The sequence below is a fragment of the Salvia splendens genome, chromosome 8 (genome assembly GCF_004379255.2).
Source record: "Salvia splendens isolate huo1 chromosome 8, SspV2, whole genome shotgun sequence".
NCBI classification, from domain to species: Eukaryota; Viridiplantae; Streptophyta; class Magnoliopsida; order Lamiales; family Lamiaceae; genus Salvia; species Salvia splendens.
This window is the reverse complement of record NC_056039.1, coordinates 7729617-7793678: the sequence shown is the minus strand read 5'-3', so window position 1 is coordinate 7793678 and position 64062 is coordinate 7729617. Positions and strand designations below refer to the sequence as shown.

At 38.1% G+C, this 64062-nt stretch overlaps 7 protein-coding genes and 2 pseudogenes across 11 annotated transcripts; 3 read left to right on the top strand and 6 right to left on the bottom strand.

Annotated features, from left to right (window-relative positions):
* Nucleotides 1-4111: 4111 nt before the first annotated feature.
* LOC121743238 (protein CNGC15b-like) lies at nt 4112-7687 on the bottom strand. Its single transcript, XM_042136481.1, has 7 exons — nt 7288-7687; nt 6846-6975; nt 6201-6744; nt 5901-6113; nt 5523-5815; nt 5041-5389; nt 4112-4923 (listed from the first exon to the last, which is right to left on the bottom strand). Exons 2-7 carry the CDS (start codon nt 6872-6874, stop codon nt 4252-4254), a joined length of 2100 nt encoding a protein of 699 aa, XP_041992415.1. The 5' UTR covers nt 6875-6975; nt 7288-7687; the 3' UTR covers nt 4112-4251.
* Nucleotides 7688-10584: 2897 nt separating this feature from the next.
* On the bottom strand, nt 10585-14336 carry LOC121742908 (exosome complex component RRP41-like). Of its 4 annotated transcripts, none has more exons than XM_042136034.1 (8): nt 14099-14336; nt 13056-13134; nt 12364-12466; nt 12146-12266; nt 11803-11891; nt 11440-11589; nt 11118-11268; nt 10585-10939 (listed from the first exon to the last, which is right to left on the bottom strand). In XM_042136034.1, the coding sequence occupies exons 1-7, from the start codon at nt 14232-14234 to the stop codon at nt 11179-11181; spliced, it is 768 nt and encodes a 255-aa protein (XP_041991968.1). In that variant the 5' UTR covers nt 14235-14336; the 3' UTR covers nt 10585-10939; nt 11118-11178. The 4 variants fall into 4 exon arrangements, with proteins under 4 accessions (XP_041991968.1, XP_041991969.1, XP_041991967.1 ...); XM_042136035.1 differs by having other exon boundaries at nt 10585-10854; XM_042136033.1 differs by having other exon boundaries at nt 10585-10857; nt 14099-14334.
* A 402-nt stretch (nt 14337-14738) lies between these two features.
* On the bottom strand, nt 14739-17500 carry LOC121745687 (annotated as a pseudogene).
* A 2462-nt stretch (nt 17501-19962) lies between these two features.
* LOC121745635 lies at nt 19963-26597 on the bottom strand. 2 transcript variants are annotated; one of them, XM_042139617.1, is made up of 6 exons: nt 26363-26597; nt 23721-25816; nt 22075-23124; nt 21772-21994; nt 20327-20911; nt 19963-20254 (listed from the first exon to the last, which is right to left on the bottom strand). In XM_042139617.1, the coding sequence occupies exons 2-6, from the start codon at nt 25773-25775 to the stop codon at nt 20190-20192; spliced, it is 3978 nt and encodes a 1325-aa protein (XP_041995551.1). In that variant the 5' UTR covers nt 25776-25816; nt 26363-26597; the 3' UTR covers nt 19963-20189. The 2 variants fall into 2 exon arrangements, with proteins under 2 accessions (XP_041995551.1, XP_041995552.1); XM_042139618.1 differs by lacking the exon at nt 26363-26597 and adding an exon at nt 25891-26272 and having other exon boundaries at nt 23721-25835.
* A 3803-nt stretch (nt 26598-30400) lies between these two features.
* Nucleotides 30401-33464, bottom strand: LOC121745636 (G-type lectin S-receptor-like serine/threonine-protein kinase At4g27290). The gene is made up of 7 exons (XM_042139619.1): nt 32166-33464; nt 31951-32091; nt 31758-31888; nt 31478-31688; nt 31166-31403; nt 30947-31097; nt 30401-30877 (listed from the first exon to the last, which is right to left on the bottom strand). The coding sequence occupies exons 1-7, from the start codon at nt 33451-33453 to the stop codon at nt 30572-30574; spliced, it is 2466 nt and encodes an 821-aa protein (XP_041995553.1). The 5' UTR covers nt 33454-33464; the 3' UTR covers nt 30401-30571.
* An 8608-nt stretch (nt 33465-42072) lies between these two features.
* LOC121746246 lies at nt 42073-42209 on the top strand (annotated as a pseudogene).
* Nucleotides 42210-49152: 6943 nt separating this feature from the next.
* Nucleotides 49153-50961, top strand: LOC121745686 (lysM domain receptor-like kinase 4). The gene is made up of 2 exons (XM_042139659.1): nt 49153-50051; nt 50178-50961. Exons 1-2 carry the CDS (start codon nt 49153-49155, stop codon nt 50959-50961), a joined length of 1683 nt encoding a protein of 560 aa, XP_041995593.1.
* Nucleotides 50962-52452: 1491 nt separating this feature from the next.
* On the bottom strand, nt 52453-53975 carry LOC121743902 (alpha carbonic anhydrase 7-like). The gene is made up of 7 exons (XM_042137288.1): nt 53833-53975; nt 53503-53720; nt 53307-53413; nt 53115-53217; nt 52860-53027; nt 52696-52749; nt 52453-52590 (listed from the first exon to the last, which is right to left on the bottom strand). Exons 1-7 carry the CDS (start codon nt 53921-53923, stop codon nt 52507-52509), a joined length of 825 nt encoding a protein of 274 aa, XP_041993222.1. The 5' UTR covers nt 53924-53975; the 3' UTR covers nt 52453-52506.
* Nucleotides 53976-59637: 5662 nt separating this feature from the next.
* On the top strand, nt 59638-60150 carry LOC121745685 (eukaryotic translation initiation factor 4B3-like). Its single transcript, XM_042139658.1, has one exon. The coding sequence runs from the start codon at nt 59638-59640 to the stop codon at nt 60148-60150; it is 513 nt and encodes a 170-aa protein (XP_041995592.1).
* Nucleotides 60151-64062: the final 3912 nt, after the last annotated feature.

Below are 64062 nucleotides of genomic sequence, written 5' to 3'. Positions count from 1 at the left end.
TAAAACATAAGGACAACACATAAAAAGTAGCTAAAATTCAAGATTGCGTATTTGAAAAATTTTCCCACAAATGATCAACTAATGCATTTCGAATTTCTAGATGTGCATTTTTATTTCTTATTGCGGCATACCGAGTCAAGTACTCTTGAAATCGAACATTTTCATTTGTCGTCATCTCAACTTCGATTGGAGAACTCAAGTCATGCTCATCTTCAACTCGGAATCAATTATTGCTACTCTAGAAAAACAAAATGAGCTATATACTGCAGGCATGAAACAAGCAAACGATAATATGTCTATGTTTTTGAAACAACAAAAGAATAGCCATGATCTCAAAACTGTGAAGGAAGAAAATAAAATCATGGCTATGGACTTGAGCTCCATAGTCGATCCTGATAGTCGTGCTTATTTTCAAGCCGGGAGAAGACGCATTTTACAAAAAAAGAGCTCAGCGACAAGAACAACCAAATGACTATGCAACTGGAACATATCCTTCGTACTTCGATAATATATGAGGTTATGGTTCTGGTTTACCGGATTATTAGATTATTTTTTTCATTTTGTTATTGTAATATGTTTTTTTTTTCGAGTTCAAGATACATTGGCAAGCGAACTAGCCGTCCCCAGCCCCTCGTGGCCGCACGAACTAGCCTCCCCAAGACGGGTCCAGGCCCGTAAGTTGTCCACCCTCAGACGGGTCCAGGCTCGTAAGCTTGCAAAGCCCCAAGGCAACAAGCCTTGTTTAGGCCCACAGGGGAAATTAATCACAAGTTGCGCCATCCAGGAGTCGAACTCGAGACCTCCAGGATGGCGCGGTATCCTTGCCACCCTCCTCAACCACTTGAGCTAAGGGGCTTGTTATTGTAATATGTTGTTGTCTTTATTTTAGTTTTATGTCGTTGTAACATAATTTCCATTTGTAGGATGTGTTATGTAATAGGAGTACTTTTATTACTAAATTTTGTACTATTGTTTAATTTGTTATATTATAATATTAAATACTAATATTACAATTCATACTCAATAAAATAACTAATACTCAATAAATTATTTAATAAATTATATTAAACATAATTTCACAAATCACACAAAATAAATAATTAATGCTAATAATTTGTATAAAATAAACTAAATATCAATTAACTTTTTGAACTAAATATTGATAAAACCGTATAAAACAAATAAATACTATGCACCATTAAATTTATACATATAATAGTAATTAATTAGCCTAATTCTCAAATAAATACTCCACATATGTTTCCACATATGTTTAATTGGAGGTGGTTTAATTAGTCCATGCCATCAAATATAATCTAAACCTAATTTTTTTTCTCTCTCTCCCAGCGCCCGCATCGTCTTCTTCTCCTTCTCTGATTTTTCATTTCTCTTCTCAGCATCTCTGCTTTTCCTTCGCATCTTCTTCAACCATCTACAACTCTCCACAATTGTTGCTTCCATTCGAAAATACAAAGGATGAGGGAGCTAATTACAAATTTTAGGAACTTCAAAAAGTGAGATGCAGATACTGTTCAAAAACGCAAAAAAAGGGACGATTTGAGATGCGTTTTGGAGTATGATTGGAGGTGATTTTCACTGGAAATTTGCGTTTTGCCGCATGGTTGGAGATAGGGATGTCAATCGGGCCAACCCGTTCGGGTTCGGGCCAACCCGTTCGGGTTGTCGGGCCATTCGGGTACGGGCTATTCGGGTTATGATTTTTTCGGGTTATAAAAGTTCGACCCTAACCCTAACCCTTCGGGTTTCGGGCTAACCCACCGGGTTATTCGGGCCAATGTATTTTTAATTCTTTTAATATTTTCAAAAAATAATATGTATTTTAAATTTTCTTTAATTATATACATATTTTTAATTAATCATTCAATAATGAAATACATATTTTTAATTTTCTTTAATATTTTTAAAAAAGATTAAGTTATTTAAATTTAAATAACTCATTCATTACATAATTATTTACAAAATATCTATCAGTAGTATGTTTATGATTATGTATTTAAAACATAAATCAACACTTTGTTTCAAAATTCAAACATAAATCAATTCGTAGAAAATTAAATAAAAATTTCATAACGTGAGAGGTGCATCGTAGATGTAACAAAAATATTTTGAATTGTTAAAGAGTGAATTATCAAGATGCTAGCTAATTGGAGTAACTCTAAGTTTTCTTGATTTATAATTGGTCAAATTTAATTTATTCCAGCTGTAAATAAGTCAAATAATAATTTATCTTTGTTTTAAGAATCATCAAAGTACGCATAATTCAATGACGAAGCAGCGTCAAAACACTTTGCACTATTATATTGGAAATATACTAAAAGAAAGCTTTTATATACGCGTATTTATGAATCCATGAACCACATGGTGATTTTTTTTTTGTGATCTTATATAGTCGGTTGACGTATTTGGATTTTGCATGGTTTTAGAGAGTTGTCTTGGATGATTTTGATTATATTTCTATATTTTGGTATGTTTACATGTTTGTTGAGAAATGATAGAAAATTGATTAGAAAATGTACACAAAATATGTGGATGTGCAGCAGCCTTGTTTGAGTCAATGTTTCTCTCGAATTTGAAGTCTGATAAACCTCTAATACATATCACTCTCTTCGTCTTCGAAAGAGCTTCGCGTGGATATATTGCACGCCTCAATCGGAGCTTTGTAGAGAAAGTTATGACCGTTACAAAAACTGCTCGCTGTGCAGAAGCCTTCAACCCGATGGGCCGACCCGTAACCCGAACGGGTCAGCCCGCCTAACCCGACAACCCGAACGGGTCAGCCCGAATGGCCCGATTTTAAATTCGGGCTGCGAAATTACAACCCTAACCCTGTATTTTTATCGGGTTATCCGGGCCGGCCCACGGGTTCGGGTTACATTGACATCCCTAGTTGGAGATGGCCTAAGATGTGAAAATCTACAAATATTGACGTGCGAAAATTTGAGTTGGAATTTGCGCATGAAATATGGAAGATGTTTAGTAGACATTTATCCACACCAAGATCGGAGCTTTAATAAGTCAATGCAATTGAGATCATCAAATGTGAGCATGTCCTCGTCTTGTATTCTTGTAAAAGGCCAGGTCAACCTTTGTAACTCATCTTTCCACAACATATATACTCTCAATATGTGTTTTCTACGTTTTTTTTACCCAATGAAATTTCATCATGAGGTTGGAGATTTTGGTTGGATTCGAGTGTTTAACAGCTCCAAAAATATCTATATATTTTTAATAGCAATGTAATTCATTAAAATGTAATCAACTTATATAAATGTTGGGCAGCTGAGAAATTAATCGAACACGGATTGCAAGGACACATTTTGTACGATTGGAAACGTTGACCTTGTTCAATGGACTTTTAAGACACTGAGTTGTCAAAATTCGAGTAATTAAAGTTGCATCACCCACTCTAATGTAGAAAAGAGGGAATGGAATGATGATTGAATTTAGCTTTCTTGTATGGAACACAGCTATAAGTGTTGGATTGGGAAAGTCTGATGTTGAAATTAGCTAGACGTTGATTCTTTGGGCATTTTAATAATAATGTATAATATGATAGCCTTTAAATTAAATTGTTAAAGGTTTGAAGCTGGAGTATATAATACGCCTTCCATTTAATGTAATATACTGATGCACCAAAATAATAAAATTCTCATCAATATAAAAAATATGATCAGTGTTAAAAAAAATTACTAAATCATAATGCTTAACCAAACACGAAAGTCATTTTAGATACCAATTAGGTCATTTTTAGGTCTTTTTTGATTGATTTAGTTCATAACTGAAGGTTATTTTCAAATTATTTTAGTCCGTATCCTTCTTATGAAGTAAAAGTCTAAAACATGACGTTGACATCTAAAAATTATCTTTGTATTTTTAATCTCATTCTTCTATTTTAAATCTAATGATTACTATTTGATCTCTAATTATATAGGAGTATTAGAATTTAGTTGTTTTTTATTACTACCCTTCAAAATATGCTAATAATGATTTGGTTGTTCTTACAATACTATTTAATCTAGTCAATACACAAACTAGGCAGAAAAATAAGACTCATTACTCGCAGCATTGATTTTCGTCACAATTTAACAAGAGCCTAAATTAAGTATAGTTTTTATTTATCTATGTCCTTCACAAGATCACCATTCAAATCCATTGTAACCGAAAATATTATACATATATAAAAAAGAATAATGTCAAATAAAAGCTTTACATTGTACATTTTCCCGATTTCTACTCATCCTCTAAGGTGGAAAAGTCCGGTTCGGTGGGCTTCTGCAGCGAACCGGCTGTACTCGAACCGGAATCAGTATGCTTGAGAACTCTCCTACTAGCACCCAATCTCCCTGCATAAACATGCATCTCCTTCTCCTCACCCGCTTGCTCCGATGCCTCTTCATCCACACTCTCCAACGCCCGGAGCTCCGCCGCACTCCTCCGCTTCTTGTATCGCCGCCACGCTGCCTGAATGAAGCAAGCAGCCCAAGCCCTCCACTGGTGGGAGTAGAATCTAAACTTGTGCCTTAGTTGCTTGCTATGTAGCCTCCGAAACTGCCCCGCCACAAACTTGAGATCCTCGGCTCGGAGGGCGAACGCCTCGACCTCCGATATGGCCTTCACCGTCCTCGTAGAGGACGGGAGGATGACGCTCGGGCGGGGGTCGAGGGCCCACGTGAGAAGCTCCTCCCCGCAGAAGTCCCCTGGACCGATGCGGCAGGAGTTGAAGAACCCGGTCCGACCGCCATTCGTGGTGTAGGAATCAAGGTTCCCCCGTATAATGAATAGCATTTCATTAACGGGATCGCCCTCCCGCACTAGGCACGTGCCCTCTGTGCACAGCGCGGGCTTCAGCCTCTCGCATATCGCGTCCAACATCCTCTCGTCCATCTGGTCGAAGAGGGGCACCTGTTGGAATCAAAAGACCAAACACCATTGCAACAACTTTAGTACCAAATTTGCATATACTACTACTACTACTAATCTTGAAGGAAACTGAGGTTTAAAAGGCTTTTGAGGTCGAACCCTTCGAACAAGGTCGTAGCAGAGGTGGCGCTTGATGTCGCGTCTCAGATCGAGAGGGAGGCCCTTGAGCAGAACTTCCTCGTCAACGCCTCTCGTGGCAACCCATTTGTACTGATCATACTTGCGCACCGACTGCCTCAGCTCTTGAGGCAGCTGCCGATGGTGCATCCACTGCTCGGTATCTGTTCTTCGTATTCTCCACTCTTCTAATCTAACCGTTGTCGATTGAAGATACGTCTGCATATTTCCGATGAGCAACGCAAACAAGACGAGACCAAGCGTCGCCATAATGATGGCAAAGCTAATCTCTCCAACATAGGTGCTTGTAGCAAGATTCTGCCCCAGAGAGCTGCACAATCACAAAGCACAATACTATATTCAATATACTAGTCTGTTCAATGCAATGTGAATCCTTTCCAAAACAATCCACAAAGTCATTCTTTAACTATCAAGGGGATGAGTACTAAAGGAAAAGCATCTACCTAAGGTTCTTCAGACCCCACCAGAGGCAGTAGAAGTACTTGTTGAAGAAGCTTGCTGATGTGACGTCGAAAGATACAGCATCTCCATAGATGCCAAAAGGATAATGGCTCTTATCCGGATTACACTGATTCGTAACATTGCTGGACAAGAACCATGCATTCCTTCCGGTCTCCATGACCCTACGGCAGTCAAAGTATTTGTACAGACATGACGAGGATTCAAGGTCACAGGCATGCCTCCAGCAAGCCTCTTGCCTCTCAATTGATAGAAGATACCAAGAAGCACCTAAAACCTGTATAAATGTAAGAAAGTAATATTACATTTTGTTTCTTCAGAAACATATATATATATATATGTGTGTGTGTGTGTTGACTTACATGGCTTGCAAGCATGTATAGCATGAGATTGTAAGCAGCTCCAGCCCAAGCTGTTTCTGTGACAACACCAGTAGCCTTCACAATTTGTGAGGAGAGAGGAAACATAAGAAAAAGTCTTGGAATGTATTGGAATATGATTATGAACCTAAGCACATTCTTGGTGTTGGTCATTGTTGAACCTCTCAGGCTAGGGATAATCCCCCAAATCAGCATCTACAATATCAATCATAGTTATAATAAGGCTTTGCTTTCGACAGCAACAAGGAGAAGACGAGGACATATGAGTTTCACTTGACAAACCTGAGGGAGAGGAAGGGCGCAGATGGCATCAAGCCAGAAGTAGCACCGGAGGTACCTTGAAGCTATCTTCTTCGAGTCAATCACAAGCTCCCCTCTCCCAAATACACGAGAGGAAGGCGCCACATATGCAGTGCGAAACTTGATGTAAATCTGGATTGCATAAAAGGCATCTGCTATTGATCTTATGATTGTTAACACAACTTCAAGGGTGAATCCTATGTCGATGCACAGATTCTGCCTCACCACGGGCAGGTAAAAGAATAGGGGGTCGACAAACAAAGATACTAAACAAGCTACTAGGAAAATCTTGTTCCATCTACGGATTGCAGGCCCCCGAGGATCCAAAATCCTCTTCTTTACTCTCTCATAATCCTCTGAAAAGACGCGAGACAACACCTTGGCTTTCAACGATTTTCCACCCTTATCAGTCAGCTTTTCGGTCTTCTTAGTGCTCGACTCTGGCACCCGTGTTCCATCGATCTTGTAGTGCACCTTAAACAAATTGTCACTATTGAAATTCCCAAATTCAACATCATCATGAAATCTGCAAGATAAAAACTGGACTCAAAAAACCTCTTCTACTATCAAACAGTTGAGATTTTGATCATGATATTCAGAGTAAAAAAAAAAGTAAATGCAACACACCTCACAGATCTTGAATTAGTATAAGCCATGGCTCTTTGAACACCAAAGCTTGTCCTCCTTTCCTATGAATAAATAGTTTGGTGTATAGGGCATCCAGCAGCAAGAACTTGGCTGAAAATTGGGGCTAAAGCTGGCAGAAAGAGATGGACTATGAATTCATATCCACCAATATGAAAAAGAGCTCTCATTTCTTGCCTTTTCAGACATTAAGTCAGGTCAAACATGTGACCAATGCACTTGGATTTTCATTTAACTCTTGTCAATTCTAAAACCCCTTTACACTACAATGTCAAACCTCTCCGAATTTGAATGCTTAGTTCCACTAGAACCAGTCAAGGAGATTGATTCATTTTAACAAATTGAACAAGTCAAGATTTTGAGACTTCATAGGATGAACAGAGAAGAAAGAAGCAATCCCAGAAAATTAAGAAAGGGAACTTACAGTAATTTGGCAAAAGATTGTTCCTTTCATCCTCCATTTGCAGCTGTCGCTTTTGCTTTATTACATTTAAAAAGACGAAAATAAATAAGAAGAAACCAAAAAATTGACACAAGAAAGTGATAGAAAATTAAGAGGGTTGATTACAAATAGCCTCCATATTTCATTAATGTTTCATCAGTTTTTTGTTTGTTGTGAAGGAGATGACAGCATGGATATGGGAAAATGAAATAAATAAATGAATCGAATTTATGGCAATGTATTTAGTGATTCCATATACGCTGTATCTGTATGTATGCAGATGTGTGTGTTGGTGTGTGAGAGAGAGAATGAGATTGAGCGAGATAGTCCAGAGTAGAGAAGGTTGAGAATGGGGTGGAGGCCGATGCGGGGGAAAGGGAGGTTGTCTGTTTATTAATGTGGCAGTTACAGTAGAAAATTTAATGGATTCAACTAGCAATAAAAATAATTTAGTAAATTTTTTTTGTAAAGATCCCAGGAGTTGACTGAATTGGACTGCAGCCAATTATCTATTGACACGTGTATATACGTTCTCGTCCCATTAATAAGGCGCGGTTTTCACAGTCCGTAGAGCACAAGTACAGATCTACATCTACTAGTAATGATTGATGAAATAGTTTTAGAAAAAAACAAAATTAGATTTTAGAATAAAAAGACTAATAAATACGTCTATAAATAATAAATATATTCTCAACTCACAAGAATAAGTTAAAGTCGGCACTAACTCCACTAAACTGGATTTTCCCAAGTGGATTAGTTTAGAATAAATTTAAGTATTACCTGGACAAGATTTGCATTCGATATAAATGGTAGCCGAATTTTTTTAACTAATTTTGTTGAGATTTGATGGATCAGTTGTTTCCATCTTGCCTACATTGGAAATATCATCAAATTTGCATTGCCATTCATTATATAGTTGTGATTTGTGAATGATAATAGCGTTGCTTAATTCATTTGATAGTACAATATTTGGCCAACTATCGCGTGAGTTAATATAATTCACTATTTTCTCTATTCTTTTAGAACAAATTTGTTTGATAGAATTCTCAGATTATGCTCTGAAAGTAATTTGATTCTTGATTCAAATTATAGTACTTACTCCATTCTTTGTAGCAGTAGAGTCATTTCTTTTCGCCACATAAATTAAGAAATTAATGTAATAGTGTATTAAATAAATAGCACTCCATATAATAAAATAGGAGAGAAGGAAAAATAAAGAGAATAAAGTAAGAGTGAAACAATGTGTTACTTTTTGTAAAATTGGAGATGATTCAACTACCATGGAATATTCCAAAATTGAAAAAGCTTCAATTATCATGGAACCAAGAGAGTAGTATATTTGATTTTTGATGCAATATGTATGCTACACAAATGTATCCCAATTAAAAGTCAATTAGATCATGGCTTATTAGTTTTATAAATAATTGTTTAGAAAATATCGGTAGGATCTGAACACAATTTTCTAGTTACAAGGCCATCACTCCACTTCAAATAATATTTCATGTCGATGCCAAAACCGAAAGATTATTATGTAGCTCAATCTGAAAAAATCAATAGAGGCTATATGGGCACATGTCCTTGATTAAAATAATCCAAGAGACAAAATATATGTTGGTCGTCGCTCAAAGCATGGATAATTTTATGTTGATTTAATTTCGGTCGATGTGAAACTTTATAGATATTGCATATTGCATTGAACATCATTTTTATAAATTTTAGTTTAAAATTCATCTTGCACGTTCACAGTATTTGAAATCAGTTTAATATATGAAATTAGTAGTACCAAAATGAAATTATGCTACAATCATATAGTACATGGTGTGTATGGTATTATGATTGGGCATGGGGACTTTTTTTGTTACAAATTATGACTTTTGTTTTAAATTTAAACCGGAAATCTTTGACTCTAAGTCACATAATAGTTGCCCGTTGTTATATGGCTGGTGGCTTATGCACATAGTACTCCCTAAATATACTCCATTTCTTGTGGTTTGTTTCTACTTGCTTGAATATACCATTACTATTAGTAGTATTTCCTAATTATGGTCTACAAAATAGTCGTCTCTCATTTTCAAATATAATGTGTTTGAAATAAAAAAAAAAACTGTTACAATTTTGAATTTATGTTAATTAATTAAAAATAACTAATCGTCATAATAACTGGATTATCTATTAAAGTTATAATTAGGCCTCGCACTATGATATGATTTAGGCATGTCAAGTCGGGTATCCACTGATATCCGAGTCAAAAATTTCGGGTACCCGATCCCGAATTTTCAAAAATCTAATATCGGATACCGGATCCAAAAATGATTTCGGGTATCCAGATACCCGACTCGGGTATCCAGTCCCAATTATGGATTTTTTATATACACATTTTTTATTATTTTTTAAAAGAAAATTAACTACTACAAAATTTTAGAAATGCAAACTTGTAGTTCGAATTGATACAAACTTGAAGTAGTTTGAGTTTAAGATAAAAAAAACTACTCCAAATTATTAGAAATAAAAGTTAAGAGTGAAGGATTTTGGGAGTACATTTAAATTTTTTAAATAATAAAATAAATATATAATTTATTAAATTTTAAAAAAATAAAAAAAATCAGGTAATTCGGGTATACCCGATTGGGTATCGGGTTATGGGTAATTCGGGTATACCCGATACCCAATAATCCAAAAATCCTATACCCGATCTCGATCTCGAAACCCGAAAAATCGGGTTTCGGGTATCCAATTACTCGATACTTCGGGTTCGGATATCGAGTATCCAATTCCCGATATCCATCTTGACAGGCCCAATATGATTCATGAAACGTGTAAAGTGATTTATCTCATCAAGATATAGTACTCCCTCCGTCCCACTCAAGATGACCATATTCTTGAGTGGCACAAGATTTTAAGAAGTGTTATTAGGTAGAATAAAGTAGAGAGAAAAATATAGTTGAATATTTTAATGAGGGCGGAGAGAAGATGTTATTTCCAAAATTGGAAAGTGGTCATCTTGATTGGGACAAATAAAAAAAGACAAGTAGTCATCTTGAATGGAATGGAGGGAGGAGCAATAATCATTGAAAAACCTCCTCATTTTCACGAGGGCGGCATCTCTATGATTGGGTATTGTTAGATGCCTAAAAGTTTGAGTTGAATAAATATGTAGCGTAAGACATAAAATGAGGTAAGTCATAGTTATGGGGCAAGAAAAGTATTTTTTAATTGCAATATCATATTAGGATTATCCATAGCTGTCAACGACAAACAAGTTATAACACGAATGAACGGTTAAAACTAAGATCAGGTTGATCATATACTCCTCAACAAAAGCAAAATGAAACTCCAATAGACACTCACCACATTATAAAATCACACAATAATACGAAATTATAGTATTGTATGGTAATATGATGGCGAAAGTTTGATGATAGGTGGAAGGTCGTCCCACCTACAGAGTTACAAGTGACCTCCATTTAAAACACTTGCTCCCTAACGATCAGCACGGAATATGCTCCCACCGTCATCCATTAAATGCTCTTCTCTCTCTCTCTCTCTCTTCTACTGAATCATTGATCAAGACATGTACATCACCAAACAGTTTAGTATAAAAACTAAGGGCTTCACATAAATTAGTATATATGGCCTGCAAATTTAGGAAATGGATCATCATCATCATCATCTCTATATGCATCAGCAAAGACTCATATCATTGACAAATTCCACATGACTTTGTCAAAGGAAATGGACACAAAATTCACGGTTTCAATAAATAAACTAGGATACTGGTAATAATATAAACTAGTAGGTCCTAATTTTCTTACCCAGAAATGCAGCAAAATTGATGATGGAAGTGAAATATTTATATACGATGAGGAAGAGTTCCTAATCCTGTGGAGCAGAAGCAGCTTCTTTAAGACATGATCTCATGACCTTCCCCAGCTTCGAACAAGCATCGAGGCATAACTGCATTGCCTGCAAACAACATCAAGTTAAAGAAGAGTAAATCAAGTTTTTTCCTATCAAGGCAGCAGCATGTTTGCAATGATTCTGATTATAGAACTTTATCTAAGCGAGGCTCCAAATGTGCTCGTTTCAGAAATAGGTTTTTGTAGAGTAGGACTTGGACAGCATGTTTCTCTATACCTCATTGATCTTAGCTGTCGACCACTCCCCAGTGACAGTCATCTGTGTGACCTCATTATGCGATGGCATGCAAGTGATCATAAGAGCCCCGTCTTGATGGCTTTCTTCTTCTGATACAGGGTCAATGAGAAGATTCTTCCCAATACATGACTGTGCATCGACATTTGAAATGATAAAATAAGATGAATGAAAAGCATATGTACAAATTTGACATTCGTATTTGGTAAAAAAAATTAGAGTAGATTATTTTATCCTATATAACTAATATGAAGTGAAGAAAGTCACAATCAGGATCACATACATATGAGGAATTGTTCACACAAAAATACAAAGAAAGAAAAGATACAAGCATAGGGTTCATACCACAGAAACAGAGGCAACCATGTCATACAACATGATGCCTGCATCCGCAAGAGCAAGACTGGCACACGACGTGATTACCGGAAGATCACCTGTGACAAACATTATATGTTTCAAGTAAGCATGTCAAGCATCACTCCAAAATTGTCTCACCAGAAACTACTATCGAATAGTCAAGAAATACAATTCATCATTAGACAAGAGAGACAGAGAAACTACTCAAATAATAGTAATTGCTTTGAGAAGATGACAACAAAGATACGATTCTGATATTTTCTTTGACCCCTTAATTCATGAACGAATTGAAAAAGAGTTTTCCCAAAAGAAGCTCAAAGGTAATACTTACTTCCTCCAGATTCCAATACCAAAGCGAAGACATCAACAGTAGTCTTAGGGAAAGATTTTAGTATAATGGCGCCCTCCAGAGCTTTGTGGAGCATTGCCGAAATATCCTTGGTTTCTGGAGTCTGGACAGCAAGCAGTATAAGTTTCAGATACACAGAGAACTAATGGAGTATATAAGGAAAGATAGAACACCATCACTGAAAAAATAAGATGATTAACCTGACCACGGACAGGAGAAGCAAAAGTTGTATAACTGACATTACAATTCAACCGTCCAGCATTACTATACATCATAGCTTTCTTACTTTCCCTGGGGCCAAATCTGAACAAAAAAGAAAAACTGAGAAATTTAACATTTCATCATGCTCCATTATAGAAAGATAATATCTTCATGGAAAGACTAAGATATCATGCTCTGAATTCTATCTCAAACGTATGGAAAGACTAAGACATCATGCTCTGAAATCTGAATTCTATCTCAAACCTTTACATCACATATATCCAATTCAAACTCCAAAGCAAATATGTAGAATTCAGAGGAAGTTAGACAAGAAAATGAGATAAATCAATGGGTCGAGATAAAATGAGAAAAAAAAATTGAGGTAAGTGGCCTAAATTTTTTGACTAGAAGGCAATATTTGAAATTTTACTTATGCTTTTCCAACCTTGGAGCAAAATGAAGAAATTTAATAAGCCTCAATCATATAAAATGATATATATATACTTGTAATTCGCCACAAGGACAATTTCTTGAAGGATATTCAAACCTTCCCATTTTTAGGAGTAAATCTTTTCTCATTCTTCACTACAATATACTAGAAAAAGTAAAGACTGGTGAATAGTATTGAAAATATTAGATTTCACTCCAATATGCGTTTAGGTGTCATCTATCAGATTAAGCATGCACCTACACAGATACAATGACCTTGGTGCTTCCGAACTCTGCATACGCAGACCCTGAGGAAGAATTCACTGCCCCGGTCTTCAAAACTGCAAGATTACAAGCAGAGTAATTGCAAATAAGTCATAAGTTAAATATCAGGTAAACTATACTCCCATATAATGGAAGCAAGTTACCAATGGCACAGATAACAAACGATTAGGAAAAGTCACAAAAGCACAAAACAGTATTGAAATTGTAACAAATCAAATCATGATCCGGATAGACTCGGAAGTTTTAGCTGCTGGATATAATAGTGCTACAGGGATTTAATCTGATGATGCAGCATAAGCATTGTAACTAAATGAGACAAGCAAACAGAATGAGAGAAATAAGAACTGCACACACAAAAGTGTCTCACAAACATGAAACATGCCAATGGAGCAACAGACAAGGTCAGCCTAAATCTGGTTCTTAAAATTTTTAAAAAAATAATACAGCCACATATAAGCCAAATCGCTCGAAATGAGAGGTGGAATTTTAACTCAACTTCTCAAGTGCAATTTTCATTTTAGACAAGCTCTGCACTTTCCAACAGTTGAGCAAATTATAAGGAAATGAAATTGATATAAGATTTTGAACCCTCTTAACTCTGAACTACCTAAGCATAAACTATCAGCTGCATTCCTCCTTCACACACATCCACTGTGTGTGTATTTTGTTATTGTATATTTTCATAAACCTCGAATGAAATAAAACCAAATACTAGGAGAACTAGAGCATTACAACAAATAAGAATACGTCGTAACACATTGATGAGAACAAATATCACGTTATACAGCAGTAACAATTAACCAAAAACCCAAAATGAAGAACAAAAGTTCATATCACCCCAGATTTCAGCAACTGAAAACCCTAGCGCGTCCACTTGAGATGAATTTCAAAGCAGAACATACAACCATTTCAAGAACTCAAAAAGAATAAGCTAAGCACAAAAACAAGCTTGAGAGGGTACATAATTAGGTCATTGAGATAGTAAAGAAAGAAAGGGCTGTAGAGAATGAGGTTACGTACATGCAGGGCGGCACTGGTGAAGGCTGCGGCCGTCAGGTCGGACCCATTCAGAGTCGGTTTGGATCGTGGGCCTCTTCTTCCGGTGACCGGTCGATGGTGAATATGTCGGAGCCGCAGCACCTGGTTTTCCGGCCATTGCACCCCCTCTCTCTCTCTCTCTCTCAACCTTTTTTTCTTTTCCTTTTCTTTTTTTTACTTAATAACGCATTTCATTTTCATAATCAAAATTTGTAAGAAGATGCATTTTATTTTGGAGAAATATTTTTGAATTTATGTTTAAATGATTATTTTGCCCAAACACAGTGTCAGGTAAATCGTAACCCTACTCTTAAGGGCACATTTATAGATTTATAGTATTTACTTTAATGTGTAGTATGTTCTTGAGAAATTAATACTCCACAGAATGATCTCACTAGTCCAATAATATTTATTATGTTTCATTGGTATTAATAATTTTGAAAGTAATGATGATTTAAAATTACAATTTTAATTATATGGGTAGAAAACACAAGAAATAAGTGTAAAAGTAGTGCAAGCAAAACTGTAAAAGAGCATCTCATGAGCAAACTTGACCTATAATTTCCTCAATGCTAAATCAACAATGTTACTTAGAACAAAGCAGCTGCTCATCCGTGCTACTTTATGTACCTGTGTATGAAATCTTGAGAACATGGGACTCGACGTTTGGAAGGCAAAATGACTCCAACCTCGGCTCTGTTAAATCCACCACCACTTCCTCATCTTGTAGGCCAGGCCCCGCGAGCTTCGTCTCTTTGAGGTGAGGAGCATCAGCTTCTCTACATCAATCATCTGCTTCCTTATCATTCTTGATGATCTGTCGACGAGGAGGAGGAATCGTGAACATCTCCATCAATCATCTCTGGATTCACACTCTTCATTCCAAACACAAGATCAGATACCATGTGTTCAAGAACAAATTAGGCTAATCAGGAGCCATGTGGATAGTAGATAGGTACCTGAAATGCGCGTACTGGCAGATTATTCCGTTTAGATCTGTCTGGAGCGATAGTCGAAAGAATCTGGACCACTTTGCTCATGGTTGGTCGAGAATCAGGATCCAGCAGCAGGCACTCCTTTGCTAAGTAGGCCATTACCTGCATCTCTTCTTCTTCAAACTTGCCTTGGAGACGCGGCTCTGGCAACTCATGTATCACTCTCTTACTGTCATGCAGACGAGCTGTTGCCTGCAAAGCGATTGTAAAAGAGTTTCCCTTCTCATTCAAACATGCCTACTACTAGCAGACACCTCTACAACATAACTTGGCTAAAGCTATCAAGTAAACTTCCCATACCCATATCACGTGACTTTCGGTCCCTTTGTTGGATGACTTGTGGATGGGCTTTCGACCAGTGATGAGTTCAAGAAGAACTACGCCAAAACTGAAAACATCAGACTTTAAGAGAAGGTCGTCCAACAATAGCATACTCTGGTGCAAAGTAACCGAAGGTCCCTTGCATTCTATCTGGAGATCCGGAACAACTGAGAATGCCATCATTCTGAAGGTGTTTAGCCATGCCAAGATCTGTAATCTGCACACATTAAATATTGAGTAGTCTTGTATAGCAGCCTGAAAACGAATACATTAGTGTTTTAAAATGATACATAATTAACTATAGCTTTCAATCACAACTTTAATTATGTGGTGAAGTCTTGCAATTAGTTGTATTTGATTGCAAAAAGAGGGTCCGAATTCACATCCTTCTACTTACTAATTATGAAAATTGTTTTGACTAATAAACAGTGAATTAGTTTAGCACCTCAGTCAGGAAAACATGTTCTGCATCCGGGCCACCTTCCAGTTTCATTCTCTTGACTGCAACTGTTCTACCATCTCTCTCAGATTACCATGGTAGACGTGGCTGCATCCTCCAACTCCAACCGAATTAGTATCAGAAAATTTGTCTGTTGCATTTTCCAGCTCAGAATACGAAAACTGTATTATCGTTCCATGCAGTGCTTTTGTTCCTCTTCTCAGCAGGAATGGATTCTGGGGAATGCATCCTTTAGCCAAGAAAAGATAAAGCCAGATTATAGAGATGTTAAAAATCAATCATGAGACCTGCTTCAGTTGAATAATCTACTTCTGCTGGAGAATAACTAGAAGCAGAAAATATAGTCATAGTCCAATAAAAATGGCATATATGAATATTTACCCATACAAGGTACAGAGGAATCTAGATATCCTTTGTATACTGGCATAGTAGAAGAACCGTGGCTCATTATGTTTACAGCACTACTGCAACTTGTTAGTCTATCTGATGAAGATGAAGCCCATTGGACTGGATGCTTGTTGTTCCGATAGACATGCCATAGTATATAAGCTCCACACCGTCGGTTTTATGAGAACTACTTCGCTCCGGAGCCCGGTTTGGGGAGAACATGTTCCGGCGACGTTTTAGGATGCATCGTCCGCTATTTCTGCGTATCGTTGGCGCTTTAGAGCGTCGATACGAGTATTTCAGGATGAGGGATGATGCGGTTGGTAAACCCGGCCACACGTCCATACAGAAGTGCACTGCCACAATCAGGCAGCTGGCATACGGAAGTGCGGCCGACATGTTCGATGAGTACCTCTACATTGGCGAGACGACTGCCCGCGATTGTCTGAAGTATTTTTGTGAGGGCGTTAGAGAGATATTCGGGGATAGGAATCTTCGGAAGCCCGCCCCCGAAGATTGTCAGGCTCTGATGGATATGCACGAGATTTAGCACGGGTTTCCGAGAATGTTGGGCAGCATAGATTGTATGCATTGGGAGTGGAAGAACTGCCCCGCCGCCTGGAAAGTGGTGTACACTACCGGTTTCAAGGGCAAGAATCCTACGATGATCCTTGAAGCAGTAGCTAACTACTGGATGTGGATTTGGCATGCATATTTTGGAGTAGCCGGGTCGAACAACGACATCAATGTCCTCCAGTCATCGCCCCTTTTCAACGACCAGTGTATGGGTGTTGGTCCGAACGTCAGTTTCGTCGCCAACGACAACCATCACAACATGGGCTATTATTTAGTGGATGAGATATACCCTATGTGGCCCGTCTTTGTGAAGACGATTAGATGCCCCACAGAAGAACATGTCTATTTTGCGGGCCGTCAGGAGGCAGCGCGCAAGGATGTGGAGCGGGCATTTGGTGTGCTTCAGGCTCGAAGGGCGGCAGTGAAGGGTCCATCACGACTGTGGTATATTGACAGCATCGCTGATATCATGTACGCATGTATTATCATGCACAACATGATTGTCGAAGATGAAGGTCCAGCACTGACTGATTGGGCCAATAATGATGTTGATGCTGCCGGTCTAAGCCACGGCATGGCCACTGCCAATGTACGTATGGGAATACCCCATGAAAATGCCGATCGAGTCCGTGCATTTGCCGACATGCACCAACGACAAGCTCATATTCGACTCCAGAACGATATTATTGAAGAGATATGGACGCGGAGGGGTCGTCTTTGATATTTACAATGTAATTTGTTTAGACTTTTTTTTGTTGAAATGTATTTTTTTTATTTTTTTTATTTAATGAAATTTAATTGCACTTTCTCAGCAGTATTTGTGTCGAAATTTTAATTCCGTAAATTATTTAATTTGGTGAATTTGTGAATTTTTATTATTGTGGATGTCCGTCAGGAGGTCCTTGGGGATGTCCGCCATTGTGCAGTGGGATGTCCTTATGACGTGGCAGTGCAGTGAGATGTCCTTATGACGTGGCAGGAGGTGTTTTTGGGAAGTCCGTCGGAATGTCCGCCGGGACATCCGTCTCACATTGAAACAATTAGCAGCTAAGCATACCAATAAAAACTCAATTCTGCTTGAAAAATCTGATCTCTGGCATTGAGAAGAAAACTCAGCAGCTCCAATCTCGTGAAATGCAGAGAATCGAAAGCGAATTAAACACAGCTTCCCCCGACACCAAGGGAGTGTAGAGAGGGAGAGAGATGTAATGTAACGGTGAAGGAGTTACAGCTTGAGGTAGCACAGATGTCTATGCAGAAGATAAAGAATAAAAAGTTGTTACTGCCACGTGGAAATTCAGATACACGAGTACCCAAAAATCCCCTTGCGTGTACATAATACACGTTTTAAACGTTTTAAATATTTATATTAGCGTGATTATGATTTGTCACAAACCATGAATATCATACTAAATCTGATCCAAACATTACAAAATAAATGCAAGAGAGAAAACTCAACACATTCGAGTGTAGCAAGTTATAATGCTAACTTTTCTTAAATTATTAACTCATCAATACATTATTTAAAAAATATCAATGCAATTATATTAATATGTCAATACAAATTTTGTTAGCATACTTATCTCTTTGTGTTGAATTTTAAAAATATATGTCAACACAAATATATAAGTATATCAACTAAATTTTTATTAACAATTATAGATACTGTGCTAATAAGTTAGCAAGTTAACAATTGATCACACCTCGGTCCGAAAGTGAAATACCCCGTCAACAACAAATAACACATTTGTTTAATATTTTTCTGTTTTTATTACATTTAATTTTTTTGTATCTTTTCAATTTTTAAAACAACTAAAACTTTATTTAAACAAGTTAAAGATGATTCTCATTAAAAAATAATGTTAAAGTTGAAATCAAATATCCATAATAAAACTAAGAATCTTCATTTTAAATAGTGGAAGTCATCAAAATAGTAACTAGAAGTCAAGAAATTAAAGACATAGTAGTAGTTGTGATTGAAAATATATGATTAAAGAGAAGTTAAAAGATCAATCAGAATTTCAAACTTGAATTCACTATAATATTTTACACCCTCAAGCCGAAACTATCATACATTCCGCACATCATTCATAAATCATACCAGTTGTAAAAGTTCTAACGAGCAGGACCAAAAAGAAAAAAAAAAACTAAAGACTCTAAAATTCACCCAACGAATTTTTCCTAATCGGTTATTTCTGTCCATGAATAACTAAACAAATACTAGAAGTACTATATAATTTAAGAGTGATAGACTCTATTATTTTTTATTTAATTTTTAATTATATAATTTGATATAATTCACATTGATATGAAAAGTATATAAATGCTCACATGATATTATACATTAAAGATTTAACCTTACATAAAAAGATAATTAGGTATATAAGGTACTGGTAAAATACAAACAAACTGTTCAACACAAAGTCTAACATATTATAAAATTTCAAGATTTTGATATTAACACAATGTCAACCGTTGACACTGTGTCGATATTTTTTATTGTTGTTATTTATCCTTTGTTGACATTTTCTGATGATATCATATTTTGGAGTTTGTACAATATTTAAATTTTCCATTTAATAAATTATAAACAAGAACGGCTATATATAGAAATAGTATAACAATATTTTGGAAAGTTAACAATTCAAATTTCCATGACTAAACAGTGAATATATTTATAAATTAATTGTAGAACATTTTATGCTGAAACAACTATTGGCTAGATTATACAATAACAGTAAAAAGAGTATAGCAATACTTTAATGCTAATACAAGTAAAAATAACATAAGAGCATTTTATGCTGAAACAACCAAGCCCACCATCATTAAAATAACAATGCAATATTCCACCACCGAAAAATTTCTTTAGTCGAGAGGAAACTACAGGTTTGTGCTTAACAAAAATGGCCGATATTACTTTGCAGTTCTTTTTCTAGAATATAAATAACAATATCGTAATCATTATTCAGCTATTCGTTTTTTTACTTAAATAACAAATACTTGTTCAGCCAAATTTACTTTCCCAATTTAGTTATTTCGCATATACCAATACCAATACCAATTAATGAACAAATTTTCAAACTTGGCAAGGTGCTCTTCCACACGAATTAAAGAAAAGAATGGTTTTTTTCTCTTCCATTCTTTTAGATTATGTAAGGTTAACCACCATCACTGGTGCAAAAACGATGATAGGAACATTCTGCACAGCTATGCAACTTTTAGCAGTGAGCAATATATGCGTATAGACTGAGTTAGACTTTGTAGAACTATACCAAATTACCAGTGAGGATATGACGGTGAGGCTTCCAAAATGATCGTAGAAGAAAAGCTAGTGTTAATCAGATAAGCAGATAGCATTAGCTGCTCCGGTGCAAGAGCTCTGGTTGCCCCGCACAGCATCTGTATCAAAGTAACACTGTTGTAACGACCCATAACTCCAACATAATTCCAATAGAGTTGAAGAAAACTTACCAAGTAGCTGGTGATGACGACGAAGATGCTCCACATCCATTAGCGAATCAAACGATGACACAGATGTATGCATCACAGCAGGTGGATAACCACGGTGTTGAGGATTGTGAAAGTTTGATGGCCACTGTGATGATGCAGATGTATGCATCACAGCAGGTGGATAACCACGATGTCGAGGATTGTGAAAGTTTGATGGCCACAGTGGAGCTGCTAGAGGCTGTTGCGGTTGCTGCAGATTTTGGAAGGATGATATCAAAGTAGCATTGGGCATGGATTGTGCTGGACCAAGAATAGAAGACTGAAACTGCTGAGCTGAAGAATATATATCTCCTCCAAAACGCGGAAGACTCATGGGATGGACTCCAAAGATGGTCCCATGTCTTTGCAAAGCTTCAAAATGTGGAGTAGGTTGTATAAATGGAGGTGCAAAATGTTGGCTAGTGATAGGGCCAACTCTCGTAGAACCAGGTACTGGTATCTGCGGCATGGCTTGCCCAATTGGGCTTGCAATCTGCTGGTTGGGAGCACAAGCCCCAGCAGGCCTAACCAAGTGTTGATGATATTGCATGGAACTGGAAGGAAAACCTGCAACAAGAATCACCATTGTTCCAGCAATCACTCGACATTTATAAGCTCATCGTATGTGCACACATGTAAAATAAAGCGATCTATTATAGCAAATGCTATCAGAGTCAATCAAAGTCATTGGCCTGAACCATAACAAAATAATGTTGCAAATTTCACCAGCACTCCAGTTCCTTAAATTTGTAACTGAAGGAGAGCCTGCAAGGTTTGTCCTCCTACTCTGTGTGGTTGGCATTTATCATTAATGCATGCTCCGTTTCAACTAAGATAAGAAGACACCAGCTCAAATAATGTACTATAACCAGAAAATAACTACTCATAATGCATGATACCTAAAAATGAAATATGGAAAAGTACAGAAGTTTGGACTTTGGAATATGCAAATGTTTATGTGACTTTTTCAAGTGTATTCGGTGACCCACTTTGCCAGAGTAAAAGAAAAGGAATGATATATATGCCACCTTTAGTCAGTAGCTTAAATCCATTACTGTGTGAGGTCTCAAGGATATCTAATACTCTATTCATTATTTTTAGGTGGACATATAGTAAAACACAATGCATTATCACGGAAAAAGTTCAGGGGAAAGAGTAAATGATTGAATATTAAGTTAAGTACACCAAACCAGTAAAAACTAGAGCTAGTAAAACACAATGCATTATCAGGGAAATAGTTCAGGGAAAAGAGGAAATGATTGAATATTAAGCTAAAGTACCAAACCAGTAGAAATTAGAGCTATTAATACACATTATTAGTAGAATGAATTAATCCATACAGCCTCAAATTTTTGTAATTATGATTGAAATCAAGTATCCGAATTGAATCCAAACACTATGTAGATAATGGGCAGTCAATAATTTACCTTGCAGCAACATAGGCCAGGTAGACGACATATTCAAGCAATTATCGTTGAAGGAATCAGCCAATATCTTATTCATCAAAATTTTCTTCTCCTTCTGACAAAGTCCATTGTTCTTCAGTGCAAATTGTGCTTCAGTATCCTGAATTTTGAGCTGGTATTTCTTTCGTACTGCATCGAAAAGTTCCTGCATCTCTTTTCCGCATTCATATTTTAGCCCTTTTATCTATTAAAAGAGAAGGATCAGTTACAACCATTGCCCGAGACAACAAACCAACTATTATCTAGTAGAATTGAGATACTAACCAGTTCATCATGACTTTTCTGCAGTTCTTCGGTTTCTTTTTTTATTTTTTCCAATTCGTTTTTAAGTGGATCAGCAAACAGAGATGGAGAAACTTGATTAATGGGAAGATGGATCAGACCTCCGAACTGTAGAACAGCATCATGTAAGGCTTCATTGGTACTTGGCACCACTTCTGTAGCTACATTATTCTGGACAGAAGTAGATATCTGAAGACTTGTTTGTTCATCTCTGACATCAGGAATATTACTCTGCTGTTCCAAACCTTCCCTTAATCGAGACATGGATGCATGTGAAAGCATTTCAGTCACAGCAGCTCCAGAGGAACTTCTTCCCAGATTATGATTTTGGCTTTCATGTTCAGGGGACGGCAACTGGTTACGGCTTGGAGATGCATCAATATTCATGAGCTGCAGCTGCACATCACTTTCAATCGATGGTGCATCAGTATGGGATTGCACAGGGGTTGCATTGTCAGGTAGTAGTGAATTTGATGCTTCAGTCTCCAAATTAACCTGATTGGTAATAATTACTGCATCTTCATCCTGCTGTTCTATACTGGACAGCATATGTGATGTATTATAGTTCATGTCCTCTATGGCTGAAACTTCAATCCTTGACATACTTCGAGTTTCTATTTCCAGCTCAGCGTTGTCTTGGAGTTTGTTATATGATTCCAAAGTCTTTACAGTACCAACAAGTTCTGATGGAGCAGGGGCTGCAGCGTCAACTCTCTCTGAGTCTGCAGCTTCTATCAGTGAAGTAACTTGATCTTTAACAACTGAGGTGTTCTGATCTTGTATTTGTGCAGAGGACTGCTCAGCTATTACAGTGTCGGTGACTTTCAACATTGAAGCTTCAGCTCTTGACGAACTTTGAGTTTCTATTGCAAGCTCCTCACTGGCTTGTGGTTCAATATTCGACAGAGACTCTCTGGCAGTATCAACAAGTTCTGCAGTGTCAATCTCAGAGAGAGAAGAGTTTACCTTTCCTGCTTCCTCTATACCATGGCCTTGTATTTCAGAAGGTACCACATCTTGCTCTTTTCGTACCTACATCACATACCTTATTGTCATATCTCATAACAAGCTATTTCAACAATGAATTTACCACTGTCTGATGAATTTGGTATTAGAGGGAGGAAAAATGGTCTTGAGAGGGTATTGGGTATATGTATGTGTGTGTGAATGCACATGTATGTAATGAACACGTGCACACATATATTATACTAGATTCTAAAAAAATCACGTTGAAAAAACTTTTACTTGAATCCTGTCTTCAAAGGCTTACACTAACATATACTCCCTCCGTCCCACTAGAATATGCACTCGTCCCACAAGAATATGCACTTTCTAATTTTGGAAAGTCTTTTCTCTCTAATGAGGTGGGACCCATTCTCCACTAACAATACTTCAATTACTTTTTCTCTCTACCTTTCTCTTACTTCATCAATTTTGCATTAAAACCCGTGCGAAACCCAAAGTGCATATTCTTCGGGGACGGAGGGAGTAGTATTAGAATTCCTAGCTTTTAAGCAAGTTCTCTATAAGGATAAAAGAAGGGAAATATAAGTCAAGAAATAGCATATATATAGGAACGGGGGATAAGGATGTTCCAAAGCTTTTGTTTGCTCCAAAGTTTTCAATACCTTTCCAGCCAAATCAAGATCATCAATGGTGGTCCTGTCAGTCTCATTTCTTTGGTTTAGCAAAGCATCAGGCAAATTAATTGCAGTCCCCGCACCAAATCCATTAATAGAAGTATTAGCACTCAATTCCATTGGGTTGACATTATCCACAATTTCATCATCAGTTTCAGTCCATTCTGTAGGAATGTCTTTACACAGATTGGGCACTTGCATGTCAACGGCAGCTCTTTCTCCAGAATCAGGGGGCTTCACAAAGATTTTTTCAGCACAACCAAAATGCACTGGTTGAGTAAGCTGCTCTGCATCAGGTAAATCAATTGCATCCTCATCCAACGTTTCATAAGCAACTGTTTCAGGCATCTTAGATGGAACCTCTCCATGCAGCTCAAGCAGTTGCATTTCACCAGGAACTCCTTCACCAGAAGTCGCCAGATTGGCAAGGATACTTCCCCCAGCACCCAAATGCATTGGTAGATTAATCTTCTCAACAACAGCCGGCGTCCGTGTATCTGAGTAAGATATGCTACCTTCCTTTTTCTGACTACTATTTGCTTCACCACTTGAATTTTCATAAAAGGGGTTACATGCTACTTCCTCAACTGTAGCATGATCAGAAATTTGGGATCGCACAACATGATTTCCCTTCACAGTTCTACTTGAGTCACTATTTTGTCCATGCTTCTCAGTTAAGGCCATAGCATCCTTAGCACCAAGGATATGCATTCTCGAATTAACTTCTTCATGTTTTGAACCAAATGGTTGTTCTTTGCTGTATGCTGTAGACTTGCTAGAGACGCGGGCTTTTGCTTCAGACAGAGAGTTAGCTTCCTTTTGGATCTCCTCATTTCTTGCAGCTGATTGTTCTGCCTCTAGATCCTTAAGTTGCTTGTCCTTTTGGAGATTTTTCTCTGCCATTCTTTTTGCAGATTTATCATCCAAGAACTTTAGAATAATGGCCGCACTACTTAGATTTCCATAAGAGGGGTTACATGCTACTTCCTTAGCTGTAGCACGATCAAAATTTTTGGATCGTTCAACATGATTCCTCTTCACAGTTATACTTGAATCACTATTTTGTCCATGCTGCTCAGTTAGGGCCATTGCATCCTTAGCACCTAGGATATGCGTTCTCGACTTAGAACATCTAGAAACTTCTTCATGTTGTGAACCAAATGGCTGTTCTTTGCGGTATGCTGTAGGCTTGCTAGAGACGTGGGATTTTGCTTCAGACAGAGAGTTAGCTTCCTTTTGGATCTCCTCGTTTTTTGCAGCTAAGTGTTCTGCCACAAGATCTCTAAGTTGCTTGTCCTTTTTGAGATTGTTCTCTGCCATTTTTTTCGCAAATTTATCATCCAAGATCGCAAGCCTGTCTATCGTTATTGTTTGTTTGCCGTATATAGAATGAATAATGGCCGCTTCCAGTTTACGATCCTTTTCCAATATTGACATATTATCCTCCCAAACACGATGGAACTCCTGAATTTTCCCCTTCTGTTCCTGAATGAGCTTCTCCATCCGCTTTCCACATTTTTCCTTGATTTCTTTTACAGTTTTACCAATATCTGCACTGTTATCCTCCAGTGCTAGCCTCTTCTGTGAAGGGAGCTTCTCTTGATCTTCATTACTTCTCAGCTTTTTTAGATTGGATGATAGAATGGGCGACCTCCCTCCACCTACATTAGATGTTCCTTTGCCTGATACACTTTCCACTTTGCGCCCTCTTTTGAATCTAATCTTGAAACTACGGCCAGTCAACTTTGCTGGCTTTGAAACAACTGAGTCTAAGGGAACCTTAGACTTTTCAGCTTCCATGGTCACCTGCGATACGGACTTATGCTTCTTCCTCATTCCCTCAACATTCATATTCGACTCAGACGAATCAAGCCTCCCATTCCGCTTGGAACCAGATAAACTTGAGGGTAAATTTGGCCTGCTACTTTCACACCTCCTTGGAATGCATGATGATTTCATATACTCCTGAACACTTTCTGATTTCTTAGTAGTGATACGAGGCGAAGACTGTATCCCAAACTTAAGATTCTGAGACGTCGACATGCACAATGGCTAAGGAGTAAGGACTATCTTTCCTGGTATTTCTGTAGAAAGGAAGCAACACTAAAACATCATTACTAAGATTTGTACATAAAACAGGATGGAATTTAAAACTTACAATTGCTTATACGGATCTTAGATTTCAGTGAGAAAAAATAACAAATCGCATCACGCTATCATCGGAACAGCAAAAGAACAAGTGAAAATGAATATCGAACATTTTCACTCAGCAAAACCCAATACCAAAACACAGCCTCACAAGAAATTTTGACAAAAATAGAGCCGAAAACCAAAAAAAAACTCTTGAAACAAAAATATTAGTATCGTTTCGTGCACACTATGAGCGTGTGTTATTCAGAAACGGGCGAAGTCGGTTACAGCAATCCGCTACAAAATTCTGAACTTAGTTTCATATAGCAAAAGAATCATCCAGGATACACAAAGATGCGACTTCAATAGAATTTGAGCATATAAAAAAGCTCAAGTTCGTAATGATAATCAGTAAGGAAGTAATGGTTGATGGAAACAAGTAGCAAAACAGAGAACGAAAAGAGTGTTTGAAGTGAATAAAAGAAAAGTGAAAATCGTACCTTGCAAGTGGAAATTTCCGAGAAATGATTTTGAACAGGCAAGCCTTTGCAAATTGCAATTGAAATGTGTATATTAGATTAGGTTTACGACAAGGAAAAATAAATTTGGAGTGATGAAGAGAGAGGAGGGAGAAGGAAACTGATCATCTGCCGTGCGGCTGCTGGTTTACAGCCCAAATGTATGCCTTGCAGCATTGTGGAGCAAGACTTTTTTCAAATTCCCGCAAAAGGTGACCATTTTTGGCAACGTGATCAAATAACCTATCCTAACCTATCCTTTTAAATGGACTAAACTATATATTATTATACTATTAGTACCCTTTGTTTTGGGAATAAATTACCCTCCTCCAACCAATAATAAGAGCACCCGCAACGCGGTGCCGTCGCCGTTCCTATGCCGTTCCGGAGGAACGGTTTCGCGGCGGCACGCGTTGCAGCGTGCGTTCCGTCGCCATTCCGTGCCGCCACCGTTCCCATGCCGTGCCGCGTTTCGTTCCTCCGGAACGCGGAACGAAACGTTCCGCCACGCGCCGAGGCGACGTGGCGGACTCCCATTCGACGCGTGAAGCCCACTCGCTGCCCCGCGAGTGGGCTTCGTCCCGATGACGCAATAATTCATTTTTTTTAAAAAAAAATTCGAATTTAATAAAAAAAAAATAAAATTTTTTTTATTAACGGTAATGAGACCGTTAATTTTATAGCCGTTTTTTTTTATTTTATTTATTTACTCTATAAATACTCCTATTTCATATTCATTTCAATCACAAACACACATCTATTTCTCTCTATTTCCACCCCAATTTTCATCTCAAATCAACTCTATTTTCCTTCTCCCAAATTTAATCAAACTAATGGATCCTTATGAACAAATGCGTCAAATATTGGAACAATCACTTGAAGAAGATCGACGACGGGAGGCGGAAGAAGCCGCTCCGCCCCAACGTCGCTCCCGTACGTACATCCATCGTAACCGGGAGGAAGCCGCCGCAAGGTTAGTACGCGACTACTTCTGCGATAACCCGGTTTGGGGAGATACGTACTTCCGTCGCCGTTTCCGCATGGGGAAACCGTTATTTCTCCACATCGCGAATACTTTGGCAGCCCGGGAAGAGTTCTTCCAGGAAGGGTTCGACGCGGTCGGACGTCCCAGCCACACGACGCTGCAGAAATGTACTGCAGCAATCCGCCAGCTTGCGACTGGACAAACGGCCGACATGTTCGACGAATACCTCCACATCGGAGATAGCACTGGGCGAATGTGCTTGCTCAAATTCTGCAAAGGCGTCCGGGCAGCCTTCACCGACGAATTTCTCCGGAGGCCAAGCACGGCCGATTGTCAGTTCCTTCTCGACCTTCACGAAACAGTGCACGGATTCCCAGGGATGCTCGGCAGCGTCGATTGCATGCACTGGCAATGGAAGAATTGCCCGGTGGCGTGGAAGGGGTCCTACACGAGCGGCCACAAAGGTACCCACCCAACCGTTATACTCGAGGCCGTTGCCGACTACCGCCTTTGGATCTGGCACGCGTACTTCGGGGTCCCCGGGTCGAACAACGACGTAAACGTGCTCAACCAGTCCGACCTCTTGACCGAAGTTTTGGATGGTAAAGCGCCGGCCATCAACTTCGTCGCCAACAATCGGCTTTATAAAATGGGGTACTATCTCGCCGATGGCATCTACCCGAAGTGGCCTACTTTCGTGAAGACGTGCAGTGGGTCTGCGAACCCAAAGCAGGCTCTTTTTGCGCAGAAGCAGGAGGCTGCTCGCAAGGATGTGGAGAGGGCGTTCGGGGTTCTCCAAGCGCGCTTCAACATCATCAAAGCCCCGGCTCGTACGTGGTTCATGGAGAACATGGTCGACATCATGTATACGTGCATAATCTTGCACAACATGATTGTCCAAGACGAAGGACCCGAGGCGGGAAATTGGTTCGACCCCGAATCCCCCGGAAGCTCAACCGCAAGTAGTCCGCCTCGAAGTGGAGTGCATCCGTCTATACAAGAACGGTTATCTATTCGTGCAAGGACACGCGACTCTAGCGCCCACACCCAACTTCAACATGATCTAATTGAGCACATTTGGGCAAACTTTGGCGGATGAAATTATTAAAATTGTGTACTTTTATTTTTTTATGATTTTAATTGTGTGCTTTTTATTTTTTTAAGTTTAAGTTGTAACTTTGTTTTAATGTTGTGTGTTTTTTAATAAAATGTGTTTGTTTTTTTAATTGAATTGAGTTGAAATTAAAAAAAATGAAATTGAATGAATAGTAATTTAAGGAACGGTTAAGGAACGGTTAAGGAACGAGGGTTGCAGGTTCCGTTCCTTAGTTAAGGAATGGAGTAAAAAAGTACAGTGGGGCCCTCAAATAGTGGTTTAAGGAACGGTTTAGGAACGGTATAGGAACAGCGTTGTGGATGGCCTAAAAGACTTATCAATACCGATTGAGTAAGTTTTGTCTTTCTCTCTCCTCTTATCCATATTAATTTATTCCTCTTTTCAATACTTACAATGATTAATTTCATCCTCTATTCTCTTATTTTAATTTTTAATAATGTATTTTTTCTGCTCCTTTATTTGCATTAATTGCTCTTTCTCTAGCGTTGTGTTGCGTCTTCTCAATTTTATATTCCGCGCATGAAAGAAGTCGCAGCTTTGCCTGAGATTGGATTTGGATTTTGTTTTTTTCCGAGCATTTTACATTGCAAATAAATATGTATATAGTAGTCTAAATAATAACTTATTGATCTGATAGTATTAAAATATAAATAAATTATTATTACATTAATTTATGTCAAAACTAAGATATAACGATGTACTCCTACAACTCAAAATGCATTATGAAAAGTTTGATGCTACACATTTTCCGTGAAAGCTACTAGTAGAAATATTTTAAAATATTAAAATCATTGGATATTTGTAATTATTGCTCAGGCTTTTTGCTCTTGCTATTCCGGGTCTTTACTGATGAAGACTTGCAGAGCAGTGGCTGATTGCAGTGTGTTCCTTTTATGGTTGGGTTTTTTATTTTTGGACCATCAGCGACAGCTCACCATCTTCATATGGTTTGTGTTTGTCTTTTTTGCATTAGAAACATTAATTGACTAGAAACAGTACAAGCCAGTCCTATTTGTACATTGTTTGTGTATTTGATTATTCAATTTTTGTTGGGTTTCCGTAGTCAAACCCAACATTATTTCTAAAATCATTCCTACAATTTTATCTTAATTTCTAGCGCTTACCTAATCTGATACGAAGCTCGCGTCTTAACTTTAAACGGAGTAGTTTAAGAGGATTTAGTCATCTTTTGCGTTTGAAACCACACGATTCTTTAGTGGTTTCTATATTTATATAGAAAATGACGGTTGAAGGCACACGATTCTTAGAAAATAATATTATACTAGTAATAGTTTCTAAATTTAGACTATAATCATACCCCTGAGGTCTATTCACTTTATAAACTTTTTTATAACCAAAAAGTCCTCCAACTCTAAATGCTCGTTCGATTGGTAAAACTAATTATCATATAATAATTTATTTAAAATTAAATTATAAGATTATTTTAATTAAATATGAGTAATTGTAACTAATTATTAAATAATTATTCATTTAAAATTAAAGGTGAGATTCAATCTTATCAACCAAATAAATATAGCATTAATTTAATAGAATAATATTCATGTTGTTTTAATTAGAGTTGGGCACCTTTGAATCCATATTAGGAGCAATTTTCAAATTATAGACAGATTGTAGTAATAATTAAGTTTAGTCCGACAGTTAATATCAATAGGCACCAATAAATCTTACTACGATATGTCATCATTGTGATTTCGGTGTAAAGATTTTAACATTTTATTATTGCAATTCCATTTTCAAAAGGTTGTGTTCAAGCATTTTACAAAAGGAAGTTTCAGATACGAAATTGAACTACTAACAAGCACCCACAAATTGAGAAACCACTGACCTGTACCATATGAAATCAAAATTATGTGACATGCCAATACTTTATTATAGAAAACTATCATTCTTCAAGTCATTTAGCAGTAGTGGAAACCTGTGAAATGATGTAAATATTGTTTGTCTGGAACATCTCAGGTTCACAACTAAGATGCCTAGCATGAAAAAAATCAAATAAATGGCAGTATTTTCTCTCAATCTTTTTCTTAGTTACACCATACAATCAACACACAGTACAACAGTTTTGCTCCTATCTACCTTGTGTCCAAGTGATTGTAAGTTGATTATGCGAAGCTGTGGGATTAGAGCGGTCGGAGCTGTGATCAATAGCCATGTCCCTCTCCGTGAAGAAACCCGGCTGCTTCGCCTGCGGCAGCGCCACTTCATTCCCCAGCATGAACACCACAGACGACATTCTTGGCCTGTCGTCCGGGCTATTCTGCACACACAGCAGCGCCACATGTATAGCACGTTCCACTTGTCCCAAGTCGAACGCCTCATCCAGACAAGGATCGACTAGTTTTCTCAAACTATCTTCCTTGTAAAGACTCCACGCCTGCACACAGTTTCAGTTGCTTTAGATTACTAAGCAGTAAAAAGAAGCAAAAAGAGTTACACTGTTTACATGTCCAAGAAGGTTGAGATTTTGGTCTTTAAGGAGGAATCCTCTGTTTCTGTTGCCGCTAACAATCTCTAGCACGAGAACACCGAAACTGAAAACGTCGGATTTCACTGAAAACACCCCGTCCATAGCGTATTCTGGAGACATGTAACCGCTGTGACAGAGTATTACTACATGTTAGGATACTTGTTTTTAGTATAGTCAGAAGCTTGATTTTCTTACTAAGTCCCAACAACTCTGCGCGTTTGAGCTTCTGTTTGGTTTCCTCCGAAGCTCCTAGCTAATCCAAAGTCCGATATCTTGGGAATCATGTCAGCATCTAGCAATATGTTGCTAGTTTTGAGGTCGCGGTGGATGATTCTCAGCCTCGAATCTTGGTGAAGATACAGTAGCCCTTTAGCGATTCCGCTGATGATATTGAAGCGCTTTTGCCAGTCAAGGAGCCTACTCTTTTCTTGGTCTGTCCAAATATAGACAATGATTAGAAGAGAGCCAAAGGCAGCTTTGTGAGTTTAAATGGCATAAGGCTCTCACCAAATAATGTTATGTCGAGACTATAATTAGGCATGTATTCATAGATCAACATGTACTCGTCTCCTTGAGCGCAAAATCCCAGAGTCCTCACCAGATTACGGTGCTGGAGTTTGGATATCAACGTTACTTCGTTTCTCAGCTCATTCACTCCCTGCATTGAGGTCTTCGACAAGCGTTTGACAGCAATTTCATGCCCCTCTTCCAGTACGCCCTGTACACCATTGTGGAAATGTGAAATGCCATACAAAACAATGTTAAAATTTTCTAGTAGTATCCTTACCATGTACACAGGTCCAAATCCGCCCTCACCCAGCTTATTCTTGTCTGAAAAATTATCAGTAGCTTTCAAAACTGTAGACAAGCTAAAGAATGGCAGCTCCGCGTCTTTAACATGAGTTGCACTGAACATCCCTACAACATAATCAACGTCAATATCAAAATCAAGCACATAATTAGTAAACATTTTATCACACCTTGACTCATACTGAGATTCTTCTTCTGTGTGTTCCGGCAAAAAACATAACCGAGGATTAGGCAGGCAAAAGCCAGAGACGTAACACTTGCTATAACGATAGTTCTTGTTCTCCCTCTGTTACTGCCATCGCCCACCACACCTTCAATAAAACAAAATCAAACCAAGCCAAACATCACAATCAAACTATCTCATACATTGAAGCTTCCTACTTACCTTCAACCTCAGAAGCAGCCATTCTGATGTAAAGATCCTGGCCAGCCGAAGCCATAGTTCTGATATCAATCAAGTCGGCATGGTAGAACAAGCATCCACTCCCATCTCCACTGATATTCAGCTGCGCATATGCCACACACGAACAGTCCCTCGAGCAATCCACTTGGCACTCCGTGAGGCTCCTCCTCTCGTTATTGTTGCTAGTGTTGCGAGCATCAGGCAGCTTGATGCCAGAGTACTTAAAAAACTTATCCCCATCACAGCTCAGCGCAGTCCTCCTCACGCACCCCCCCGACCAGTCCATCCCATCCCAGCTCTCTGGATCTCTTGGCACGAACCTGTTGAGACATCCGCACGATGGAGACGTCCCCACATTGCAGATGCCGTGCGGACCGCAGAGCGCGTAGTCGTCGCAGTTGTCCGCCGGGATGTTGGAGTAAGTGGTCCATGAATTCGCCCGATCGTTCCACTTGGACCGCACTCCTACGCCGTTGGGAGTCAGCGTCGACTTCGACAAGACCAAGCCCGCGACCGCGCGCAATGAGTAGCGCATTTCATCCCGGGTTATCTGGAGCGACCCGCCGTAGGTCGGGTCGTTGATCGTGTCGGGGGCCCCGCTCCACCGGATACCGTTCCACGGCCCGATCCTGTACATAATCTCTCCCCCCTTTTTCACCAGCATCTGAGGGTATCCGGTGGGGTCCACGTGGGACGAATACTCGCCTTTTGCCGGATCGTCGTTGCTTTTCCACGACGAAAGGTAAGTCTCGACGCCGGTGACGTAGTTCCGCCCCAGCCCGATTCCGGCAAACAGCGTGTCGCAGGGGTAATCGAAGCTCTGCCAGAGGAAGTTATCGCCATCGTCTGCATCCTTGACGATCAGATTCCCGGAGTCGAGCAATTGAGCGGTTGGATTTGGGGTTGTAGTTGACGCTGACGACCAGACGGTGCCGTTAGTTCCGTTAAGAAGCACCAGGATGCCGTTAGTTCCGTTAAGAAGCGTGACCGTTAAGACGCCGGATGTGTCTGTGAGTGGGGATTCTCTGTTTGCGACCCACACATATGTGGGGACGGTTATTTTGTTGTACCAAATTCCGACGTAGCGGTTTGTGGAATTGGAGAGGTTGAAGAAACCGAGCTTGAATACTCCGTTTGGAGAAACGAGTGCCTCTCCATCTCTGATTGTTGTAGAGGTGTTTATGGTATCGATTGCGGAAGAAAGTCGGGTGTTGAATAGCAGAACATACGTGAGCAAAAATGCTGATGAATTCTTTCGTAATTCGTCCATGCATGCGACTGATTTTTTATTTGTCCAAACGTAGTAACTAGCACAAGCTATCAAAAGTTATACCTAAACCAGACTTGACAAATTCAAGTCGTTCTTCAAAGTTATTGTAAACCTTTTAATTTTCTCATTGTGGCGGCGTACCTATTTATTTGTATGGAGTCTATTTTTTTGTATGGACTAATTTAATATGTATGGCTAACTTTTAGTTACCCAATTAAAGTGATTCAATAAAGATTAAGTTTGGGCTTAAAGGGTATTTATTTGTTATGGAAATAAGTGTAGATACCATTTTGTGATTTTCTATTTGATGAGGGACCGAATAGAAATAAAGGTTTTTATATTTATATAAATATAAGATTAGGTTATGGTCCCCAGACGTCAGAAGAACGTTCAATATCTCTGTATTCTCTCGGCAGACTATTGTGAAGGACGTCTCTGATCGTTTGGAAGATCCATAGCCGCTGCAAAGCAATTCCACCGTTTAATTCGTTATGGATCAAGGTAGGCTTCCGCTCTACAGTTTATGCTCCTTCTCCGTCGTTCTTGGTTAATCATCATAGAGAGCTTTATGTAATTGTTCACTCAATTATTCCAACAAGTGGTATCAGAGCCACTCTATTGATGATTCTCTGAGAATTGGGAAAAGGAGAAATACGGCCTTATGTTTGCGTCTGTCTTTTGGATCAAGAAATAAAATTTCTTGATATTAGGGTTTTGCGATTCGTTTTATAATTTGTATATATGGCCGCCGTTCTTCCTTTTAGTGTTTAGAGAAATATGAACGGATTTGTTTCCTTTGTGGAATTGGTTATGCACATCGAAACAATGGAATGTGAATCGTTGATTTCAATAATTCAATTCATAATTGTTCCTATAATATTGTGTATATAATATGGTTTAGGAATGGTTTTCAATTCAAGGTATGTATATACATGGATTATTTTGATGAATTGAACTCGTGCTTACCGTGAAGAAATATATGACTGAATTGATTTCTTGATTCCTTATTTCAAGCGTAAGGTTATTTGGAAACTGATTAATTGAGAATTCCTTTTTTTTACAATCCGTGCTTTTAAAGTATATATGCTGCGGCAGCCGCAACGAAGTCTGATTTGTTCATATAAATTGGGAATTATGTTAACACGTCTTTGATTAATTCAGTTTATGTTGAGAATTTGCAATTTGTATATTCTTGTCAAGTGATTAAGGTTTTCGATCCTGCATATTTTGGTGAATTCATGAAATCTAGGATTCTGTTTTATGGATTTGTCTGGTTGTTTTGATGTTGCTTATGGTTATCTATGTTTGTTCGTTCTGGAACATCAAAATTCAGATTTTGTCGATTTTAATAAAAAATTGGATTTGGCAAAATTATATGGAATCCCATTAGGAGTCAGCAATTTTCGATTTGCTGAGGAGCTATTGGGCTGGCCGTAAGGATTTAACGACTTGCTGAGTTTGCAAGGTATGCGAACCCAGTGACTCGTTGGCTAGCCACTGTATTCCAGAAAGTTATCAACGACTTGCTTGCAAGCGTTTGTATTCAGTTTTAAAATAATAAATTCAAATTTTTTTTGGGTACATCTCATGTTCCTTATTTTCTACTAATGAGTGTGTATTTTAATGCGGATATTAGTCGGCCCAAATGAAGATTAATATTTGGCACGAAATACACATATACTTGTGGTAATAAATATGTGACAATTATTCATTTTTCTTGTGAGTGGTGTGATGCCAAAAGGTGGACATTACTTAACAGGATCTTATTGTCAGTATTTAACCACTGTAAGGAGGTCGCCATTTACAAGTTCATATTACTGTCAAAAGACTTGATGTGGATGTTGTGCTCGGAACATCGTAATGTTTTACTAATGTTCAAGGTAGATTAGTCGAAGCTAGACGTTGCCAAAGTAACCTCTCTTGTCTAGACTTCTTTATTGCGAATATTAGGACGGTGATGTGTGTGTATTTTAATGCGGATATTAGTCGGTTCAAAGGAAGATTATTATTTGGCACGAGATACACACATACCTGTGGTGGTAAGTACGTGACAATTATCTAGTTTATCGTGTGAGTAGTGTGATGCCCAAAGGTGGACATTGCTTGACATGATTTTATTGTCAGTGTTTGATCACTACAAAGAGGTTGCCACTTACAAATTTATATTACTGTCCAAAGACTTGATTTAAATGTTGTGCTGGTACCTCGAGATGTTACCTTCTTATTTGAATTTCATTATGTGAGCATGACAATTATTTCGGTTTTGTTCTCTGTTCAATTATGATGTCTGCTTATGCGGTTTCTTCCAACATGAACAATATGTTAGTGTTGAATGGGTCAGATTTTAAGGATTGCAATGATTATATTTGATTGCTCTGGGTTGCATGGATCTGGATTACGCGCTAAGGATTGAGCAACCTACTTCTCCTACGGACGGTAGTACTTCTTATCGAAGGAGAAACTACGAGAAGTAGGAATACTCGAATCGCGTAAGTCTACTGATCATTGGGTTTAGCATCCTAGAAGCCTTTCGAGGAACTGCATCTAAGTATATCACTAAGGCGGTGAATATACCTTGCCAAAAATTAAGGAACGTTTTGCGAAAAACGATAAGGCTGAGACAAGCGTGTATGATCTCAATAAAGTATAAAGGCAAGGGCAACATGAGGGAGCACATTATGAAAATGTCTCATGTTGCTTCACTTAAACTTGAATTCTAAAGACTTGTTTGTGCATTTGGTGTTGCACATCTGGTCAATGTATCAAGAAATAAAGTAAAGGGCATTAAGAAAAAGTGTATTGAGAATTCTGCTATAGATAAGGGTTCATCACAAAAGAAACAACATAAGGATAATGATAGTTGTTTCGTTTGTGGTAAACAATATATAAAGAAGAATTGTAAATATCACGCATGACATGCAAAGGAAGTTGCAATTCTTGTTTTGGTCTGTTTTGAAGTTAATTTGGATTTAATCCCTAATGACATTTAGTGGGTAGATTCTGGTGCTACTGCTCACATTAAGGTTATCAATGTAAGGTTGTCTGAGCTGCCGAAAGTCAATTGATGGTGAAAGATACATCTATATAGGATATGACAAATCGGTGGAAGTAGAGACTATTGGGCATTGTAGATTGTTATTAAAGACTGGAATTATTCTGTTTTGAAGGATACTTTATTGTACTGTCTTTAGACAGAATTTGGTTTCTATTTCTGCTTTGAACAAATTTGATTTTTCTTGTTCATTCAGAAATAGTAAAGTTCCTCCTTCAAATAATTCTAATATTGTGGGCACTGTTTCCTTAAGTGCATATAACGATCTTTGTATGCTCAATTATGTTACTTCATATTCAGAAGCTTTACATGTTGAATCAAAAAGGGACTAAACAAATTAAATAATGAAAATTTGGTTAATTTATGGCACAAGTACTTAGGTCATATCTCGAAATAAAGGATTGTGAGCCTTGTGTCAGATGGTATATTGAATACACTTATCTTTTCAGATGTTGATTTGTGGGTTCAATGTATCGAAGGAAAGCAAACCAAACATAAGAAATTAGGTGCCGACAGAGGTATAGACGTCTTAGAATTGATATATACAGACATTTGTGGTTCATTCTCTTTGGTTTCATGGAATGGTCAACAATATTTTATATCAAGTATAGACGACTGTTCTCATTATGGGTACCGATATTTAACCAATGCAAAGTCTGAGGTTCTAGACAAGTTCAAAATATTCAGAGCTAATGTTGAGCTCCAACTCGACAAAGGCATTAAGAAAATCAAATCTAGTTCGTGGTGGCGAATACTACTATAGAAATGACTGCTCAAGTGAACAATGTCAAAGACCTTTTGTCCTCTATTCGGAAGAGTGGTCGTCCCTTAGTACACCATGTCGGGATCGCACGGAATGAGTGGTGTAGCTGAAAGATGAAATATAACTCTTAAAGATATGTGAAGGAGTATGATTTATCATTCTTCTTTGTCACATTCGCCTTGGGGAGAGACATTAAAGACTATAGCATATATTCTCATTTGGTCATCTAGAAAATTTAGGGATTTTTAAATTTTATGATCCTACTAAAGGAACTAATTTGGGACGAGATATATAGTATTCTTTGAGGATGTTGAGTTTGGGGGGAAGAGTGTATTAAGGAACATTACTTTTGAGGAGGAGTCTGTATAGACACCTACTACTGCTTCTGACAATGTCCAAGTATAAATTACTATCATTGAAGAAGAAGCAGATTAAGAACCTCAAGATGATAATGTTATAAACATTTAATCTCATGTGGATAATGTTATTTAAAGTCAATCTCAACAACCTCAATTAAGACTCTCGTAAATGGTACCATAAATTTTATAAAGTAGTTCTTTCATTTGGATTCAGAAAGAATGCTATTGATGGTTGTGTGTATCACAAGTTCAGTGGGAGCATATGCATCTTCTTGGGGAATATTGCACAACACCAAGAGTCACTCTCGAAGAAATTTGAGGTGAAAGATCTTGGGAGAACCTCTTTTGTATTTGGAATCGAAATAAATTGAGATAACTCTTGAGATATTCTTCGGTTGTCACAAAAGGGATATATTGAAAAAGTGCCTAAAGTATTTGAGATGCATAATTGCAATTAAAGAAATACCCCTATGACTAAGGGAGACAAACCTAGTCTCATTCAATGCCCTAAGATAAATCTTGAGATTTAGAAAATGCAGAAGGTTCCGTATGCTTCGGCAATTGGGAGCCTAATGTGTGCTCAAGTGTTTATTAGACACAATTTGGTTTTAATTTTTTATATGTTGGGCAGATATCTCAATAACCCGATATGGATCATTATGAAGCAGCGAAACGGGTTATGAGATATTTATAGAGAACTAAGCATTACATGCTTGCATACAGAAAATCAGATCATTTGGAGAGATCTTTAGGCATTTTGATTCTGATTTTGTTAGATGCCAATACAGTAAATGATCCATTTTAGGTTACGTGTGTCTGTTGGCCGTGGAGCCATTTCGTGGAGAAGTGCTGAGCAAACACTTGTAGCTACTTCTGCCATGACAACAGAATTCGTAACTTGGTTTGGGCATCTAGTTATTGAATATGACTGTGAAATTTTGTCACTAAGCTGCATATTGTTAAAGGTATTGAAAGACCACTAAAGTTATGTTGTGACAATAACCCTGCAGTATTGTATTCCAAACAACAAGAGCTCTGCTATGTCATAGTTTCTTGGTTGTGAATTAAAGTTCAGAATGGACAAATACCTATAGAGCATAAGGGAACGCATTTGATAGCAAATTCGTTCACCAAAGGACTAACACTTAAGGTCTTTCATGGGCATGTAGCCCAAACAAGTGTTATGTTGTTTAAGGGTACTTCCGTTCAGTGGGAGTAATTTTGGTTATTGCTCTATATTGTGTTTTGAACATGTAGTTATAAAACTCATGTTATTCTCTGCAGAAATAAAGTATTATGTTTTGTCCATTATTTGTGTTATTTAGTTTGGGTTTGATCTCATTAAGAATTTGGAAGGACCAGTTGGAAATAGACATGTATGGTCACCTTGCATGAAATTTCCATGCTACACTCCATAATTGATCTGTTGTTGATTATATTTGCATATGTGATTACTGATGGGTTTAATCATGAAAAAATATGGTGACTGCCTCTTTAGTCCTATGCTGATATGGTTGATAATAAGATTGTTCGGAAATACACTATGTGATAGCACTTTTGAGCGCTCATTCGGTTTGTACACATTTATTTGGTGTCATGTGTTGCCCAAGTGGGAGATTGTTAGAATTTTTGGGCTTCCACATGACTAATTTAATGTGTATGGCTAACTTTTAGTTACCCAATTAAAGTGATTCAATAAAGATTAAGTTTGGGCTTAAAGGGTATTTATTTGTTATGGAAATAAGTGTAGATACCATTTTGTGATTTTCTATTTGATGAGGGACCGAATAGAAAATAAAGGTTTTTATATTTATATAAATATAAGATTAGGTTATGGTCCCCAGACGTCAGAAGAACGTTCAATATCTCTGTATTCTCTCGGCAGACTATTGTGAAGGACGTCTCTGATCGTTTGGAAGATCCATAGCCGCTGCAAAGCAATTCCACCGTTTAATTCGTTATGGATCAAGGTAGGCTTCCGCTCTACAGTTTATGCTCCTTCTCCGTCGTTCTTGGTTAATCATCATAGAGAGCTTTATGTAATTGTTCACTCAATTATTCCAACAAGTGGTATCAGAGCCACTCTATTGATGATTCTCTGAGAATTGGGAAAAGGAGAAATACGGCCTTATGTTTGCGTCTGTCTTTTGGATCAAGAAATAAAATTTCTGAGAATTCTGTTAACACGTCTTTGATTAATTCAGTTTATGTTGAGAATTTGCAATTTGTATATTCTTGTCAAGTGATTAAGGTTTTCGATCCTGCATATTTTGGCGAATTCATGAAATCTAGGATTATGTTTTATGCTCCTTCTCCGTCGTTCTTGGTTAATCATCATAGAGAGCTTTATGTAATTGTTCACTCAATTATTCCAACAGTAACAAAATTCAAATGTACTCTATTACTATAATATACTCCTACAGCTTAGAAAGAGTGATCTTAGAGTACTACTCCATATAAATATGACATAATAAGTCTATGTGAAACCCGAATTGGAGGTTTCACCGTTTCAACATGCCAATGTTGAAGGGGGTCCAGACCCCTGCCCTCACATTCTTCGATGCGAATACAGCACCTCGGTACTTGAAGGCACTTGTGAGGATGGACCAGTTGGGCTATCCGAACTTCAGATTCAGGTACCGAGATAGATGATCGACAAGGTTTTTAGTTTTTTTTTTATTTGTATAACTATTTTCTTCCTTATGGGTTGGTCACTTTTAGGCCAGCCATGGGTACGTAGGTTTTGGTTCCTTGTTACATAGCTTTTTTGCTTGATTGATTGATAGATAGCGCCCGACTTGTGGGGCTGTCTTAGCTTGATTTTCTAGTTCAAGTCACTTTTGGGCTTGGACTATGTATGTTTATGACTTTTACCATTTTGGATGATATGGACAGGTTGGGGGTCTGCCTAACCCCCCACCGCTAAGGTGTTTGAGGAAAAAAAAAAAAAAAAAAAAAAAAAACATGCCAATGTTGAAACTCAGAATGCATATTGGATTTTCACCTGGGAGAGTGATAAACTCGGATTTTAACTGTTTTATTGGACATTAAACATGATCTTTTGTGTGCTTTCATTGCATTATCTTAGAGTTTATGTCCATATTGTTGGAATCTCAACTGAAATGAGAAAAGAAGTTGAGAGTAAGGGGAAGTCGTATAGCTCAAAACCAGCATGTAAAGCCACAGTTGAAGAATCTCAAGCAACCGCTTGTAAGGATAAACTGCACGCACGTCCTGAACGTGTCCTCATTCCTAGTCAGAGTAATTTTATATCATGTGTAAAATAGGATCATGAGAACGTGTGTAAATGGGTACCATCCACTTCTCTTTCAGTTAAGTAGTTTATCTTGTACATGTATAAATAGGCATTGCCTCGTTAATGAAACGACATTAGTCACAACAGCAACACAATCCTATCTCTTTTATACCTTCATTTTGAATATGGCTTGCTTAGCTTATTTCTGGCACTCAAGCTTAGCAGGCAACTTCTAATATGGTATCAGAGCCATATTAGGAATCTGCTACCTATACTCCTCTTCTACTTTAGATTTTTAAAAAATGGCTGATAGTTCCTCTGCTCAATCCTCTCCCATTCCCTTTCTTCCCCAAAATCATTCTGTGTCTGTAAAACTTTCAGATGCAAATTTTCTTATGTGGAAACAGCAAGTTCTTGCTACAGTTCGTGGTTCTGGTTTGGAGGAATACCTTGTTGCGGGAGATCACATTCATCCACGCTATCTACTCGATGAAGAAACAGAAGAAATGCGGGCAAATCCGGCATACGCCACCTGGCATCGACAAGATCAACTCCTCTCCGCGTGGCTACAACTTCCCTCTCGGAGAGCACCATGGTGATGGTCGTAGGACTCGACTCAAGCCATAAAATATGGCAGGCTTTGGAGACCAACTACTCTAGCCAATCTAAGGCTAAGAAACCGATCTTGTAGGATTCCCAAAAAATTCTTGGATTTCTTCCGGAAGCAGATGATTAATCATCTGCTTCTCACGTTCCGTGAATAGCCGGGACATTGAGGAATATCCAGAAAGGCATTTCGGGAATCGGTCTGATTCTATCTCTGTTCCTTCCGTTTGAAGAAAGGAAGGATCCCAAAGAATCGATCTTTCTTTTAGTGGTTGAATCTCTCTTTGATTGATCAATGTGTGATATTCCGAATCCTCATTACTAATGGAATCCAAATGATCTCTGGATTGATCAGAAGATCCTTTCAGTTGGCTAGAATCCGTTACTTGAACGAAACTGGATCTTGTGGAATCATATTGAATATTTGACGATATATTCCGTACCTTTCTAAAAAACCGATCCTTGTTTACCAAATGCAGTATAAACTGCAATTGCAAACTCTAAAAAAGGAGAATCTGTCAATGACAGATTATCTCAACAAGATCAAAACTTGCTGTGATTTGTTGGGATCAGCCGGATGCAGGGTCTCGAATGAAGACCACATTCTTCATATTCTGGCTGGACTTGGATCTGAATACGATCCAGTCATGGTGACTATCACCTCAAAAGGAGATGTATGGTGTCTTCAAGATGTAACTGCTTTGTTGCTGAGTTTTGAGTCTAGGTTGGAATCCTCCAAAGCATCCAACATAAGTACTGATGGAACTTAGCCGGTTGCCAATGTAATTCAAACCGCTGGACACCGATCTGAAAGTCAATCTCCGTCAAATAAAGGATATCAGCAATATGGTCGTGGAAGTTTTGGTGGAAGAAGTTCTAGAGGAAGAGGAGGTCGAGGAGGCAGGTTCTCAGGAGCTAGACTTGTGTGCCAACTCTGCCAAAAGCCAGGACACGGAGCTGATCGTTGTTGGCACAGGTTTGAGCAAAGATTCTCACCTTCTTCTGGACAACAAAGACTGTCTCAACACCAACACCAGCAGCCTAATTTCTATCCTGGACCTTCTGCCAACATTGTGCATCATAGAGCTGCTCCAACTCATCACATCGTGAGCAATCAACCCACTGAATATAACTATGATGGGAGCTGCGCCACCTCTTGGTATCCGAATTCGGGAGCCACAAACCACATCTCCAATGATCTCTCCAATCTAAACACCAGTGTTGAATACCATGGAGGTACCTCCCTTCAACTTGGTAATGGTCAAGGTATTAACATCTCTCATATTGGTCAATCTATTTTTCTATCTTCTACAAATCCAAACTCTAGAACTATTGTCATGAAAAACTTACTCCATGTTCCTCACATCACTAAAAATCTCCTTAGTGTTGCTCAATTCACTAAAGATAATAATGTCTTTTTTGAATTTCACCCAAATCTTTGTCTTGTGAAGGATCAAACCACCAAAGCTATACTCCTCAAGGGCACTCTTAGAGAAGGTCTCTACCATTTTCTCCTTCACAGGCCCAAGAAGTCCTCTCATGCTCATAGCTCTCTACAAAGCAAATGCATTTCTTTCCCAGCTGCATGTACTGCCATATTAAGACCATATTCTCCTTCAGCCTTCTTTTCTTCCAATGTTAAGTTGAATTTAGATCTTTGGCACAAAAGACTTGGCCACTGTAATTTTGAAGCAGTTGAAAAAGCTTTACATTCTTGTAATATTCCATTCAATGCTACGAAATCAAGTTTATTGTGTCATCCTTGTTGCATTGCAAAAAGTCACAAGTTACCATTTTCTTCCTCTCAAACTCAATACACTGCTCCACTTCAGCTCATACACAGTGATGTTTGGGGTCCTGCCCCTCTTTTGTCTACAAATGAATTCTCTTATTATGTTACTTTTGTTGACCAATATAGTAGATATACTTGGCTTTATCTGTTGAAATCTAAGGGAGATGTCTTCATTGCTTTCAAACATTTCAAGACATTGGCTGAGAATCAATTGAATTGCTCCATTAAAGCTTTGCCAAGTGATTGGGGTGGAGAATTTTAAGTTCTTACCAGTTTTTTGCAGGACCATGGCATTCAACATAAGGTTTCTTGCCCATATACTCCACAGCAAAACGGCATGGCTGAGCGCAAGCATCGACATATTGTCGAAATGGGTTTGGCTCTTCTCGCACAGTCCTCTCTACCCTCATCATTCTGGGATGATGCCTTCACCACAGCCTGCTTTCTCATCAACAGAATTCCCACCAAAACTATACTTCACTCATCACCTTTTGAAAAGCTCTTCAATTCAAAGCCGGATTATCACCAGCTTAGGGTGTTTGGATGTCTTTGCTACCCTCATGTCAGACCTTATAATAAAAACAAACTTCAATTCCGATCAGATGCTGCCACATTTCTTGGATATAGCCCTCATCACAAAGGCTATAAAGCTCTCCTCTCAAATGGTAAGACCATGATCACTAGAGATATTATATTTGATGAGTCATCATTTCCTCACAACAAGCCCTCTCCTACTGTCCCATCTCTCAATAATAACATCCGTGCTTCTACTTTCATCAATACACCCACTACAGCATTTGTCCCTCCATGTGTACAACCTACTGGTCTTCCTATATCATCACCTCATATCTCTCCATCTCCACATATTCAATCCACTCCTACTCTTATCCATGATAATATTCCACTTATTACCTCTCCTGATCCTGGTTCACATTCTGATGATCCCAATCTCCCAACTCATACTCCAGCTAATTCTCCTTCACATACTGCTCCACCTTCTCATCATTCTTCTCCTGCTCTTCCCACTCACAGTATGATAACAAGATCAAAAGCAGGTACTTTCAGGCCAAAAATCTACCTTCACACCACCTCTTCCACCTTGGAAATCTCCCTTGTCGTCCCTAAATCTCACACTACTGCTCTCTTGGTGCCTGTGTGGAAGAAGGCTATGGAGGAAGAATTCTTAGCTCTTCTAAAAAATAAGACTTGGATTTTAACCACATTACCTCCCGGCAAAAATCTTGTGGGCTGCACTTGGATTTTCAAACTCAAAAAGGATGTTGATGCCATGATAGCTAGACATAAAGCACGATTGGTTGCTCAAGGATTTTCACAACAAGCAGGTTTTGATTTCACTGATAAATTCAGTCATGTGGTTAAACCGAGCACTATCAGACTTATTTTGAGCATTGTCGTTTCCTCTAACTGGTGTGTTACTCATTTGGATGTGAATAATGCTTTTTTACATGGAGATTTGCAGGAAGAGATCTATATGCGACAACCCCCAGGTTTTGAGCAAGGATCTCCCCACTTGGTTTGCAAATTAAATAAAGCCATATATGGCTTGAAACAAGCTTCCCGAGCCTGGTTCTCCACTGTTCGGGCTGTGCTATTATCATTGGGGTTCTCTCAGTCTCGGGCTGATACCTCTCTTTTCTACAGAATCAGAAAATCAGAAACCATCTATCTTCTTATCTATGTTGACGATATACTTATTACAGGTAGTTCTTCTGTTGGTGTCAGGCAAGTTATTAAACTTCTTAGTGAGCACTTCTCTCTAAAGGATTTAGGGGAAGTGAAACACTTCCTTGGGATTGAGATTACTAATACAGCTAAAGGAATCCATCTGAATCAAAAGACCTACATCAAAGAACTCCTTGCCAAGCTCGGTATGCAAGAAGCAAAGGGTTGTCCCACCCCTATGGTTTCTAACTTGAAGTTATCCAAGGAATATGGTAATCCCACAGTTGATGGAACCCTTTACAGAAGTGTTGTTGGTGCGCTGCAGTACGCCACAATCACTAGGCCTGAGATCTCATTCTGTGTGAACAAAGTCAGCCAGTTTATGGCTTGCCCACTTGATACACATTGGAGGCTGTAAAAAGAATTGTGAGATACTTAGCTGGGTCCCTAGACTATGGGATACACATTGTGAAGACAGGGAGCAACATCTCGGCATTCTCAGATTCGGATTGGGCATCTGACCCCGATGACAGAAGGTCAGTTTCTGGATATTGTGCCTATTACGGAGCCAATCTCATTTCATGGTGCTCCAAAAAGCAATCTGTAATATCTCGCTCGAGCACCGAGGCTGAATATAGGAGCCTAGCTCATGCCGCCTCTGAAGTGAGCTGGATGCAATCCCTTCTCGGTGAACTGGATCTTGCGCCGAGGTTGATTCCAGTTATTTGGGTGGATAATCTAAGTACGATAGCCTTGGCTAGCAATCCTGTCCTACATGCTCGTACAAAGCATGTCGAATTAGACATTCATTTTGTTCGAGACAAGGTTGCAGCAAAGCAATTGGATCTTCGACATGTCCCTACCGGTGATCAAATTGCGGATATCTTCACGAAGCCGCTTGGATACCAATTCTTCTCAAGGCTAAGGAATAAGCTCAATGTATGTCCCTTATCCTCGATCGAATTGAGGGGAAGTGTTGGAATCTCAACTTAAATGAGAAAAGAAGTTGAGAGTAAGGGGAAGTCGTATAGCTCAAAACCAGCATGTAAAGCCACAGTTGAAGAATCTCAAGCAACCGCTTGTAAGGATAAACTGCACGCACGTCCTGAACGTGTCCTCATTCCTAGTCAGAGTAATTTTATATCATGTGTAAAATAGGATCATGAGAACGTGTGTAAATGGGTACCATCCACTTCTCTTTCAGTTAAGTAGTTTATCTTGTACATGTATAAATAGGCATTGCCTCGTTAATGAAACGACATTAGTCACAGCAGCAACACAACCATATCTCTTTTATACCTTCATTTTGAATATGGCTTGCTTATCTTATTTTTGGCACTCAAGCTTAGCAGGCAACTTCGAATACATATTTCACTATAAAGGTGTTTTGATGAGTTTATCTAGTGTTTGAAGTTAAAATAGGTAAAAAAGGGTCAAAATGAGCCAAGACGAGACTGGGGTCTGCTTCAAACATTAATCTGCTTATCAAGATGGGGTCCAAATCCTATTTTGAGATAACCATTGTCTTCATCATCGAAAGAGCTTCGCGTGGGTACCTCACACGCTCCAATCGGAGTTCGGATGAGAGAGATATGACCGATCTACGAAAGCCGCGCTGTCCAAAAAATATCACGCGACCGGGTGAATTATTACCCTATAATTCCACCCGGCCGGGTGTCGCAAATTGAGTCGAAAATCATCACCCAGCCGGGTGATTTTTACCCTTTATAATTCCACCCGGCCTGGTACGTTGTTTTGGCGTATTTTTATGCCAAAAATGCGATTTTTTGATGGGGATTAAAAGAAGAAAAGAGCTAGGGTTGCAGGGGACGAGATTCATTCGACACCTACCGCCTCCAACACTCATACACACCCCCAAGCACACCTTTGAGAGAGAGAATTGAAGATTGAAGACTTCCAATCGGGAGATTGAAGTCGCCTCTCCATCGATTGATCTCACAGGAGTCTTAGTATCTTTACTTCATGTATTTGTTGAATTCATTTGTTTTGAACATGGTTTTCTCTATGAACATGAGTAGCTAAACATCTCTTGTAGAATTCTTGGTGATGATCCATTGATTTCATAGTTTTTATCCAATTGATTTTGTCTTTGCCTTGCTCTTGTAGTTATTTGATTATTCTTGGGTTTATTCCTTTCAATTGCTTGATCACCAATTGCTTGTGTAGGACTAATTAGATTAATCGAGAGATGAAATAATTAATCTGGAAATAAGAATAATGCACACCTTAATACAATAGAACTCGGGAGAGTTGAGGTTTTGAGTGAGGCCATTGACCTAATCGAGCTTTTGGGAGTTAGGAGTTTAGGATTAGAAGGGGACTTCGATCCTAGCACCTAATCTACAGGTTTCTCACCTCGGAGGAGGGTTTAATCTATAATTTTGGTCGGCCTAGTAATTCTAGAGACACCAAAAGGTAAGGCAAATCGATTAGATAAGAGCTTGGAATTGTGCATCGGATCCTCGAGTTCTGCAATTTTCTCCATATTATCTTTTCATATCCTTTTCACATCGTGTTTCCTTGTTCTTAATTGTTATTTGCTTACTATATGCTTTTATTAGTTGTTAGAACAAACCAAACTTTTCTTGATTGTCTAGATAGTAGTTGATTTTTGTTCGTGGTAGTTAAGTTGATACAAAATTATCTCTGTGGGATACGATACTCTTGCTTACTAATTATTATACTAGCCCCGTACACTTGCGGGTATCACTAGTGTTAAAATAAGTTGAGCCAGAGAGTTATCAATAAATACATAAATATGACATAACAACATATATAAGACGTGGGCTAAGAAACTGAGATTTTAACGGACCATCTACTACACAGTCAAAAATATAGTTTCATTTGACCTTTTTAGAATTTTCATAAAAAATAGTCTTATTTCTAAAATGAGAAATTTATCTTTCATACTTTATCCATTTTTTCTCATATCTCTCATATTTTACTTACTTTTTCTCCATGTCTATTTTATTTTACCTACCTTTTCTCATTTTCTATTACTTTATTAATTTTTATTAAAATGCATATCGGCCACAGTTGAGACTATTTTTTATGGACATAGTACAATGCTTCCCCATTTCTGAGAGTGTCCACAATAGGACTACCGCGGCGGTCTATTGCTGGACGTGCGGTCGCCGCAGCGGGGGGGGGGGGGGGGGGGGGGGGACCCACGTACGTGGCGTGGAAGGGGCGGTGACGAGGCGGCGTGCCGCTGGATCTGTTTTTTATTTTTTTAATTTATATCTATAAATACAACCTATTCTAATGATGCCACGGAATGAGCGACGGCAGTGTTTTTTTAGTGTTTTTAGTTAATGTCGTTGTATCCCCTATTTATCATACAACGAATATTTGTCTTCATTTTTTTAAAATAAATGATTTTGTTTCTAATTATTTTCGTCCGATAATTTTTATTCTAATCCAATTGAAATATACCAACAATTGATAAAATAATGTGATTTGTGGCTATGGCATAATTGTTACTGTGTTGGACAAGTTTTTGTGACTGTGGTGTGGCTGTGCCGGACTACTGTGGACACTTTTAGGATTAAACTGTGTTGAATATTCACTAATCATCAAGATTTCATTTAATTTAGTTTTTGAAGCATGATGATATTACTTACCTCACACGACAATTCTACCAAGCTAATGTGAAAAGAAAAAAAATGTTATGAAGAAAAAGAGCAATACAATATACGGTGAAATGTCCAAGCAGAGGATCACATCCCAATGTTGGAACTATGTTGCCAGATTAGAGTGATCAAAACAAGAAACTGGCCACTTATAGTATGAGTTATGGCCTCCTGCATATGTTGATTAATACTCTGATGGAGGATACAAAAGCAAATACAATGGATGTGCCCTTCCAAGTTAAATAACTCTAGCCAGTCCACAAGATTGACAAGACTAATGACTAATTTAATGCAGAATGTTGGTTGGATTGAGAAGAAAAAGAACAAAGTTCCAACAAGAAGTGAACCAAAATCCAGAGTTAAAAATCAGCCGGCCATGAATGTTGATGTAACACCTCTATACTAGTAGAGTAGTAGTATTTCATAAACAAGCTCACTGTCATCTCTTACATCATGTCCCTCTCCTACCAGAAATCGAATCACTCATCAAAACATCACATAATCCCAAAACGAATTTCACAATGCCCGCGCCACGATGATTCCTCTGCAACTTGTCATCATAATCCTCTCTCTGCGATCCACCTTCTCCCAGCAATATTACGATCACACTCCTTGCTCCTCTCACACCACCAATCCCGCCGCCGCCTACACCTGCGCCTCCGCCGGAACCTCCTGCCCCTCATTCATCGTCTACAGAGCCAACCGCCCCTTCTCAACCGTCTCCGCCATCTCAACCCTGTTCCAAACCGACTCCCACTCCTTACTCTCCGTCAACCCTAACGTCTCCACTCCGTCGCAGTCTCTCCCCTCCGGCCACGAACTCCTAATCCCGGTCACGTGCTCCTGCGCCGCCGATCGCTTCTATCGCTCCTACTTCACCTACACCGCCACACAAAACACCTCAATTTCAGAAATCGCTTGCGCCGTTTACCAAGGCCTGGTGAAATCCGCCGCGTTAACGGAGGAAAATCACGCCCGAGGTAACGGCGTCAGTGCTGGCTCCACGCTCCGCTTGCCTCTCAGGTGTGCTTGTTTGGATGACGTTTCCGAAAAGGATTCAGTGAAATATCTCGTCACCTACCCTTTCATCGAAGGGGACAACACCAAAAAATTGGCGGGAAAATTCAACGTTGCAGAGGAGGAGATATGGAGGTTCAACCGCATGGATCCCTTCTCGCCGCCGGTGTTTCCTAACACGACGGTTTTGATTCCGGTGAGAGAGGAGCCGTGGATCAATTTCAGCATTCCTGATGCAGATCCGCCGACGCTTCAGTTCCTGCCGACGCTACCGGTTGAAAAGAGGCCAAACGATCCGGAATTGAAGAAATTGTACATCGCCGGATCGGTAATCGGGACTTTTCTTATCGCTGCTCTGACGATCTCCTGCTGTTTGTACATGAAGGCGTTGAAGAAGTTCAAAATCGAGAGAATTCGGTCAATGAACTCATGCTCGACTCCGATCAGCTCTGCTTTCTCGGTGCCGCCGACGAGGAGCTCCACGAATTCATGCTTGTAGCCGGATCTGCTCATCGGAGTGAAATACTCTCTCCGGAGCTACAGCATTGAGGAGATCAGCGCCGCGACGAAGAATTTCAGCGGCGAGGTGAAGACTAGCGGCGGGATCTACAGGTGCGGCGGCGAGGCGAATGCGATGATGATGATCAAAGAGATGAGATTGGAGAATACTCGTCAGGCAATCGACGTCCACTCCAGAATCAATCACGTGAACATCGTGAAGCTCCACGGCATCTGCTACGGCGGCGATGACGACGAGGATCCGACGTCTAGCTGCTGCTATCTGGTGTTCGAGCTCCCCTTCAATGGCAGCTTAAGAGATTGCTTGAAAAGTTCATCTGGCGCGCTTCAATGGTGTAGGAGGACTCGGATCGCATTCGACATCGCGACGGGGCTCTACTACCTGCGGTACTCCGTCGCGGGCTACACGGATCAGCTGAGGCTGAGCAGCGACAACATTTACTTGAGCTCGAGCTGGAGGGCGAAGATATTTGTTTCAGGCGAGAATGTGAGAAGCTCGGGAGCGGGCGAGAGTGTGGATAGGAGCGGAGAGATGTTTGATTTTGGGGTGGTGCTGATGGAAGTGATCGGAGGGAAGGAAGTGGAGGTGGATGAGAGAGGGGTGAGGGAGGCGATGGGCTTTATGGGAGAGAAGGAAGGAGGGTGCTTTGATCAGTTGAGGAGTTTTGTGGATTCTTCTCTGAGAGATGATTATCCATTAGCGGAGGCATTGTGTTTGGCTGTTTTGGCTGGATCATGCGCAGACCATGATCCCATGCATAGGCCCTCCATAGAAGATGCGCTCAAGATTCTTGCTAGGATGCTCTAGTGTAATAGTGTTAGCACTATATTATCCCATCAAATATACTATACTCCGTCCCATAAATTTCATCTCATTTTAACCAAGTACGGATTTTTAAAAATATAATGAAGAGTGAGTTGGAAAAGTTGGTGGAACATGAGTCATATTTTTATATTTTAATACTAATTTTAATAAATATGAGTGAAAATGAGTTAGTGGAATATTGAATCACTATAAAAAATGGTAAAAACTTAAGTATAACAAACTTTATGAAACAGATGAAAATGGAAAAATATGACAAATTTTATGGGACTGATCAGAGAGTATATGCGAATAAATTGTGTAATATATTGGCGTCACAGTATTTGGACATAATTTTATATCCAGTGGTATATTTTTATTTTGCGGTGATTTTAGAGAGTGATTTGTTCTAAGCTATAAAGTTTGACTACATATTATACAATGCTAGACATTATAAACCTCGAGATGCGTTGTTTGGGTTTTCATCAAATCATTAAATCAAGATAAATCTGGCCGTTGTGAAACAAACCAAGAGAATGGATAAAAAATGTAGGTTGATGTGACTGAGCACCACATTATAGTTAATATTTGTGTCATGTTGTCTTAAGTTGTTTCGCGTGCCTAATTAGAAGGTTTGTTTTATTAACAAATGAACATAAATTTAGAGCTTGTGTCATAGTGTACTTATTTGGCCTCAAATATTGATAACTTTACCACTGTACCACAGAGACATGCACAAGCAAATTCACATTACACGCACATTAAAGGCATTTTTCTTTAGCTGTTTAACACGCAAAAATACAATAAAACAATTTTTTTTATAAAATATACATGATGGTTTCTTATCTTTGAATGTTTGATTTAACATATTTATTTAAATTCTTAATTAGAGGATAGTATTATTTATTTCCAAAAACTCTATACTAATATAGGTATATAAATCAATTTGCTTACACCTTAAGGTATGGAAATACATTTTTTTTTATTTCCAAAAACACTATACTAATATAGGTATATAAATTAATTTGCTTACACCTTGAGATATGTTAGCTCATAAGATCTTGTCCTTGATTTAACATGCTTCATCCTATTAAATTTGACTGTGGTCTTTTTAGTCATTAATTAACGTTTTATTAGTTACAAATTACAATTTATGTACTAGTATTAAATAATTATGTAACTGTATAGTACTACTTTCTTGGAAGCCTGCATCTTTTTTAAAAGGAGCAAGCCTACATCTTATGTCTTTGACTTTGACTGCAACCAATATCAATAGAACATCCTTCAATCTTGTTATGTTTCTGTTGTTTAATTAGGTTAAATCATCTCATACATTCCATACATAATTATGGGGGCAAAAGAAAAAAAAGGCTAATAAAAAATAATAATGTGTTTATTGAAATAGGACATATGATAACAAATAAACAAATATACACAACCAAAACCAGCCGTGTGAGTAAACACAAAACAATACTACTTGGTAAATAAAGGAACACAAAATACCCCAACTATAATAAATAAAATACTCAATATAAATCATTCAAATCATCATCAATTCTTAATATCATTTGGCCTGTAGAGCTCCATGGAACGCCCATTGGCAGGTTGGATTGGCCTTGCATTTACTTCCAAGGTCTGTACAAATTATCATAAGTTTATTAAAACAAATAAAACAAAAACTAAATAATAGTAGTAGTAGTAGTATCAATTATTAAATCATTATATTGTGTGGAAACTTACATCGTGCACAGCCTCCCGGATCAATTTTACTTGTTCTTTTGTCACCGTCCTCACCTAATCAATTGATTAAGCATATGCCACAGATTAGAAAATTCAAAATAATTTCACATTATAATGATCATAAAATTTGAAAGCTAAGCATATATACTATTTTTAAATCATACCTTTCTTACAATAGACCATATGATATTTTGAGTACAAGGTGGAACCGTAAGTGAACCGATGTATCTATAATATTTTCTACTCCCGAATTTGATCAAGTTGGGATCAATCATACCAATAGCTTTTTCGATATCTTCTGTTTCACCCAATGCTTTAAACCCTGGTTTTAACTAAAATGAATACAAAAAACAATAATTTAGAGATGTATATCACATGAAACTTTCCAAAATTATATGAAAGTGTGCGTGCAAATTTACCAGTGATATGAAGGAGTCCGGGCGTCCAATTTTGTACATGATTCCGATTACAGCAGTGCGGCCGTCGTCGCTCTCGTGAACCAAATGAACCTCCATGTCGAACCTGTTAATGCATTTTATTATGAGAGTTAGTAACTTATGTTAAAAATATTTTCAGAATGTGAAATAAAAATTGAGGAAAAAATAAATTACTTTCTTCCATCGAGAGTGTGTTCGGAAGGTGAGTGCCAATGGCATTGCCTGAGGTGAAATAAGGTTCCATTTATTTGCATATTCCCAGCATCATTTGTCCATCTTAACTGCACTCGCAAATAATTATATATGTATGTGGATTTAGGTAAATAAGTACTTCAAGTTTTATAAAGAAGTTAGTTAAAAATAAAAATACCATCATATCATGGCCTCTATTGATGAGAGTAGCATTAGCAAGTTTGTAACTTCTACGTAATTTTCCCAAATGGGAAACTATTTGAACCTTCTCATTAAGCAAATCTATGGGAGACTGCATTTCCCCCGCCTTACAATCCTTCCACTCGGGCCGGATCTCTCCCCAACGTGATGGCCCGATCCCACTTTTTTCGTCGTAACTGAACTCTCTTTCATCATCTACATCAATTCACCACAACAAATTAATATACAAAACTAAAAATGATAGAAAATAATACTAGTAGTATGTCTTTTTCCCATAAAAAATAAAGAGCAAGATGGTTAAACTTACCAACTTCTTGAGCTCTTGCCAAAGCTGCAATGGAGATTGCAAGAACAAGAAATATAAGGGAGGATTTAGAAACTCTACTTGAAAACCTCATGGTTCCTGCTTTTTGATGTAAGATTTATCGATGAATTTGGGATTGGATTGGAGTTGTTGAAATAATAGGAAATGTTGTTTTGGTAAGGGAGTGGGAGGCATGATGTTTATATAGAATCGAAATATTAATAAATTATGTATGCGAGTTAAGGAAATATTTAATGAATGTGAACACTCAATAGAAGATGTTGATTTTGATCGGTGTGTTATTCAAACAAGACGCATCATAACTATTTTGGACATGGACAGGAAAATCTACCTGATGATAATAATCTTTCAAATTGAATAAGAGTGCAAAAATTCCTACTTTAATAGTAGTAGTAGATTTTCTACAAGCTGTTTTAATAAAATTTCAAGGATCCAGACATCAAGTTCAAGTCATTTTAAACTATGTGCATATCATAATTTCCAATTTTAAATAGCATTCAAACTCCAGCACTCCGTTCCCTAATTGTTTTGAAATGTTTATTGAAATTAGTGTGTGATTAATGGATCCAGGATTCAAGATAATTTGGGAAGAAGGTGAATATTTTAATACTTTATATTAACGGTGGGCTGAAGTTATTTAACTAAGTTAAGACAACATTATATCACATGATTCATTATTTAGAAAGATTTAGAAAGTTGGTGGGAGTCATCCACGTGTTATAGCGTCAAAAAGGGGAGGGGCGCACTTTTCTAAATGTGGGCTGTAAGAGCATCTCCAGTGGGCGGACATCCCACTCGGACATCCACTAGGACATCCCAAAAACACCTCCTGCCACGTCACTAGGACATCCCACCCCACTGCCACATCACTAGGACATCCCCTGCATATCCGCCCTTCCCATCGCCCTTCCCACTAGGACATCCCGCAATTAAAAAAATCACAATAATTTAATTTGTAGAAATGAAATTTGTAGTAAAAGAAGAGAGAAACTTGTTAACACAAGTGGTGCAAATGAAATGAAGTTCAACGAGCCGTATATATAGAATTTAAAAAAAAAAATAAAATCAAATATCGGGCGTCCGACCGGGACGTCCGACCTTCGCCACAGTGGCGCCCGTCCACCCGCCCGTCCCCGGGACGTCCGAGGACACCCGACGTCCTCACGGGACGTCCGTATCCGACCTCCGACCTCCCAACGGCGGACGTCCCGTCGCCCTTCCCGGTGTCCGACCGGACGTCCTACCGGAGGGGCGCCATAGGAGATGCTCTAATAATTGAATAGTTGATATCATATTTCACCTGCCCCTCTATGTTTTCTGAAAGTATATTATTTAAAATTGTTTAAATTTGACTCTTACCACATAGATCGGTTTGTTCGTCGTCGCCCTCGTCACTGTGGGTTGGGCTGCGCTCTAATTTTCAAATACATTAATAGTTACTTATATTATATGTATGGACACATGGAAATATGAATAAGAAAATTCTGTGTTGCAACTAAAATTTAAGACGACAAAAACTACTCCATCGTTACAGATGCATGCGATTCTCGTATCTCATTTGATTGAAATAGAGTATATATACATCGAAATTCTATTTAAAATAATATTTTTACATTGCAAAATTACCAGATGTTCTCAACTCAAGCGGCAAAGCAACTTACTAGCGATTTTCCCAAGTCAAATAAGATAATTTCAGAAACTTGGACAGTTTCTAGAAATAAAGAAAACGAAAACTTTACACATTAATTCAAATTCAATAATGGAGACTTTCTTCTTTATTATTTTCGGTGGTGGCCATGCTTATATGGGAGTACTAATTTTTGTTGTAAAGAAAGAATGTCACTTGAGCGAATTGATTTGATTATTGACGTTTTGGTCATGTTGTATAAACATTAATTCTTCTCTATTGAGGAAAATTACTCTTATAATAATCATTTGAGTTTGACTTGAAAAGATGGGCACTTTTAATTTGTTTTGGTTTCCGCATACTAATGCAATTAATTATTCCCATTAATACATTATTCTTAAAATCTATAATCTGTAATCTATACATAATACTACAGTAGTAAAATAAATCCCAAATGTAACTTTCGAATCTGCTTCAGTACCACGCTTACCATAATCTCCTATTTTAATTTAGAGTGAACTGACTATGGGTTATCTCGCTCCTACTCCCTAGACTTTAAAAATATCGTCGGATAACTCTGGACTATGGGTTTATCTCAAAATTGATCCTTTTGCCATTTTTCATCCGAAAATGCCCTTTTGGGGTGCTGGGCAATTTGGTCTTTTTACACTTTGACTATTTAAATATGATATTATTTCAAAATTATCATTCGTCTTTCTTTTTTCCATCCTTCATTTTTTTCTTTATTTCAATATTAGATTTAATTTTATAAAATAAAATTTAAAATTTTTAAATATCAATAATTTTTTAATTAAAACTATTAATTCATGGACATTATAAATATTGATTAACACTATTAATTTTTGTTATTTAATATAATATTCAGCTGGATTGAAGAAGTATAGAAAAATAACATTAATCATGATGGAAATATAAGAGCTATTCTACTTAGCCTTCGTTCGGTTGTTATAATTTTTGTTATAAAATATTATGAAGTTGACTAAAAATTTGAGACTACTATTATTCTATTATACACCATCCATTTCAAAAATATAGTCTTTTTTTGTCATTTTTGTCCATCCCACAAAATTAGTTCATCTTTATATTTTTTTGAAAACCTTTTTATCAAAACATTATACTCCGTACTATAATAAGTATGTGTCTCGCTATCCATTATTTCCTACTACTTACCCAATTGAAGTATTTATATAGGAGTATTTTTGTTTAAATTTTCTAGTTGATTTTGATTGTTTTCAAATAAATAAATGAAAATTATAGTCTTATATTAGATGCATATTTATTTTAGAATAAATCGCGTTATATGATCTATTTATGATTTAAACTATTAAATATTAATTAATACTAAGTTGGCGTTGGCATACCTTATTGATTAAATATTAGACACTATCAAATATTGATTAAAACTATTAATTTTCATTATTTAATAATTTAAGAATTAACAAAAAATTATCGATATTTAAAAATCTAAATTTAAAATTTAATTTTATAAAATTAAATCTATTATTAAAATAAAGAAATAAAGTGGAGAATGAAAAAAAGGGAAGAAAATGATAATTTTGAAATAATATCAAATTTAGTACATCACTGAAATAATATCTAATTTAAAAAGTTAAAAGTGTAAAAAAAGCAAATTGTCCAGCACCCTAAAAGGGCATTTTCGGATGGAAAAAGGCAAAAGGACCAATTTTGAGATAAACCCTTAGTCCAGGGTTGTCTGGCGATATTTTTAAAATCCAGGGACTATGGACGAGATAAATCCATAATCCATTGATCATATTTGGACAATTTTTGTAGTTCACATGTGATGGCTAGTATTTAATAATGTTTTCCAGTTTACTTATAAGATTAATTTTCCACCTTATGTGATGGTTAGTATTGTTTTTTCCCCCCCAAAAGGTAATGTATTATTTTAGCCGATTTACAGTCGATTTGTTTTCATTGATATGACCACGTACCTTCATTGGTCTAGGTGTGTAATACTATATCTCACAATGCACTTGACATAGCTTATACTTACATTGTGATTAAGTTGAATCGTTACACGAACGATCTAAGTAAACTATTGGGAAGCTCTTGTAAGAGTTTTGATAGGAGGAGCACTATGACACATCCTTAATTAGAGTGCTAACATACATCCAAACGCGTGCTGCCACGTGGCATGAAAAATGCAATATTATAAACACTAAAATGCCATATACATTTATGAAGTTGTATATGCATTTCCACATATTGCATTTTAGTTATAGGCAAATTGTATTTTATATTGTTAAGTTTTACATTTTAACATAAATTGTCTACAATGCAAAATAAACTATATATAAAGGCAATCCATCTATATAAAATGCAAATTAAACATTCTATATTTAAAATGCGAAACTCAACAATAAAAATGCAATCTTCCGAAATCCATCTATCACTTCTACAAATGTATATTGCATTTTAGTATTTACAATATTTCATGTTTTGTATCACGTGGCAGCACGAGATTGGATGTACGTTAGCACTATAAAATTAGTTTGTATATTAGTATATCATGTTTTGATATACTTAAGTAGGGTTTTGATCTATGCAAAACTAGATTTAAATATAGAAACGCAGAACAATATCATAATTAGGTCACTTTTAGGTCATAATTAGGTAATTTTTAGGTCATGCTAACAAAGCATGACCTAAAACGATCTTAGCATGACATTAAACTCAAATATTATAATATGACCTAAAATTGCTTAATTATGACCTTCCGTGTTTTAGGTTAATTATTGACCATTAGATCATCTAATCCTAGGGCCAAGATTTGGTCTGCATTTCTGGATTTAAACACATACTTATTTTGATCATCTCCCTACTTAAGTATACTCAAAATTGTAGGCTACACTTTTTTTAGATATCCTTCAATCTTCATTACTTGAAGGGCATTATCATGCAAATTGGATATAGACACAAAACAGACGTGTATAAATCTAATATGTATTTAAATCAGAATTCGTAGTTTAGATAAAATCGGAACAAGTTGAATTACATAGAAACTTTCTAGATACTATTCAATAATGGTTGCAACTAATGCCACCAATGATGAATTGGCAAAAAAATTTAGAAGATTCGCCGATTCTCAAGAATTTCATAGAAATGAAATTCATAAATTTACAAGTTAATTTCTAAAGAATAAATTTATTATGGAACCCAACTTGATTTGGGCTCAATTTGTTTCCTTTCAGGCTCAGTTGACTCAGTTTGCATGTTGATTTGTTATGATTTGCATTTAGGATCGATTTCTGGTTTGTTCCTATAGATTTCTGAGTTGTTCGAATTGGGTTGAGTTTGATTTGAATCGTTGCATATCAAATTTGGTCTGCACCGATCGAATTGAGGCAATGTCGCAATGATGGTTTATCTATTTGAGCTTCTTCTGTTCCTTCTTTTTTTTTTGGTTCAATTCCTTTTCTTCTTTTCAGCTTATTAATTTGTTGTGATTTGAATTATGGATTGATTTCTGCAGGTTGTTATTCAGGAGAGATTGGGTTAAGTTTTTTATATCTTAATTTTTGAATAATTGGGCGAATTGTTGTTGATCGAATCACTCGATTTTTGTTTGATTCTTTCCATTATGGACCAAATAATCATAACTGGTGTTTAAAATTGACTATTTATTTGTTTTGCCAAAATTTGACGGTATTTTTTCATTTTGGGACTCATGTTAAAATGCATATAGTATACAATCCATAACTAAAGTCAATTCTACATTATTAGATCTTAAAATGAATTGATATGATTAAAGCTTACGGATTTCAATAAATAGTAGATAAAACATTAACAAAATGGTAAAATAGTCAATATCTTATAATATATTACTCCCTCCGTCCCTCAAAATTCGTCCCGGTTTGACCGGGCACGGGTTTTAAGGAGTAGTTTGACTTTGTATTAAATGAAGGAATGTAGTGGAGTTTGGGTCCCACATGATGCTATTCTTTTATTGTTGTTTAAATGAGGTGTGATTAAAAAATTAATGTGATTATAAAAATCTGTGATTAAAAAAGTAATGCGAAATTAATGTGATTACATAATTAATGTGATTAACTAATTAATGGGAGAGACAGAGAGAGAAAATAAATCGGAGAGAGAGAAATCGAGAAGCAGCAATCATGGCGGCTACGGTGAAGACAGCGTGGGCGAAGCCAGGCGCGTGGGCTCTGGACGCGGAGGAGAACGAGTCGGAGCTCCTCCAGCAGCAGGAGGAAACGGTGGTGGCGCCAAACGGCCACTCCGAGTCGGCGGATTTCCCGTCCCTGGCTCTGGCGAAGACTAAGAAGAAAAAGAAGCAGGTCCTCACACTCCAGGAATTCTCGACCTACAGCACTGCGAAGCCGGCGGCCTTCCAGGCGAAGGGGTTGACGACGGACGAGCTGATGGCTCTCCCGACGGGTCCGCGAGAGCGGACGACGGAAGAGCTCGATCGGAACAAGCTAGGAGGGGGATTCAGATCCTATGGCGGCGGGATGAGGGATGAGCAGCCGCGGCGCCATGGGAGTTTCAATCGGGAGTCGAATCGCGAATTGGCGCCGTATAGGGCTGATGAGACTGCTAATTGGGCGGCGGGTAAGAGGTCTTCTGCTGGTAGTGGGTTTGAGAGGAGAGAGAGAGGGACCAGAGTGTAAATATCGTGAATATGGAGTAGTATAAAGATATGTCCATTTTTAGTAAGTTTGAACTGGGGCGAATTTTCAGGGACGGACCGAAATGGTAAACTGGGACGAATTTTCAGGGACGGATGGAGTAATAATTTTCAATGATTTTTTTATCAACATAATGTATTAAAAATATGAACACAGTGACATGAGAATCTCAACACAAGTACTAGAAAATATCAACACAGTTTTATTGATATTGTATATGAATTATATTGAGATTGTTTGATGCATTTGTTGATATAAAATATGTCAATCAACATATACGAAAATTGAAATAAAAATTATAAAATTTCATCATCCGATCATCGTTGGAACATATACAATTGAGATTTTGTTAGAATTCTTATGAAATTACCTTTAATTTGATATATTTTTCAAAAAAAATAATTTAAATAGAAAGAATCACGTAAATTCAATATTTTAAGGAGACAGAAAGTGATTAATTTTAACAAGCATATATAAGAATTGACATTAATACCCTTTAAGTTTATTTAATAATTTTTTAAATTTAAAATAGAATTTATGTGCTATTATTTCAACCACTAGAGAAGCAGCAGGCGGCGGAGGTGGAGCAGCAGGAGGTCGGAGGTGATGACGACGACTGAGTTGTTAGTAGTTTGGATAACCACCACGCTTGTTCCATGGCCGACTTCAGCAGGGTGTTAAGGATCTAATTCATCAACGTCGAGTTCCACTTACAATCAAGAAACGAGTGCCGAAGTTATCGAGCGCCCAACGCGTTGGGTCGGCGATTGCTCCAGCGGTGGGCGGCTGAGCGCGAGAATGATCTCGTCGGCAGCCTTAAGAAGGTTTCATGTATTGATTGAATAATTGACTCCATATTATGAAAGACTCCACACATATTATAAATATGTGTGGATACAAAAAGGATATGCTAAATCCCTATAATATCTAAACAAAATAATATAATTAAAAAAGGATCTAAACAAAATATGAAAAAGAGGCTCGTATCAACTCCCCCACGGTTAAAATCCACCTTGTCCTCAAGGTAGGAACCACAACACAATGACGATCTTCGCGAAGATATGCTTTGGCGAGGCAGCCCCTCCTGGATCAAATGCACAAGATTGTTGTTTTGCACTCCAATAACCTACTATCTCATGTCCAATGTAGACATACTTAATAGCAAATGGTCTCTTGTTTCAGCCATAACATAGCTAAATCCAATGCTTGAGTCCGTAGTATTAAGCTTTTCCTGCTCCATATTTGTGTCTTTAAGACAACCAAATCCCGTGATCATCGGCTGATTCCCTGAAGCAGTTTTCCCAATAATCCATTTATTGGACAAAATTGACTTGATCTCTCCTTTTGGTGTGGAAGACTTCCCTCTATGCTGCACGACAATATTAATCCCATCGGGGCTGCACGGCGGCGAGATTGTAGCTTGTGGGGACAGGATAGCGGCAACGGCAAGTGGCGAGCTGGTATATGGACTATGGTGGAGATGGAGATGCGAGAAGCATTGGGACTCAGCGGCGTGGGGCGGGGCAGGTAGCGTCCCTGTTGCTGTTATACTCACATGTCCTACCCCATTCTCATCGTCACTTAGGTCCTCTTCAAGGTTGTACTTTTGTATCTCAAAAGCAGCCTTGTCGTCCTCAACGAGGCTTAGACTCTCCATCCTCTCGATTTTGCTCTGCTTTTCAGGATGCATACTTAAATCCTTTTCTTTCGACTCCAAACTAGAATCAAAAGCTTCAGGTTTCATCTCTTTCTCGATCAGCCTCAGAAAAGTGTTGTTGACCTCATCTTCTCTTTTGGTAATAGAGTCATTCTCTTTCCTTATCTCTTTTTGATTCCACACATTACTAAGTACTATCAACTTCTCTTCCATCTTCTCTTCACCACCGTGCGAATCAATTTTCCACTCCTTTTTCCTTGAGCTTGAGACACCCGCTTGCGGTTGACGAGGAGAGGCGCATAATGGAGCTTTCATGGACATCGATAGCAAGGGCTCGATGCGGCGGCGTAGGGCAGAAGCTCAATAGTCGATGTTGTACTTGGCTGCTGTAGCTGACGATCTGACGGAGTCAGCTGTGGCGGATGTTCTGGCAACGCGGGAGCGCGAATCTTTCCAACACGGCGATCGGATGTTTGGGAGGGCAGATCCCAGCAAGTCTTGTTTTTCGCATGCAGAAACGGCTGCTGGTGCGATTCTGACGAAGTCCAACCCGAGTTTGGGCTTTGGCGAGCGCAATGCGGCTGTCGGAGTGGCCGTTTCTGCTCCGCGAACTGAACCCCAGAGGTGAAGGCGTTGCACGGAGGCCGGTAGTCGCTGAGCACTCCAGGTTGTTCCCAGTCTGAACACGAATACGGATGCGGGCCGTACGTCTCTGGGCTGAAATACGATGACGGCCCAGAGGTGTATGGAGGTGTTCTAGGCCGCGACTGACTGTGGCACGGATAGCGGCGGGTTCGCTGCGAGTACATCGGGTCTGGAGTCTGATGAGGCGGTGGCTCCTGCCGGCGAGGCGCACGAAGTTAGCCAATGCGTCGATTGGTTGCGTCCAACCGGGTCTCCAGTGTGTCAATTGCAGCATGTATGCGATCAAACAACTTGGTTGTATAGGAGTCTTCCAAATTTGGCATCTCAAAGTCTATTACGGATGCAAGTGGTGGCATGTGATGGTGGTGCTGCGGAGGGTGAACTCGGGATGAAAGCACCAGTTGTTAAGGATCTAATTCCTCAACGTAGAGTTCCACTTACAATCAAGAAACGAGTGCCGAAGTTATCGAGCGCCCAACGCGTTGGGTCGGCGATTGCTCCGGCGGTGGGCGGCTGAGCGCGAGAATGATCTCGTCGGCAGTCTTAAGAAGGTTTCTTGAAGCACAAATATTTGAGCCAATTCACGTTAATTTTCATGTATTGATTGAATAATTGACTCCATATGAAAGACTCCACACATATTTATAATATGTGTGGATACAAAAAGGATATGTTAAATCCCTATAATATCTAAACAAAATAATATAATTAAAAAAAGGATCCAAACAAAATATGAAAAAGAGGCTCGTATCACAGGGGTACCTGTGATCCAGCCTGATCACAAAATAGCTAAAGAGATGAAAAGAGAGAGAGTCAGTGTGTAGAAATAATTAAGCTGCTTTTAAAAATAATTAAGTAATAGAAATAATTAAGCTAAGTTTGTTTAAGCTTAACCTTCTACGGTCTACATGTTGTGTGTATGTACAAACTAATGGAGATATGGAGTACTATAAATTGATGTGGCATAATATATAAGGGAGTATTTGTTTGCATGTCTTTTCCACGTCTGTGGAGTATTTTTCCTAGCAAATTAAATACGTGGTTGTCACCCTAGCCTAGCTAACGCGCGGTTAGGTTTTTCAAAGTAATATACATTAACAATTTAATATATTTATAACCATCCATGCATTAAAAAAATTGATATTTTCTCGAACACAACCCCAAAATGTTAATACTACTTTTTATTAACGAAACAGCACAATTATACATGACACAATAGATATTCGTTTACCGATGAAATCGAAAAAAGATATTATTATGAACTTTTAAAAGTATTCATAATTACTGATTAGATGAAAAATAGATAGTGTTTGACATTGCAATTATCATTTCTTCTAAAAGAAATATTTACAAACTTATTATTGGTCAAGAACTGTAAAGAGGTTTATGATAAATACGCAGTTAACGCACGTATGGGACCGGCCACATTAGATGATCAATCTTGTAGAGTAGTATTAGTTTGACAAGATTGTGGCGGAGAGTTTCAGCAATCCAATCCAATCCAATCCATATATCATACTACGACAAGTTATTTCATAAAACTTGCGTAACCTAATAAATTTACAACCATAGGCAACTTGTACGCGGGATTG

Excerpts from the sequence above, each read along its gene's own strand:
- LOC121743238 (XM_042136481.1), bottom strand. The coding sequence starts at position 6,874 with ATGGCTTATACTAATTCAAGATCTGTGAG. Across the intron at positions 6,745-6,845 it reads ACTAATTCAAGATCTGTGAG|ATTTCATGATGATGTTGAAT; the intron begins GTGTGTTGCATT and ends TTTATCTTGCAG. Across the intron at positions 5,390-5,522 it reads TGGGGTCTGAAGAACCTTAG|CTCTCTGGGGCAGAATCTTG; the intron begins GTAGATGCTTTT and ends GTGATTGTGCAG.
- LOC121745635 (XM_042139617.1), bottom strand. The coding sequence starts at position 25,775 with ATGTCGACGTCTCAGAATCTTAAGTTTGGGATACAGTCTTCGCCTCGT. Across the intron at positions 20,912-21,771 it reads CTGGCCTATGTTGCTGCAAG|GTTTTCCTTCCAGTTCCATG; the intron begins GTAAATTATTGA and ends TTCTTGTTGCAG. Across the intron at positions 20,255-20,326 it reads TCGTCATCACCAGCTACTTG|ATGCTGTGCGGGGCAACCAG; the intron begins GTAAGTTTTCTT and ends ACTTTGATACAG.
- LOC121743902 (XM_042137288.1), bottom strand. The coding sequence starts at position 53,923 with ATGAGGTTTTCAAGTAGAGTTTCTAAATCCTCCCTTATATTTCTTGTT. Across the intron at positions 53,721-53,832 it reads GGCAAGAGCTCAAGAAGTTG|ATGATGAAAGAGAGTTCAGT; the intron begins GTAAGTTTAACC and ends GAATTGATGTAG. Across the intron at positions 52,591-52,695 it reads TCCGGGAGGCTGTGCACGAT|ACCTTGGAAGTAAATGCAAG; the intron begins GTAAGTTTCCAC and ends TAATTTGTACAG.
- LOC121745686 (XM_042139659.1), top strand. The coding sequence starts at position 49,153 with ATGATTCCTCTGCAACTTGTCATCATAATCCTCTCTCTGCGATCCACC. Across the intron at positions 50,052-50,177 it reads TTCAAAATCGAGAGAATTCG|CATTGAGGAGATCAGCGCCG; the intron begins GTCAATGAACTC and ends CCGGAGCTACAG.
- LOC121745636 (XM_042139619.1), bottom strand. The coding sequence starts at position 33,453 with ATGGACGAATTACGAAAGAATTCATCAGCATTTTTGCTCACGTATGTT. Across the intron at positions 32,092-32,165 it reads GGCTGCTTCTGAGGTTGAAG|GTGTGGTGGGCGATGGCAGT; the intron begins GTAAGTAGGAAG and ends GTTTTATTGAAG. Across the intron at positions 31,098-31,165 it reads CGCAGAGTTGTTGGGACTTA|CGGTTACATGTCTCCAGAAT; the intron begins GTAAGAAAATCA and ends ACTCTGTCACAG.
- LOC121745685 (XM_042139658.1), top strand. The coding sequence starts at position 59,638 with ATGGCGGCTACGGTGAAGACAGCGTGGGCGAAGCCAGGCGCGTGGGCT.
- LOC121742908 (XM_042136034.1), bottom strand. The coding sequence starts at position 14,234 with ATGGCCGGAAAACCAGGTGCTGCGGCTCCGACATATTCACCATCGACC. Across the intron at positions 13,135-14,098 it reads TCACCAGTGCCGCCCTGCAT|TTTTGAAGACCGGGGCAGTG; the intron begins GTACGTAACCTC and ends GTAATCTTGCAG. Across the intron at positions 12,467-13,055 it reads ACCAAGGTCATTGTATCTGT|ATTTGGCCCCAGGGAAAGTA; the intron begins GTAGGTGCATGC and ends TTTTTTGTTCAG.